The sequence below is a fragment of the Lissotriton helveticus genome, chromosome 10 (assembly GCF_964261635.1).
Source record: "Lissotriton helveticus chromosome 10, aLisHel1.1, whole genome shotgun sequence".
Classification (NCBI taxonomy): Eukaryota; Metazoa; Chordata; class Amphibia; order Caudata; family Salamandridae; genus Lissotriton; species Lissotriton helveticus.
Window position 1 is genome coordinate 997667438 of NC_136071.1, and position 72089 is coordinate 997739526.

General features: G+C 45.6%; 1 protein-coding gene across 1 annotated transcript; it reads left to right on the forward strand.

Moving 5' to 3' along the window:
* Positions 1-3016: 3016 nt before the first annotated feature.
* POLR1F (RNA polymerase I subunit F) lies at positions 3017-42397 on the forward strand. The gene is made up of 4 exons (XM_078663674.1): positions 3017-3340; positions 13543-13684; positions 34562-34770; positions 41967-42397. Exons 1-4 carry the CDS (start codon positions 3075-3077, stop codon positions 42349-42351), a joined length of 1002 nt encoding a protein of 333 aa, XP_078519800.1. The 5' UTR covers positions 3017-3074; the 3' UTR covers positions 42352-42397.
* Positions 42398-72089: the final 29692 nt, after the last annotated feature.

A 72089-nucleotide genomic window follows, 5' to 3' on the forward strand; every position in this document is an offset into this window, starting at 1 on the left:
TCCAGCTATTAGGAGTTATGGACTTGGCAGAGGCTCCAAAACTACCACTAACGATAGTGGCAGTGGACGCAGCAAAGGCCTTTGACCAGGTACATTGGCCCTACCTTTGGGAGACCCTGCAAAGTTTTGGTTTTCCAGAAAATATGGCATCGGCAATTCAGACTCTGTACCATTGTCCTAGAGCTAGAGTTTTGAAAATGCAATAGGCCTCACCTTTGATTACGTTAAAGCCATTTGCTTTGCTAATGGTATTCTAAAGCAAAGCAAATGGCTTTAACTTAATGTAAGGCAAGACCTATTGCATTTTTAATGCTTGTTTTTTTCAACTGCTAACACATCTGACTTAAAGCATGTAGAACTACCAGAAAGGAATGACTGAGGCCAAGAAAGAGTGGCAACTATTAACAGACTAGTAACACTGCAGGTACTGACTGAAGTACTCAATTATAAGAGATCTGCATTCCATGGTGGGTGGAGCAGACACCCGCATGTTAAGATTTTTTTGCAGGGAAGCCATCCAGCCTAGTCACCTCTGTACTCTTTAAAAGCAAGCACTTCTGTGTTAGGTGCACAATCGTGCAAAGGAGGCCCTAAGGAAAGGTGTGTGAAGGTGAACACACCCCGACACAATGGCAGACAAAGACTGCTGGAAAATCACTGCAGGGATGGAGGGCGACATAAAAGGCAGACCGAGGTACTAATATTCAGGAATCGGAAACTGCAGCTGAACCGTAGGCCCTCTAGGTCGACAAGCAAACTATATAATTCAGTAAGCTGGTTTTCAGAAAACTTGGAAATAAATACGCCAAATGCAGGCGCTATTAATAAAGGAAAGGCTACGGTGCCTTTAAAGTTTACTGTCAAACTGGTGTGTTGGCCCCCGACTTGTACTAGAGAGCATCATGAAATAACTAAACAGAAGACTTCCCAATGTATTTTTAACTTTCTGGCAGTTTTCAATAAAAACAGAAAATGTCATATTTTATAGTTATTGCTTTTGTTTCAATTCATTCCCTGCAAACCGTGTGTTTTCAAATAGGATATTTAGTACGGTCAGTTTCGGTGATGTAAATGTGAAATTAACCAAAAAAAACTAAATTAACCACCCAACTCTAACAGAATCGAATGGAGATAAACCAAGATTCACATCTCTCTCAATTACTCCTGTAGACTTCAAAAATGGCTGACCAGCACGTTAGACGGCCCTCTAATTGGCTACTAAAGGAGCAAGAAATGAAGTTCTTTCAAGACGCATACACAGCATGGCCTTTTCACAATAGCAGGACTACAAATGAACGGTACACCATTATAAGACACAAGGGTAAACATCTGGTACCTTTGCCAATGTACTGACGTGAACCGATTATGAGGTGGTACTTTAATAGTACTATTTAGTAGAACTGCTGCCTCAAGTAAACAAAAAAAAGTTACTCGGACACACTAAGGAACAGACAAACCACAATGTTGGCATACACCTTAGCTCTCTTCATTTTCCATTGCATTCCTGTGGGGGATAGAAAACAAGCGCTCGCCATTCCCGCTGTTTATTTTTGCATTGCGCTTTCACTTTAACCCCTTTGGTGCTTAGGACGTCACACGTCATGGTGGGTGTGTGCTAACGACGGCTGGGGGCCGTACTAACCCTGCCCGCTCATTAATTCTCCCGTCATTAATTCTTCCGCACAGCGGGAAAATTATAGCAGAGCGCAAGGGGTTAAGTGAGAGTGCAATGCAAAAATAAACACGCGGCGCCCTGTCTCCTTTTGGGTCGCCCATCCGGACTGGATCTCACTGCTTGTTTATATAAAAGCCTCATAAAGATAAGAAACTACTTCACGACAGCCGTGAAGCAGGCGATCCAGTCCGGATGGGCCGGACCAAAAGGCGAAAGGGCAGCGGCTAAAACCCTAATTTCCAATGGTAGGCCACCGTTTAGCATAAACGGTGACGCCAGCCAATGGAAATGAGGGGCGGGGCTTCAATCCCCCTTCTGAAAGTCCTCATTTACAATATCTCTCGCCAGCGTGTACCGCTTGCGCTGAAACGCTAGGCGAGATCTAAAAGGGGACAAGACTGAGCTCAGAGAGGAAGCCGAAAGAAGGGTTGACGGGCATGAGACATGACTGGGAGGGCAGAGAGAGAGAGAGCCCACCAGATTGACTTCTCATAAATGTATGTCATTAATACTAATTACCCAGTTCCTGGAATTGTTTATGCTACATTTACCTACAGGTGTGCATAGGACCTATTTCTACAAAGCCCAATTTATATCTTAAAGACGCTCAAAAATATCTCTCCTGGTAACCCCGCACAAATTCAATGATTGATTTCGCGTTAATCGTGCATTTGCAGCCACATATGTTTTGCTTATTATTAAAGTTGAAATGTTAGCATGTAAGGCCCGCCCCTTTCAAAGACCCCACCCCCTTCCGTTTTTCACCCCACTTAAAGCCCTGGTTACGCATTAGCAATTACGCATTAGCAATAACACTATGCGGTTTGGGTTAAAAGCCTCATTTAGGTGAAACACTGATAATTCGTTCTTATGAAATGCTGTGTTTCCATACTACCTTCAACATGGCGCTCACTATTTCGTTTTCTAATAATCAACTGCGATTGGCAGCGCTCTACTCCAAGGTCCTAAAGGAGGACCGCCTTAACGTGGCACCCGAAAAACAATACTGACTGCTTTTTTGGATTTCCAGCCCAATTGCCAAGTAAGTCGGCAACTGTGAACGTCTTGAGTTTTTTTTTTTCGAAAACAGGAAAAATTAAAAACTTAAAATGGACAATGGTGAAACGTATTTATCATTTTGAGAGAACGTATTTTTCTACGCCTTCAGTAGTTTACATAAAATACTCATCGTTTCTAGAAAAATTTTCCTGATTTGAAAAAAAGTTGCATTTGGTTTCTCCACCGTTAATTTTCAATAGAGTTATTAATCACAAACATGGCCGCTGATTCGTTGCATTGTTTTCCATTTCCATCTTATCACACGCATACGGAGGTCTGAGCGTGATGACGTACAATGTAAGCGCCCGACAGACCATGGAGTGGAAGTGCCCGATGTAGCATGGTTGACCAAGGGAGCACACGCAATAGCGTGTTGCTTGCATCCGAATCTCAGCATGTGCCAGAAAAGTCCGGGGAATCAGGCGGTCTTTCAGGGACAGTGCTGCCCTCCTTCCCTGAAGCATGCGCCCTGCTTAGTAGTCGTTACTCCTGCCTGGTGCTTGACACCCACCGTAGACACATGGCGCTCCCACCTAAATATCTCCAAATGAAGAAAACTGGCATCCGAAACCAGCTCAATACCGAATTGCTTCGATACAGCGAAAGGTAAAGTGAGTGACAGATTCCAGTACTGGGCACATGAGGGTCATCCGGTGGTATGATATGTAGCCGACATTAGTGCCCTTAATGATAGATAAGTCACGGCTATTTTTTTGTACTTGTTGAAACATTACTTCTTTTAAATGAGTCAGTAAACTTTATTTGCCCCAGCTAGTTAACTCTTGCAATAAATATATACAAACATTCAGATTTAAAAAGTAGTTTTTAAATTAACAAATTAGAATAAAAGAAAAGTATCAGTGTCCCTGTGACCAGCCGGCTGGAATATATTAATGTCCAAAGCAAACCAAGTTGGAAGGTTCATCGAACAATTGTGCAGACATAAAAGATAGGGCACCACCCCACATAAAAGACTACTTTAAAGTGCGGCTAGCAGCATAAGCGGAAGTATTCAAACTTTATAGAGTGCACTTATGCGTTCGCTAGGGAGCCGATGTAGCCCAAGGGCATGTGAATGTTCCCTTCAGGGGTGTGGAATTTATTAAAATATCTGCTTGTCCATGTGGCAGGTTGCTTCAGAAATCTACTTGTCCTGTAATAAAATCCACTTGTCTCTTTGGTGCCATGCAGTGTGGCGACAAATTATGGCAGCAATCTCATATCAGAGCTCTTGTATAGCCTCTCTGATTATGCCAGGGCTCATATCACGAAAGTCCTATAGCTCCACTTAATGCAAGGACATATAACAAGGGTGCACTTTTGAGACTTTCTTTAATAATTGGGCCCCAAATTTGGTCTGGCGTTAACCATGACCCTTTGTGTTTATTAAAGTTCTCTAATCTCTTCTCTTAGTTTTGTTCCGTGCCAGTAACTAATGGCAAAAGAAGTTGCTCATTGCCAAAACTAAAAAGCTGACCACCCCATTTCAGATCATCTGGCTTTGCCAATGCTTGTTTATTTGTATGTTTCCCATAATCTTATCAAAACTGGTTACACTTATTTCTCAATAAGAATATTTTTGGGAAATGCTAGGATGCATCAACACATTTTACTAAATGACGCTGCAAAGAAACAGTACCTGAAATTTTACAGTAGTTTAGCAAAAACAAACTCCTACTTTCATTTTTTGGAACATTTTATGTTGAAAGCAAATAATCATTAATCTTGCTTTCAAGCTTCTGCAAATATTTGCATTTAATTAGAAACATTCTGGAGGCATAATCCATAGCATCATATTGCTAAACTTTGAAACCATGTGTACACATTTATGTAATGGAACCACTGTCAGTAGTGCAGTCAGAACATTTACTTACAGCGCTCACCTTAATAATAAAGGCTTTCAATTAATGAACCATAAACACAAGGTTGAACAGCATTAACATATGCACACAAATATTAACGTAACTGCAGACAGTGCCCTTCCCTGATCCTTAATGTGAAACTGCAAACTGGCAGCCAAAGGGTTAGTGCTGCAGGTTGTTGGGCCTACTTGTCCCAAGGACAAAATACACATTAAAACCTGTTGCTGCCCTTGACCCCAAACAATATGTCCTGGGTGTTGGGCTATAGGAATTCCACATCCCTTTAGAAAGAAATTTAATAGTTGCTCATTTTGGACTCCAAAAAATGCAGCCGCAGTCAGCCTTAAAATTAAGAATGCTTGCGTGGACCAGCAGGTACACAGGTTTGGTGATCCTATCTTTCTTTTTGAGTCCCATATGGAAGAGAGTCGCAACCTAGGTTCTGGTTTTACTGGTAGTTGATTGCCTAAAAAGGTAAAGCCTCACTGACAATATTATATCAGGAAATCGATTAATACGAAAACAACATTTGCTGTTTTCTGTGGGTCGCCAACGGGAAATTGATTGTCTTAAATGTTTAAGAAGCGCTGTAAGCTCTGTGAAAGTAGAAGGGATTATGGTTCTAAATGGATTAGTTTGAGTCTGCAAGGGCCAGTGATACCAGAAAGTACTGGTGCTGGATCGCAGAGTACAGTGATTCAAGGATGAAGGCGCAGGCTATCCCGATTTCTGTAACGGGTTTGGGTGGATGATATCTCATGCTGATGATGTGGCTATCTTTGATTTAACGCTCGTTGGCTTGCAACGTCATTTGAAATCTGTCTAAGTATGCAGAAGCCCATTTTCGGAAGATTGCCAAAAGCAAGGATTTAATCTTCGGCAAGAAAGGGTTAAGTGTAAAAAGGAATCTTCAGTGGCTGTTGGGCACTGAAAAACTTAAAATAGTGGATTTGTATCTTTACCTCGGAAAGGGTTTTTCCAAAAATGGGTGAGGCGTGAAACATATGAAGCTGTGTGTGAGCAGGGCTCTCTCAAGCCAGCGCATTGCATAGATTCTGTGTAGTTTGTAGGAGACGTAATTTTGGATAAGTGTTGTCCATTTTCAGTATCAAAACACCCCCTCACCTCTTGGTCTGGTGCTATTGCGATGCTGGATTTGGGTTATTGGCATTTCTTTGAAAGAGTTGAAGGTCGCATTTTGTGCCAAGTTTGTAGTTTCAATTATTTTGCTGCTCCTCACGTTATGCATTTGGAATTTGGTCTAGTTTTCTCGTATATTTCCTCCTCTGCAGCGGTATTGAGGTGGGCTGCTTACTGTTTGGAGGGGACGAGAACACACGTAGGCCAGCCCTTAGAGTAGAAATCTTCTTTAAGTTGAATAAATGATCCGCTTCTTTTAGGTTCTTTGAGTGAGCTAATGAAGTGTTTGGGCCTAGTCCCAAAATTGATTCCTTTATTTCAAAGTTTCCTCTTAAGATGCTCATAAAGGGCCAATATTAGCGTAGCTAGAGAGATTGCTAAAAGGTAGTCCAAGCCATGCATTCGGATGGTGTGCCAGAGCACTTAAGAGAATAAGCAGCAGCCCTATTTAACTTGAAATGTACCGCTTGAAATTAGAAGGATGATTCTTTTGCTGGGATTGTATCAGTTGCCCTTACAAATAATCACAGGCATTTGTGATAAAATTCCGAAAAATGAAAAAAAGGAAAGAATCAGAGTTGTGCCAGTAGCATATTCAGGAATTTTTTTTGTGTGTCAACATAAGCAAGGATGCCGATCCCTTCCTGGTGTTTTTTACAGGGATGTGAGGTACAAGAATTTTCTCCTAAGGATACGTTTGGATTTCGTGTAAGGACAATGCTCAACAGTTATTGTTATGATGTATAGTGATGTTATTTTGTATCTGAGATATTGAAGGTGTTGTTTGCTAGTGATGCTTCAGGCACCTTTTCTGTGTTTTTAGGTTTCGCCTGGCGAAAAGCTGCAAAACTTTTGTTTACCAGTATGGATGTTCGTCCCGCCTCTGTTTCCCATTGGCTAGCTCCATAAATGGACGCTAGCCATTGGGAAACAGAGGCGTCCGTCATTCTGCGAGGCGACTCGTGGGCGTTTCTGAGAATTTTTCCCATCCGGCCCCTTTTAGGACGTCAGTGCGGCGGTGGGCGGGTTTTTTTTTGTTCGTCGAGGTTTCTTTTCGTCATTCCGCGGCCGACCGCCGCCGGAGGAAGTCCAGGTCTAGGTGAGTGTTTTCCGTGTGCCCGTTCGTTCCCGCACCCCCCTCCTGCTGTCCGTCTTCCCGTTCCTGCCCCCACCCGCTGTCCGTGTGCCCGTTCCCGCCCCCCTCCCGCTGTCCGTGTGCCTGCCCGCCCCCCTCCCGCTGTCCGTGTGCCTCCCGCTGTCCGTGTGCCTGCCCGCCCCCCTCCCGCTGTCCGTGTGCCTGCCTGCCCCCCTCCCGCTGTCCGTGTGCCTGTAGTACAGAATGCGGTGAATTTGAGCCCTCTATAGCACCCTGTGTGCCTGACTACAGCACATCGAAGTGTGTGCTATATTGCACTTCTGACTTCACCCTGTCCCTCACTGCAAATCACAGAGCCGCTAATATCTACAACCCATGGCCCTGAACAACATCATCCAGTGCCTTGATGTACAGCACCAGGCGCTGCCATGAGGCACGCCACTCAGTGTTCCTCAGAGGCGCATCATCAAGTGCTCCCCTCAGGTAGATTCAGTGGTTAATTTGTACCAGTGTGTGGCGGTGGGGCTCGCCAGCATGGGGACTAGGATTCCTTTCACAATCCTCCCCCTGACAAACACACACACCGCTGCTTTTCGACAGCCCGTTAGTTTTGTGTAAACAGTGCAAGACTGGCGCTATTTACACAACACTAATTGTCTGTCTCTTATGGCAGCGTGAGACGCGAGATGAGGAGTAACGAGAAAGAGAACAAATGTGAGTGTGCCTGTGTGTGAGTCAGGGGTTTATATGCGGCGGGTAGTTAGCATCGGCTGTATTTTAAAACTGACCCTGTCTTTAAATTGCTTAACTCTACAGGCAGAGACAATATTTCTTTGTTGACAATGTATGCGAGAATTATTTGGGTAATTGCAGTCAGTGATGCGTTCTCTGTTACATTTCGCCCTTTAACTTCATGGTGTGTGGCATATGTTGCCTTTCTCGTAACCGTGTCTTCTCCCAGGCATTTTGTTTCAGAGGTTATGTTTTTCATGCGAGCGCATACGGTGAGTGAGTTTCTTTAAGTGTGGGTTTGTACTCAGGAGTGGATTAGTGTTCATGACAGCAGCACTGCGCGCTCTGGGGGGAGGCTGGAGGCAGCGCGAGATTCTGACAGGGCCAGTCACTGTCCTAAATGTGCTCTTACTACGTGCTCATCCTATCCCTGGCCTCTGCAGAGCGGTAGCCAGGCATGCGCCAGTTGATGTTGAGGAATTACCTAACTTTTAAAATATGGAAAGGGCAAATGGAAACATTTTCTAGGCGGTACGGACCACTACTTTGTTGGAAACTGGCTCCGTTGTTTTGATTGTTCACAGCCTGGCTTGGTATTCTCAGTGCAGTCAGTGGCAGTAGTGAACGTGGGCAGTGGAACAAGGGGGGATGGGGAGATAAGAAAAAGTCTAGGTACATTACACTGTGCTTCCACGTGTCTCGTCTTCCAGTACCCTCCCGGTACACATCTCCCTATGCTCTCTCTCTGTGAGTAAATTGCCTTGTGCACCACGCATGTTTATCAACGAATTCCCCCCCGCTGCGCGTACTCCTGGGCTCCAATGAGTGCACATTTTCCTGTGCTCCGGTATTATAAACATCAACCTGGGCCTCCGGCTGGTGTGTGGTGTTTTGATATGTTTTATTATCTACTCTCCTATGGTTATGTACCACTGTGGGGCCATGTGCATGAAGTTCTGCATGTTTCTTGGTCTGTGTACATGGGTGCATGCGTGTACGTCTGCTGAAGGTCGATTAAACGGCTGTAGGCATATAGGCGATTCGCTTGTGTGCACATGAGCCCGCCCTTCATTGTGTTTTGTGCCTCTGTGGGCGTGAACACTGTCGCAAAAAGCCGAACTACTGGCCGGCCTAGTTAGTTCTTGCTCTTTATTATGTTTCCGAGTTTCACATTTGAACCTCAAAATTGTGGTCCTGCTTCAAATCTTGGTTCAAAAACAGCCCTAATTGCTTCTAGACTCCACAGCATTAGCAATGGTATGAATTCAGAGAGCCGTGGTAAATCACACACAGAAGCTTTGCTTTCTTCGCAGCGCTTTGCTCACTCCCGTGTCCAATTTCCCAAAAAGCTGCACCGCGCCCACTGTTAGCCTGTGCCGTCTTGTTGCGGTCGCACCCAGGGAGAGGGTAGTGTACCACCAGAGGATGGGGTGTGGCACAGCTGCACCCGGGGTGCAGTAAATACGAATTAAACACTGACTCACCGTCGATTTGGGACAGGCTTTTCCGCTCGCTGCGTCTTTGCTTGGCTGCAACGTGTGCTACCATGGCCAACCCCTTGTCCCCATTTTGCACCGGAAGTGGCACGTGCAGCACATTCTCAACCAATGAGATGATGAGGCTGGTGGATGGGCACATGTGAAACGCGTCCACTGGCTCTTGCCTGAGTCCAGACTGTCCTTCTGAGACACCCCGAAAGGTTCAGGGCGTACAAGTTTATTTTTAAAATGATTAAGAACAGATCTAATTTTAGATAATGATTACTGCCTCATCGGTTCCAAGTTATGATCCTGTGCAAAGTCAGTGCGGCACTGGTGCTTTGTCGTGTTACTGCATATGAACGCGCCTTGAAGCTGTCTCACAGGTGACACCTGGTATTTGTAAAAACCCTATTCAAAGGCTATACAAAGAGAACGTGATCTCCATGTAGCAATAGAGCATTGCACTGGGTGCAGTTGTGTTACGGCATACAGATGCACTGAGCTACTGTCACAGAGCTGGTGCCTGGGATATATAAAGTTGCGGTCTATGTTTATAAAGTGATTGCAGCGAATGCATAGGGCACACCCCTGTGTCTTATGAACTTAATACATTGCTCCTCGCAGCTCAGTTTATGTAACAGGGTCCAGTTTTTTAATTCTATCTGATTCATGCTGGCATCGTATAGAGTGCCTTTGGGGATGCTAATTGTTTCTAGGAAGAAAGCAAATGTCTTGGGGCTCTGGTGCAGATCCGCATATGTGGCCTTATTGCAATACACCAGGACGTTGTTGATAAACATAACCAATAAATAACAAAAAATTACAACCATAATCTTAAATTGCAGTCCGGCAGTGGCTACTAATGATGGCTGCCAATTAGATTTCTTCAACTTTAGTTCCAAACACCAAACTGCAGGATTTCTAATGGATAGCAGACTGCATGGAGGTGTCTACTTTTCCTGAAAAATTGCATCTCTAATATGCACATCTGCAATTTAGTGCCCACTTTGATGTTGGCTGATATCAATGACGTAAAAGCCCAGCACATAGGTGGACACAGCCACTCTTGAAGCATACAACAGGTTGAATCCCGGGTGAAGTTGTGCATGCATTGATCTGCTCACCCCATCCTATGGTTGTTGTACTGGTTTACTTGTGAAGCCCAGTGCTTATTCAAGTGGATCCACTTCACTGTAAGAAACTTGCCTGCCACCAGTTACATCTTTGACCAGCTTAGTGTCTCCGAAGACATCTGTGACTTGCACAGCTGGGCAAGACATCCTCTTAAAAGCCTTGTACTTCCTTAATGGGCAACCCATGTCAGAAATGCACTACCACAAAAGGTTTGTAAAGTATGGTTTCAGAAAAGATAAGGAATGTCTTAATGAACAAGTAACTTTAGCCCCGAGCATGCAGGTCTTTATGATTTGAGATAGTACAAAGCCTCTAATTTAGCAAGATTTTTGGTACCAATGCTTGAAGGTGTCTCTCCCATTTCTGCATTCCTAATCACCCACTGAAGAGGTGCAGCAAAATTGTTTGTGGAATCCTGAGGTTCTTTACTCCTCCCTTCGGTATATAGGTGATGATGATGTTTTTACAGTCATTAACCAGTGACTGGGTGATGGTAACTTTAATTGCGACATGGAATATTTTATTTTTAGTATTTTACTTTTAGTTCCCTGCCCCCTCGCTGTGCTTGCTTCCCTGCCCCCTCGCTGTGCTTGCTCTGCTGAGTGTGTGTGTGGCTCTGGGTGTGTGTGTGGCTCTGGGTGTGTGTGTGTGGCTCTGGGTGTGTGTGTGTGTGGCTCTGGGTGTGTGTGTGTGTGGCTCTGGGTGTGTGTGTGTGTGGCTCTGGGTGTGTGTGTGTGTGGCTCTGGGTGTGTGTGTGTGTGGCTCTGGGTGTGTGTGTGTGTGGCTCTGGGTGTGTGTGTGTGTGGCTCTGGGTGTGTGTGTGTGTGGCTCTGGGTGTGTGTGTGTGTGGCTCTGGGTGTGTGTGTGTGTGGCTCTGGGTGTGTGTGTGTGTGGCTCTGGGTGTGTGTGTGTGTGGCTCTGGGTGTGTGTGTGTGGCTCTGGGTGTGTGTGTGTGTGGCTCTGGGTGTGTGTGTGTGTGGCTCTGGGTGTGTGTGTGTGGCTCTGGGTGTGTGTGTGTGTGGCTCTGGGTGTGTGTGTGTGGCTCTGGGTGTGTGTGTGTGTGGCTCTGGGTGTGTGTGTGTGGCTCTGGGTGGGTGTGTGTGGCTCTGGGTGGGTGTGTGTGGCTCTGGGTGGGTGTGTGTGGCTCTGGGTGGGTGTGTGTGTGGCTCTGGGTGGGTGTGTGTGTGGCTCTGGGTGGGTGTGGCTCTGGGTGGGTGTGGCTCTGGGTGGGTGTGGCTCTGGGTGTGTGTGGCTCTGGGTGTATGTGGCTCTGGGTGTGTGTGTGGCTCTGGGTGTGTGTGTGTGTGTGTCTCTGGGTGTGTGTGTGTGTGTGTGTGGCTCTGGGTGTGTGTGTGGCTCTGGGTGTGTGTGTGTGTGGCTGGCTCTGGGTGTGTGTTGCTGGCTCTGGGTGTGTGTGTGTGTGTGTGTGTGTGGTATTAATTGCTGTCTGCTGAGCTCGTCCGTAGGGTACAATAGGTCTCACATTTGCGAGAGATTAAGCTAATGGCAATGTAAATGACAATGCCATTTATTTATCTGTTTTCAAAACCAACACATGAATACAAATTTTTGCATTTACAATGCCAATAGCTCTAACTTTTCCAAAGGCGAAACCATTGCATTGTAAATGCTTGTTTTTTTCTTTTATGAGAAAGGTGAGAACATTTTACACGTTTGGTCCTATGCTTTAGGGAGTGATCCTCCAAACAGGAGTGAGCCAATGTTGGATGGAATATTCACCAGGGAAGGCAGCCTCTCGCATAAAGAAAAAGGGAGCATAATCATTGAAGCAGAACTATATATTGCATGTACTGTTTACTGATTGGTTTTGATGTTCTCTTTCCTTCATGTTTTTCTGGGAAAGGTGGTTTGTTTAATAAGTGGCTGCTGTATTGAATAAAGTGAAGAAAGATTGAGCATAATCCTCGCCTACTTAATAGAATTGAAATTTTCTGTTGCAATAGCTATAAAATGTAATATTTCTAACCGGATCCTTCACCTCTTCTTCCCTGCAAGTACCCTCAAGGTATCCAAGAGCCTGCCCGCCATTAGAAGTTTCTTTGGCGCACGCAGGATGACTGATGATGTAACCTGACACCCAGGTGGGGGTGTGAGGTCATCGTGTATATTTTTATCAATAGTGCAGGGTCCTGTAGTCTGGCATTATGGACACAAGTGTGTCTTAAAAAAAGAGGTGGTATCCCACAGGGATCGAAAAATCCACTTGCAACAGGGAGCCGGATTTGATCAGAACCAGCTATTTTTAGGGCCTACTCGCCCGTTTGGTAAGCTGTCAACAGGTGTTCTGCTTGCTCACAAAGTGTATGAGCAATAAAGATGCCTTTTAAAACATGTTATCTTGTCACATTTCTCCGCTTTCAGAGACCGAGGTCAAAAGTCAGTTTGTCTTTCTACATTTACTTTTCTTTCTGTAACTGAAGTTAGAGGGTTTTGTAAAGTGAACTGTGTGACAATCGGGATGAGCAAACACAAGCAGATGGTGTGTGAGACCTTTCAGACACCCACCCCCAGATCTAGGTTGAATCTATCATTGTTCTTTAGCTCAATTCGCTACCCCAGTTCAGACCCAGGCATATGCAAATAAGTCTTGACCCTGTCCCTATGGGAACAGTCCAGCCCGAACTGCCAAGCCAGCTCTTTCCTGGACTGTAAACAGGCAACCTGGGACCGGTTTCGGGGTAATGCCCCATATCAGCTAGACTAGCTTGAATCCAGTGGCACAGTGAGCAAAGTTCTCACGTCTGGGCATACCATGCCAACTTAAGGCGAAGAAAGCAAACACAATCTGGATGAGACCAGTTTACTGGTTAAGTACATTACAGTTAGGCCGACTAGTGTATTCAAGTTACTAGACCTACAGGTATAGTTACATTTTAATGATTTTTCGAAACCTGCCCCAGACCAAGGTTGCAGAGTTATTCCATTGAACCTAATACTGGATGTATTTGCCTGATGTGGTATTGATAAAATTGGGAGACTGCAAACGTTGCAGCTCAATTTCTTCTCTCATTTCCTCTGCACTTCTAAATTCAAGAGTTGGTTGTGTATTGATAATGAGAATGTTGTCCTAATGTGCCACCTCCTTGCATGGCACTAAAAGTGCCAAGTGGATTTTTTTCCTGAACAAGTAGATTTGTAAAACAATGTATAACATTTTACATCCTGCCATCAGAGTATTTAACGTTTATTTGACTGACTGCTAATTTTGTAGTAAAAAAAGGAAGAAAGTCATTGTTTTGTGTACGATTTTTTTACACATTTTCTAAAGCACTGTTTTAATAACATAAGTACAAAACTGTACTGTTAAACTTTTTTTTTTTTTTTTTAACTTCCTATATGTAGCCTTAATGGAGTTCCAGTTGCCTATGACGACATCAAAATTGTGGGCGAGTTGGGGGATATTTATGATGACCAAGGATCTATTCATCTTACCATTGAAGCTGAATTTGTTATCTTCCGTCCCAAGGCAGGGGAAAAACTGGTGGTACGTTGGTGCTTTTTCCCGAAAGTTTTTTTTGTCTTTTATTTCTTTGTTTTGTTATGGTTTTGTGCAGTTTCATTGTTAGACACCTGGTTAAAGCTAGATAGCTATATAGTTTTCTGAAATTACATTGAAACCAAATTTAAGATAATCCTTTAATCCCTCCATTTCTGATATGGAAATTGGCATTTCAAAGAATAGGGTGTTAGACCATCTATTAGCTAATTGTCTCTTGAATCTAATACTGATTCATCCTTATGATTTATCTTACCGTAGGTTTATCTTTCTTCATCTTCGCAGGGGGTGGAATTTGATAAAATATCTACTAGTCCATGGGGCAGGTTGCTTCCTAAATCTACTTGTCCCTTTGGTGCCATGTAGTGAGGCGACAAATTATGGCAGCAATCTCATTATATAAGAGTTCTGCTATAGCCTCTCTGATTATACCAGGGTTCATACCATAGAAGTATTTGATTACTTGAAGTCCCCCTATGTTGCCACCTTTCTGCCGATCTACAGGGTAAGAATGCCCTTTTGAATCTGTGCAAACCTACGAACTTGCATGTTTTAAGGGTTTTCAACAACTCTTCTCTAATCTTTTCCCAGACTGAGAAATGTTGGAAATTTTCTCCTGACCATGTTAGATGTAAATCCTCTTCTAAAGTTGGGAAAAAAGGGGTTGGAAGAAAAGTGAACTTGCAAACACTCAGATTTTTGCATGAACACATCAACGCTTTCATATTTGCTCATGCTAAAGTACAGTTCACAAATATTTTCTAGGAGTACTATTTCTTGTCCTACTTCTGTAAATTCTTGGAAATTCACAAAAGCTGTATAGCTGCAATTAATGCAAATACATATGCTTAAGGTGACCAGAATTTGAAAGCCAAAAAACGGGACATTTATTAAAAATAGGACTACAATTTTACTTCCAGCGCACAGAATGACCGTGCTCCTTTGCAGAGAATTACCGATGAGGCAGTAAGAGTATGCAACTTTCTACCAGAAGGAATATATATGTACCTCGTTTGCACCGTCTTCTCCACATTTCGGGCATTTCTTGATCTCCTGACTCCCCTTTCTGGATAGGTTCTGTGGTGTCCAGTATGCTTTATGTACTGTGAAGAGATGGTTCTTTTTCAAAGGTGCAGAATTCATTCAAGACCGTAAAAGAGGCATAGATACTTGCCCTAATTTTTCAAGATCTTCATTCGGCAGATCCTACTTTCATATCTCTGTAAATGAGGCGTGCGTACCTTCTCCGCTTTGAACTAACAGCCAATACCACTCTGCCACTTTTTTTCAGTGTCGTTTGACGTGTACAAATAGTTGACGCCAAGTCAGCTTTCACTTCTAACTCGTTTCCTAAGGATTTTACCAAGCTTGACAATTGGTAATACTTTAAATTTCAAAACCGAATTCTCACAGATCGCAGAGAACTGTGGCCATGACCTTAATTCGGTGTCCACAATGAGTTGCCCCCATGTACAAATTCCACAAGATTGAAGGGGGACAGTGAGGGCATCCTTCAAACAGGCCGGAGTGCCTGGAGAGTCCCATATCGGTGCTGTGTCATTTTAGTACAGAGTTTTTAGGAGTCGTCTTACCTGAGACCGGAGCTTACTTGCTGCCACTAGGATCTTCAGTTTCACCTTCTTAAAACATTTGGATGGCCAAATTTAAGAGGAAAAACCCTGCCCGGTGAGAGAAGATAATTGTAAGGGCTTTGTATAGCAGAGAGAAAGTTGAACTTTCCATCATCAATTGTCGAAAGCTCTTTAAATGGAAGGCACAATAATACAAATATAGGTCAGGAGTAGCAATACCTCCATGGGTTTTTATCCTTCAAAATTTCTTTAGGGCTATTCTTGGACTTTTGTTCCCCCAGATAAAACTGGAAAAGGCCCCTTGCACAAGGTCTTTGGGAAATCTAACGGGATAGTATTAAACCAAAAGGTATATTTGGGGAGAATTTACATTTTTAGGAGGTTCGATATACCCAAAAAAAGAGTGAACAAGCACCCCATGATTGCAGCTGTGATTTAACCATCTTTGTAACTTTTTTTTTCGAAGTTGATCTGAGCTATCTTGTAAATGTTATGAACTATTTGAACGCAGAGATGATTTCCTTCTTTGTAAGATCACTCCTAAAATGGGTATTCCATTTCATCAATTTTGTTTTTTGTTGGTTAATCAAATATCCAGACGCCCTCCCATAGCTCTCTAATTCATCCCATATCACAGGGAGTGATTGCTCTAGGTCGCCAGTGAGGATTATAAGATAGTCAGTATATAGTCTGATTTTCTTTTCCCATCTATTGCATTTGAAAGGAATGATGTTCTGACAGGCTCTTAATTTACATGCAAGGGGTTCAATATATATATTGTAAAGAAGAGGAGAGAGGGGACAGCCCTGTAAGGCCCCCTACCTATTTTTATTGATCTTGTGAGATTGCCATTGATGAGTATTTTAGCAGATGGATTTTTATATATGGCTGTAATTGCTGTTAAGAAGTTTTCACTTAAGTTAAGGTGCTGAATCATTTTAAATAAGAAAGGCCAGCTGACTCGATTGAATGCTTTAGCAGCATCGGAGGTCATTACTGCTAGTGGGATCTTATACGTTTGGGCCATGTCTATTGCCCCGATAAGGTCATGCGTTAATTCAGAGCTTCCTCCCTTTCATAAAACCTTTCTGGTCTGGATGTATTAATGGTCCTATTACCTTATCCAGGCGTTTAGTTATAATCTTGGTGTATAATTTATGATCGCTATTTAAAAGGGAAATAAGCTTGTAAGATTCACAGGATCTCTGGTTCTTATTTGGTTTTAGTAAAATAGTTATGGTACCTTCTTCCCATGACACGGGGAGAGCTTCACCCTCTATAAAAACCGAATGAAACAATTGAAAATAAAAGGGGCAAGCTCTTCCTTTAGAACATGGGTACTCACAAACTTTCTCTCGGGGGCCAAATTTACAGTGTAGTTTGTGTCTGAGGGCCGCACCGGTGGGGGCGGTGCCAGTGGGGAATGGGGCGGGGCTAGAGCAACAAAAAAAACTGTGACCATGAGGTTGATCACAGGTCTCTGCAGCGGACACCTTCGTCCACTGAGCCACCAGACCCGGCATACACACCTCTCTCTCTCTATGTCTCCCTACCTCTCTTTCCCCCTCCCTCTCTTTCCCTCTGTCTCTCTGGCTCCCTCTGTCTCACTCACTCTGACTCTCTCACTCCCTCACTCTGACTGTCTCACTCCCTCTCTTCCTCTGTCTCACTCTGACTGTCACACCCTCTCTCTCTCTCTGTCTCCCTCTCTCTATTTCCCTCTCCCTCGCTCTATTTCCCTTTCCCTCACTCTATTTCCCTTTGCCTCACTCTATTTCCCTTTCCCTCACTCTGTCTCCCTCCCTCTCCTTCCCTCTCCCTTGTTCCCTCTGTCTCCCTCTCTCTCCTTCCCTGTCTCCCTCTCTCTCCTTCCCTCTCCCTCACTCTGAGGATTCCCTCTGTCTCCCTCACTCTGAGATCTCCCTCTCTCTCCTTCCCTCTCCTGTATTCCCTCTGTCTCCTTCCCTCTCCCTCACTCTGAGGTCTCCCTCCCTCTACCTCCCTCTGTCACCTCACCCTGCCTCCGCCGCCCACACACCCCCCTCCCGAGCTCCAACAATTTCCACCCCTTTGGCATTTATTTTATTTGCTGATTTTTTTGAAGAATGGCTGCAGCGGAGCTTCGTGTGTATATTTTATTTACCTGAATAGATGGTAAAAAGATACATATATATAATTATGCTGTTAGCCTTCGCTTGGGCAATACCATTAACCGTTCCCCAGGAGCAAAGAGAATGTGTCCCCCCCCCCTTTCCCAGACACACAGTCTCCCAGTGTGAAGTTTTTGAAAAAAACTATAAGGAGCTGTATCCCTGAAAGATGATGGGACCAAGAAAAACCATCAAAGAAGTCCCAATGGCAGTCAGCAAGGAGGAGGCCGCTTCCCAGGACAGTGCAAGCTAAAATATAAAAGGAAACAACAAAATATATCTAAATCCATGGTACTAATATTTTAATGAACATATACAGCTAATTTAGCAATTGTGCACCTTTCCAGGCTTACTTGTAGCAAGCCCCAGGCAGGAATGTGTAGGATGGTTTCTTGAAAATAAAAGTTGCATAAGTCTTCCTTCTGAATATCGTGGAAACCAAATAAATAACGCTGGTAATAAAGTGCAGTACGTACACAAGTTGTTCAGGGAAAAGGAAGGTGTGTGAGCGCTCCTGTGACAGGATTATGAAGGAAGAAGAATGCGTAAACAAAAAATAAGAAACTCGAATGTCCGAGTATATGCGCAAACTTGCGTGTTGAAAATAGTTGAAAAAAGCCTCAAGAATGCTAAACTAAAATCTGGCCTGGACTAGTCCGCAAATCAGAGAGTAATTCAGGAAGGCCCCCCGCTAATCGTTGACGGTTTGCACTGATTAACGGGGATGCATAATCGCTCCCAATGGAGGTACTCGAGCAAAAAAAAAAACCACTGACACGCACTTCCCAAAAGTGTCCTGAAACTGACAAATGCCGAACAGATACGATAACGGAAATCTTCTTGTGTTCCATACACACGCTGGGAGGGAAAGGGGATTGAGGCAGGAGGAATGGGGAAGGCACTTCCAAGGGTAATACTGGATTGATCGCCGAAACAAAATATCCAAAGAAGCAGGCACGAGCAAAGGGGTTTAATGATGAAGTTCACAAAATAAGCTAAATTCCAACATCCAAGATCCACGAAAGCAGAAGCAGGATATCACAGGATACCACAAAAAGGACGGCTGAGCAGAACACGAGAAACGCTGAAAGGCAAGCACCGAGTGACTACAGCTGCTGGTTTAAATCCGCCCTCTCACCTGACCTGCGCATAATCGTATGGGAGAGTGCACAACGCCCCTTTTTTCCCTACTCTTTCTGGGAGATGTAGTGTACCTACGCTGCATACAGCCCGACTCCTGACATATGTACCTTTGTGATTATTTGTTATTAATGAAGACAATGGAAAATGGAAATGTGACAGCTTCCAGGCGCGCACTAACACAGCGCCACCCGAGCACATCACAGGTCTTTAAAAGACCATTGGCATGTTAATGAGGCTTTGTTCACTTCTCGGCACCCCTGCAGCCCCACTCTGACTATGGCAGTCGATAATCGCCCGGCCCCCACAGAGCAGCAGAGTCTCTGAGTCGAGCTCTGGTTGCAGACACCCTTTAAAAAAAAAAACTCGGGTACGATGTCAGCAAGGTCCGCGGGCCGCCAGGGAAGGCTTGCTGGGCCGCCAGCGGCCCGCGGGCCGTACTATGAGTACCCCTGCTTTAGAATAACAGAAATCTAATTTGGTATAGAGTCCGGGCCGGCAGGTTTCCCCTCTTTTAAAGTGCTGATAGTTTGAACGACCTCCTCCAGAGTTGTGAGACGGTTTAGTTGACTAAAAAGGTATCTTTTTTCATAGCTTTGAAGAAGATGGAGATATAACTCGGAGAGAAAGTCATCCATACAGTCTTCATCTAAAACGGTCTCTTCTGCATAAAGATTTTGAAAAAATTGGACAAAGGCCTCCTCGATCCCAGACTCATCCGCAATTATATTCCCGACGTTTGAGCATCGGAGATCCTTTGTCCAATTTCTAGACTGATCAGCTTTGGTTTTCCACGCAAGGAGTCTGCCGCACACCTCCACATATCCGGGATGAGAGAGCCTGCTGGCTTCCATTTTCCTTTAATTATTACTTCTAGATAGTCTGCAAGCTTGTGTTTCGCAGCCGTTAAATTTCATATAGTATTTGGATTCCCCAAAGCTTTTTCTAATTCCTTTTGATAGGTATGTACATGTGCTTCTATCTTTCAAATTTCCTCCCTCACTCTTTGTTTGGGCTATGGAAAGAGTTGTTAAATACCTCTCAGAAATGCCTTCTACGAGTCCCATACCACATCAAGTGAAGCTGAGTTGAGGTTAAACTCCAAAAATGATTTGGTTGCTATTTTTTTCCCCCAATTACTGTAGTTTCTAAAAGTATTGTACGAATTATAGTCCACCTACGAGAGGGCGGATCCTTGGCCGTAGCAATTTCTAGGACCACCGCCGAGTGGTCAGACAGATGTTCCGGGACATGTCTAACCTTAATGGTATTTTTACATGTAGCAACATCGACCAGAAAAATCAATTCTGGAACGGTGACCGCACTTCTTATTATGGAAGGTAAAGTTCTCTCCAGTTGTCCTTGTCTTGTAACTCCTCTCTCTCTCCAAATATCTAAAACGCCCTATATCTGACATCAACTGCCTCAAGGCAACTCTTATTTTGCGTTTTTACCACTGCTCTACTTGAGGTTGAGTCTTGGCTGGGATCCAAAACCAGATTAAAATCACTCCCAAACATAATCATTTAGATTTGTTAACTGAAGGAGTACAGTATATATTGAAGCCGGGTCATCTAAGTTTGGTCCATAATACCATACAAATGTCAGCCAAGAAACATTGGTTTTGGCCCTGGCGATTGCCCACCTACCTATGGGGTTGACCGTGCAATCCCCAAGCATACCTTGGTCTGTTTTTTAAACAAAATAGCAACCCCTTTTATTGTACACGTTTGCATTGTACAAATAGTGTTCTAGATGCAATTTGTGAATGAAGAACACATTGCTATCGGAGAGTCTTAAGTATTCTAGGAGTTTTCTTCTAGAGGAAACCCTAAGACCGTTTACATTCATGACATAATTTTCATACTTTTTGCTTTTTCTATTCTACATGCATCTATCCTAGTAGACAAAAGTATTAAAAGAGTACATTTTAAGTATGCTGCTTACATTTAAAGAGAAAATCAGTCTTATCCAGACCGATTTGAATTATAAATTATAAATTTGACTGTTTATAAATGAGGACCATTTTTTTCTTTCTTCCCACCCGTGTAATAACAAAAAATCTTTACATTTTGAATTTCATTTGTGACCCTACCCCCTGGGGAACCCTCCCTTGATGCTACAGGTATACCTAGAGTACCTCTAAATGTGGGCTCTGTCTCTAACCTGGCAGAGCTTTAGCATTTCTCATTTGGATGTGCTTTTTATCTGGGCAATCAGAGCATTAACCTCTGCGGGAACCTCGAAATTGAAAATTTTGTTGTTCAACATCACCTTTAGAGAAGTGGGAAATTGTAGGTTTGCTGTAGCACCCAAACTACTTTGTTCTTGTATGGATTTCCCTAACTCCCACTGTTTGTCTGTGTGATACGCGAAATGTCTGATCTGACACAAAATGACCAGTCCCCTTTGTTATACACTCCTACATTTAGACCCCCAGTAAGGATCTTTTCCTTTAATGCAGAAGTTTAAAAATTAACTAGTATCCTTCTCTGATTTCGTTTTTCCCCCCAGGTCTTTTGGAATATTGGTTGCGATGTACTCTATGTATGTCATCCTCTAGGATCTGTCTGTCAGAATGCAGCTCTCTAAGAAGATAAATAATGAAGGACCTTATATCGCCTCCCTCCATCTCTTCTGGTATATTCAAGAACCTGATGTTATTTCTTCTTGCGTTGTTTTCTAACCTTTCTAGTTTCTTTCTCAGAACTTTGTCGCTATCCTTTAATCTCAAAATTGCTGATGCGTTTTTTATCTACTTCATTCGTGAGATCTCCCAGGGCTGTTTCCATAACCCCTACTCTTTCCGTTATATCATTAATTTTTGTTTCTAACGTTTTACAGACTGCTTGAATAGGAGTGGCCTCAAGAACTTGAGAAGTGGCCTTAAGACCTGGATGTTTTTCGGGGGGAAATAGCGGGCCACTAGCTAGAAGCGTCTGCGGGCTCTCGCTCTACCACAGCAGAATACTCGCAAATGTATGATAAATGGATGTGAAAACAAAGCGGAATTAAAAAGCGGCGTCAGGACAGTCTTTAGCGTTTTTTTTGCTTCCTTTTTCCCCCGGATGTTTTCTTTATTTTTCCGGAGGTATTTCTCTCTGTATTTGTTGTGGAGATTCAGAGAGTGACGGTGGCGACAGGAGGGGAGGAGACGCCATAGAGGAGCTGCTGGGCGGAAGTGGCAGCAAGGACTGCGCGTGGCAGGCGCACCGCTGCTAGGTTCGGCTTCCGGGGCTGCGGGGGTCTAGTGGCTGACTTTGTGCCTCCCTGTCCACGAGCTCTGTCGATTCCTGGGGTTCCACAGTGGATTCTTTCAAAAACAGGGGTCGAGGTACAATCGTGTTAAAGAACTGGCTGGTATCAAAGTCGCAAATCTGTGTATTGGGAGAACGCTGGATTTTGTTTATGGCACTCACCAATGACCCCGGTAAGAAGGTGAATGGAGCCTAAATTAAACGTGGAACTGGGCACTATAAGTAAGGAACAGCAAACCTGTGGAGGTTCTGGTGAAACTTACATGGGGCAAATAGGTTAAACAGTAGCTGTCACAAACTTTGGCGATTCCTGGATATTACCTTCTTTTCTAACTCCTGGCTGAAGCTGCCCCTGGACCGAGAACTCTGGTGTGGTGACAGGTCTGACGGGACGGGACTGCGAGGACCAGCAGCCCTGTAACTCCGTGCAGCTGTGTGCCTCTTCCCGCCCCCTGCCTGATTGCTCCGAACACCACTTTACTACTCGCGGCGCTCGCTTCGCGAGTGCCGCTTGCAGTAGCTGTCACAAACTTTGGCGATTCCTGGATATTACCTTCTTTTCTAACTCCTGGCTGAAGCTGCCCCTGGACCCAGAACTCTGGTGTGGTGAGAGGTCTGACGGGACGGGACTGTGAGGACCAGCAGCCCCGTAACTCCGTGCAGCTGTGTGCCTCTTCCCGCCCCCTGCCTGATTGCTCCTAACACTACTTTACTACTCGCGGGGCGCCCACTTCGCGGGTACTGCTCGCAGTAGCTGTCACAAACTTTGGCGATTCCTGGATATTACCTTCTTTTCTAACTCCTGGCTGAAGCTGCCCCTGGACCCAGAACTCTGGTGTGGTGAGAGGTCTGACGGGACGGGACTGCTAAGACCAGCAGCCCCGTAACTCCGTGCCGCTGTATGCCTCTTCCCGCCCCCTGCCTGATTGCTCTGAACACTACTTTACTACTCGCGGCGCCCGCTTCGCGGGTGCCGCTTGCAGTAGCTGTCACAAACTTTGGCGATTCCTGGATATTACCTTCTTTTCTAACTCCTGGCTGAAGCTGCCCCTGGACCCAGAACTCGGGTGTGGTGAGAGGTCTGACGGGACGGGACTGCGAGGACCAGCAGCCCCGTAACTCCGTGCAGCTGTGTGCCTCTTCCCGCCCCCTGCCTGATTGCTCCTAACACTACTTTACTACTCGCGGGGCGCCCACTTCGCGGTTACTGCTCGCAGTAGCTGTCACAAACTTTGGCGATTCCTGGATATTACCTTCTTTTCTAACTCCTGGCTGAAGCTGCCCCTGTACCCAGAACTCGGGTGTGGTGAGAGGTCTGACGGGACGGGACTGCGCGGACCAGCAGCCCCGTAACTCCATGCAGCGGTGTGCCTCTTCCCGCCCTCTACCTGATTGTATATAATTAACCTGGGCTTACACTGCGCGGAATGCGCACGGGCACGTGCCGGTAGAAGCCCGGGACAAGGGCGGGACCGTCTGAGGCCGTTCGTCATTAACCGAAAAAAGACTATCTCTAGAACCGGTGTTTACTAATCGATCATCATTGGGCACCATCAGGACTGCCGTAACACCAGAACAGCCCTTTTCCCACCCAGCCATTGGTGATCCCAGTTCGAGAAATAGCTTAGAACCGGCTGGGTCTGAAGGGTCTGTTGTCTGTTCCTCGGTGAACACAACTGATGATAGTGTATTATCTTCAGGAAGTAGGCTTGTAGAATTGAATCCGTCTAATACTACTCCCCTTACTACCATTCATGTACCCACTGAGCTTATACCCAAGAAGGGCACCAAAGCCCAACAGACAAGTGGCAAAAGAAAACGTGGGGGAGATTCCCAAAAGGGAAGATTTGCAAAAGCTACCAAAATCACCAGGCCAATCCACCCCCCACCTTCCGCTGAGCATAATAACATCTCCACCACTGACCAAAATATTGGGAATACCCAGAAACCACCACGCTTATCATTGGCTAAACATACCCCTGAGGGTCTTTTGGAACAATTGGAGCAGTTAGTAAAATCTTTGATGCTACCCCTACTAGAAAGAATAAAACTAATAAATGAGAACGTGGGTAAGTTAGAAAGAGTTGTAACAGCAAACTCAAGGATATTGGAAAAAGCTGTAGAGAGCATACAGGGTTTCGGCCGCCAAGCTTATCCAATGGAGGCCCCGGGTCCAAAGAGTCTTATTATCGCTGTAAGCAGCTCGAATAAACAACAAAACCCTCCCGGTACTGAGAGCTGCACAGAATCAAGAAAGATAACCCAACATAATAGAGAGGGTGTAGAAGTAACCGGTAGGGTCGCTGGCAAACAGCTAGTAATTTCTGAACAGGCTGGGGAGACACCTAATAAAGGGAAAGATGTATTCGGTAAAGAGGGTGGAAAAAAGCAGCTCCCCTGTATTGATCTACCCACAGAGTCTGTTCCCTACACGGTAATATTGACAGGTGTTCCCGAGATCTGTGATGACAAATTGGAATCCCATAGAGAGCTGCAAAATAAGGTTATCTATTGGTTAAATAGAAATAGATCGCTTCCATCTTTTACTAATGCAGAGATCCTACATGTAAGAAGGGTGAGCTGGTTGGGTCGTAGAACGAAGGACCTCGAGGGAGACTGCAAAATTGTGAATTTCAGGGACCCTAGGGTGGTAAGGTTTATATGCCATGGGACGGGGACCAGAGGGGAGGGTGGTATTCAAACTCTTGATTTGAACTATTTTTATGCACGTCCTTCTCCCAGTTTGATAACTACCGCACTGAACTGGCGAGAGAAGCAGTTCAGCAGACAAAACTCTGAATGTTGGCAAGAGTTCCGCCCGCCCCCGTCCCCCCGCCTGTCTAACCGTTATGAGATATTCTCCGGATTGGAGGGGGTGGGCTGACTGGGGCATGATTCCAACTGTTTCATCTTGGGTCGGCACCTGGTAAATGAAAATGCAAAAAATGCAAGCTTGGTAAGGGTAACAACCAGAGGTAGTATCAGCAGGGAGGACGGAGCTGGATTAGGATTGGAGACCCTTAATAGAGTTTCCCCTATGGCCACTGTTGGCATAGGTGTTTCCCCTGGGCTTGATACATCGGATCATTCCCCTCTGCCTAGCCAGTTCCATAACCATCCTGGGGAACTTCGTGCTGTGGAACCTGCCGGGGGTCGCCCGATGACTGGTTGTGAACCAAATAGGATGGATTTCGAGTCCCCCGAGATTGGGTGGACTAGTCCGGGTGGGGTGACTATTAAGAACTTTCAACTGGTCAAGGTCCCCAACCAGCCTAGCCAAGCAAATTAATCACTTAAGTTAAAACTGGCCTCCTGGAACATCGCAGGATTAAAAAGTAAAACATAGGGATATCCACGGTGGGCGATCTTTGGGACAGGGGGGGGGGGGGTGATGCCCTTCAATAGACTGAGAGAATTGTATGAACTCAGCGAGAGGGAACTCTACAGGTACATCCAGATACGACATGCATTGCTAGCGGCTCTGCCCATAGACACAGACCTGCCCGAGTCTTCCCCGCTGGAAGATCGCCTCCTCACTGAATTTATGGTTGAACGCGCAACATCTCTTACCTACCGCAAATTACTCAACAACTTACCAGACCTAACACTGTCCTTAAAGGCGAAATGGGAGGGGGACACTAGTGAGATGGACGAACATGAATGGAATGGGGCACTGGCATCACCTAAGGAAGTGGGCATCTTTGCAAGACTACGTCTAGTGCAACTGAAAATACTGCACAGGGTATACTATACAAGGACAATGCTACACCGTATTCACAGGATAGAACACCCTTACTGCCTTTGTGGGTGCGGGGAGGAGGGTACGTTCTTTCACACCATATGGGACTGCCCCCGAATTCAGGAATATTGGAGACAGATATTGCGAACAATCTCACAAACACTAGAAATAACACTAATGCCTGAACCGAAGAGGTGCCTACTAAATGTATGGGAACCTACGGATCTCTCTAGACACGGGCAACTCTGGGTTACAGTAGGATTGATGGTGGCAAAACGAGATGTTGCACAACGCTGGGGAGTGGCAGAAGTGCCGAACAAGTCACAATGTTGTTTAAATATGGATAAAGTAATGATGACGGAAAGGGCGGTGTACTCTAGCCGTGCCTGCCCGGGGAAGTAGAATAAAATCTGGACCAAATGGAACATATATAGAGGGGAGATTTGCGACCCCTTGCCGGAGGAAGACCAGGATGAATCAGATGGGGAAGAGGGAGAGGTTTAGCGGAGTGAGCGTTCTGTGAGGGGGGGGGGGAGACCAGGGATTAAGAGAGTGGCCTTTTATTACATTAACACGCAGGATTGACGGGAGGGGAGTACATGGAGCGCCAGTTTAGAGGGATAGATACTTGAACACAAACGTGACCCTCAGGGGCTGTAACGAGACTGGGGGAGAGTCTGACATGAGACACCTGGGTGAGATATTTACAAACGATTAGTGTTGCTCTATTATTGTTCCTAACAGTTACTTTGATTTGTTATTGTTCATAAAAACTGGAAAATCAAAAACCATTAATTTCCGGAAACTGATGCTTGTGCCACACCTCTTTATTGCAGCAACTGTAATGCAGTTTATATTATTGAATAATCTACCAGAGACTTTATGGTGCTGTATTGTGATTAACACCATGCTATAGCGGCCAGCCCGTTGGGTTGTAGGCATTCCGCAGTGTAATTGAATGACGCAATAAAGGTTTTTGAAAAAGAAAGAAAAAAAAAGTAAAACATCCATAGCTGAGTGGTCTGAACTGTTGGGGGAACGTGATATCTTGATTTTCCAGGAGACGTGGGCCGTGGATCCTATCCACCGCCCAGGGTATTTAAACTTTTACAAAACGGCTGTAAGAGGGGGAAAAAGGTAGACCATCTGGGGGCCTAACAATTTGGGTTAGACAGTCAATTAACTATAGATCCTTTGAAAGCACTGCAGATAGCCCGGACATCCTTGTTATAAACTTGCAACGGCCCTGCCAGCAAGACATCCTTATTGTAAATGTGTACATTAGAGGCCAGTCTGGAGGGCGTGGTTCTACAACCTTCCTGGCCTTGGACACCTTTTTTGACACTGTACGGTCTGATTGCTACACGATAATAGCCGGGGATTTTAATTGTTCGTTTGCACCTTTAAATCATGATGGGGAAAATCTCTTGGCTGAGGAGGATGTTCAATGGAATATTCCTCCTCTTGATCTAAAGCCAATCAAGAAGTGGACAGAAGCGGCCCTGCAGTGGATGGGCTTTTGCCTGGAACGTGGCTTCAGGGCAGCAAACGGGAGCTCAGCCTCTGATAAAATGGGTAGGCCAACTTTCGACAATGGTATATATACAAGTCGAATAGATTATATCCTCATCAAGATCGAGTATTGGTCCATTCTTGATGATGATATGATTCTTGATCGCCCAGAGCGATCACAACCCGCTTATATTGAGCCTCCAATTAAATGGAGGCCCTAAAAGTACTTCTCAAACTGAGATAGTCACGCCGGATGCCCTGCTTACTAATGACCTGTGCAGGGTACGTTGGGCTAGGATCATAGAAGACCCTGTGGTTCTGGAAAAGATCAGCTTGGAGGTATCACGGTCTTTGGATGTTTTGCGATCGCTCCCAACTCAGGAAGATATAGACGGAAAAACAACCACCCTACACGAATCACTATTTTTGAGGATTAAATCCCATTTTTCTAAACGTAGCAAACCCCTAAAGCCCTCTTCCCAAGCACCTTGCAAATCATGGTATAACAAATCATGCCGAGAATCCTATGGCCTACTGGCATCCGCGATAAGGTCGAAAAATATGTCTGACATTAGGAAGGCCAGGTTAAATTATTGTTACGTCCAAAACCATGCTAAAAAAGATTGGGACGAGCAACATTGGCTGGAGCTCTTAGAAGCTAGCAAGATGAAAAATCAGACACAGTTCTGGCACATAGTTAAGTGGGGAAACACCCTCCATCCTCAAGTCCCTGGTAGCCATGTGTCCTCTGAGGATTGGGTTGGGTACTTCGAGTCCCAGTTTCAGGGGCTGGAATTGGAAAAAGATTGCCCTCTTAACGTCATATGTCCCCAGCCTACTCGACAAGCTTTAACGTTTAACTGTAAAGACGTTGAGGATGCCCTAAGAAAGGTTTCCTGTGGAAAAGCCCCGGGACTGGATTGTATTCCAGCAGATCTCTTCAAATATGACCCAAAAAATTGGGTGCCCTACATTGCTTTTCTTGGAAATGCTATTGCGAAGGGGCATGTATTCCGGATTCCTGGCGAGAAGCCGAGATCCTGCCAATACACAAAAAGGGGGATCGCTCGATTCCGGGGAATTATCGCCCAATCAGTTTGACTCTATCCAGAAAATTGTTACTTGGATGGTCCTAGCAAAAATACAGAGCTGGATAGAACTTGAGTATGTACTGTCCCCCTTACAGGCAGGGTTTAGAACATGCATAAGTACCATTGAATAGGTCTTCAGGTTTATACTGATTTATTGGAGAGTTGTTAGCTTGGGAGGTGGTACTATTTATGCCGCATTTGTTGACATTAAGTCAGCATTCGACTTAGTTCCCAGGGCCAAGTTATTGGGGGCTCCAAGTAGTATGGGGATGCCCCAGGAGCTCTTGGATATAGTGGTCAAGTTACACGAAAAAAACTTTGCACAGGTTCGCTGGGGAAAGCAAGGGCAGGTCACTAAAAGATTTGCAGTGTCCCGGGGTGTAAGACAAGGGTGCGTACTAGCACCAACCTTGTTTTTGTTGTTCATCAACAGGGTTGTGCAGTACTTTTCAGCTTTTCCAACTGATGCTCCCTCTTTGGGTGGCATCAAGTTTCCGCTACTTATGTTTGCGGACGACACCCTAATACTCTCAAAAACCCAGAAGGGTTTGCAGGTGGCCCTAAATAAGTTTGAGGAATTTTGCCGAGATAACGATTTACAGGTCAATGTAGCAAAAACTAAATGTATGATTCTTACAAAAAACAGACCTGTAGTTGGCCATGTTAAAATGAACGGCTCACAGCTTGAGCAGACACATGTCATGACCTACCTTGGGGTTGTTCTTGAGAGTAAGCTAAGTTGGAAGCCGCAGGTTGATACTCTTTCCCTTAAGTTTGCCCAGCTATCGGGGTGTCTAGTTAAGGAACAGAGGTCTTCATTAACAAAAAGGATAGGCCCTGTCCTAAAGATCTACAATACCAGGATAAGTTCAGCGATCCTGTACGGCGCGGACTAATGGGATTTTGCGGATCTCACACAGATAGTTAGGGTTCAAAATAAATTCTTAAGAAACATAACAGGTCTTCCTCGCTCTAGCCCCCTGAAGCCATTACTAATGGACCTAGGATGCCACTCTATAGACGATGTGGCACGTTTTAAACCGGTGGCTTTATGGAGGAGGATCTGGACTACTCCTGAACTGGCATTGTTTGCCAAGGCTATCTTGGATGTTAGATCCATTGTGGGTTCGGGCAATATTCTATGGTTTAAAAAAGTGAGAATGCTTCTAGAGAATATGGGACTGAGTAATCTGTGGATCGATCCTGCCAACAACCCTTTTTCATCGAAAAAACCCTTTAACCGCATCGCCGCTAGCGGTTTTCCAGCTGTGTGCGGCGTTTAAAAAAAAAGCTGCGTTACATGGCGAGCTGAACTCGTCATGAGCATGAGAGCTGCGCAACTCATGACGAGCTCAGCTCGTCATGAGCGCGGAAGGGGTTAAAGACCTCTATTGGCTATCAGTCCGGCAAAAATACATTGCATCGATAAATACCACTTCCCTGTCAGGAATGTTCCTTGGGCATAAACTTGATCCATCCTTTGAAGATTTTTGGGACACTATCACTAGGTCTAGTGATAGGAGGTTATACCATCAGTTTAGGATCGGCTCCCTTCCAATAAGAACATTTACAAGAAACTGGAAGGGACAGGAGGATGAAATCTGCAGGTGGTGCACTGCCCAAAAGGAACCAATTGGCATATATTTTTTGTATGCCCTGCTTATTTAGCCCCCCGAACAAAATGGCGAAAACCCATCTGCCAAAACATCGGCACACCGGTGGGGCTAGAGGCCTTAAGGATTCTTAGGACTGATACAAGGGAACCTCTGGTAATTGCGGTAGCAAAATTCCTGGGTTGGATGTGGATTATTAGGGCTAAACATCAAACCTCGGTTGGTCCAGTACAGTCTAGCATGGATTTGTTTATCTCTTCTTGGGATTTTACAATATTTTATATACCGCACTGAGATGTAATATTTTAGGCTGTAGCTCCTTTTACTGTTGGTGTAAATTGCTTTCATGTGTTGATATCGCACTAATTTAATGCTTTTTTAAACTTTTTGTGTGTTTTACAATGGTTTTTATTTTTATGTTTGGGTCTTTTATGATGAAATATTCGAAATAAAGACGTATGAACTGAAATAGGTTAAACAGATGTACCCTTAGAAGCAGGGATATCTGGGGCAAAAATCGGTCCCACCCTGATGCTCTTAACCAAAAATCTGCCCTACCCATGGTGCACATTAACCCCCAAGAAACCTCAAGAGTCCCATACAATAAAAGGACCTGGACAGAGAAGACCCCCTCAAACAAGGGAGAAAAAAAAGCAAACTAAAACAAAATCAGCCAATATTCGAGTCACCCCATCACTGCAATCGTATCTAAAGGTCCAAGCCCAAAACTCTCGATTTACGCAATCCAACTCCTGCAGTATAACCAGCAAAGTTCTGAATATACTCCTGGGGTAATCTCAAGTAACGGCAGTGATTTGGTACAACAGATTTCTTTAGAATCACCTAAAATTACAAATACCAGGAGAACAGGAATAGACATGGAAACAGTGCTTCTTGAAAATAGATTCGCTCCCCTGGTAATCTCGGCTAAAAGCGACAATACTGTAAGTGTTAGCCAAATTCCATGTCAGAGACCCAAGGCAACCAATTTAGTCGACCGAGATGTGAGCAATGGTAGGAGCTAAATACATCTAATATAGTCCACAACCCAGAGGCACAGTCCTCCACAGAGGGATTTCTAGTTACCCTACTCGCGGAAATCAGAGAAAAATTTGCAGTTTCAGAAAGTAACCAAACGAAAGGTATATTACTATTGTAAAAACACTTAAAAAATCCTTGGCTAATATTCATGTAACACCCAAAGATCATTGACAACAAACGAAAATAAATTGTTAAATAAAGTTTTCATCATTCTCTTTAAGCCCTACAAAATATAGGTATGTGAAAACCTTTTCTTCTTACTCCTGCCTTTAAAAAGACCAAACCTTTTCGGAACTTGTCTAAGACCGTGCCATTGCCAAAACCACATTTTTGCCTTCCCTCCCATTCCAACTTGCATAAAAATGATGAGGAAATTAGTTGGATACCAAGGCAAACTATATATATTTGATGCTGTCCCAAAATTTGGCTTTCTAAATACTGCTTACCAAATTCACACGAATGTTATTGATGTGAAAAGTTGTATGCGTATTTGTAAAGTTAATACACAGTACAAATGTAACTGACAAAACCAAAGTGCATATATGCATATTATGGCAAACATTTCTGTTTCGTTTCTTTGGATTCTGCAAAGGTATTATTTTCTTTATTTACCATTGGAAGTCTTCCTGCCTCTTCAACAGCTTCTGCAAGAAGATTTCTGCACCAACAGTGCAGCTTTAAAGCCCTCTTCCTTTCTACTTTTCCTCCATCGTACTGGTTGCATAGAATGCCTCTCTAGGTTTCCTCCCCTCAGTCGTTCAATTTCATGCAGGCTCTTGCTTATGTGTGCTAAACATGCTCTTGATGAGCATCTGACTGTAGTGTATCTTTGAGAAAAACTTTCTTTGCAGCTCTCCATACTTGTCCAATTACGTTTATCTTTTCCTACCCTTTTTCTGTGGGTCTCAATGCCTCGTAGTGATCGAGCTAGATTTTTGCATTTGGAACCTCCTATTTTGTAGTGATGTTTGGTAAAGGAGGGGTGACCAGCATATTTACCACATTGTATACGTTCTATTTTTGTTGATTTGGTACCCTGATAGTGCAATAAATGTGTGACACTTTGTCTTTGAATTACAAAATGTAGCTTACTTTTCAGTATGTTGTGTATTGTTGATCCTCACTTGATGGACAAAATACCTTTGTGTAAGAAGTCTGTGTTACAGCTGATCTAAACAGTGCTCTCACACCCCTGTTTCATCGTACACCGGTATCATCCAATGTCCAGTCTGCTTTACACTGTAAATCTCTTGTAGCAGAAACTCCTTACTTCACATACACAATATGTTGAAAGGGAAAACCAGTTAATGACGTTCAAGCCTCATTTATGGCAAGATTTCATGTTTGTCATTTCCTTGGATGTTCTGCGGTGAAAAACTAATGGGAGCTGCTGATGTACTAATACTCTTAATTTTGTCAGCAGAATCTAACACCATTATCTACCCCATTCTTTGTGATCAATTGCGGAAGCTGCCCATCAGTTTGAAGGCGCGCAAGCGTAACCATCCTCTGTGATGTGTGTTGTTACAAAAACAAAGTTGTCATTTTCTCTCATCCTGTATTATGTAGTTTGTATATGCTGCTGATAAACACGTGATTTTTCTGTTGTTGATGAGAAACAGCATTTGTCGCCTAGCAAGTTGCAGCTAGTATAGCTTTTATTTCATATGGATGAAAGTCAGCTGGTGTAAGCTCGACAATGGAAACAGCCTTGGATGGTTGAAGGACCTATACCCCTACAATATTGAGTGCGTTATTATCTTCAATCCATTCCTTATCTGATGAGTGAAGAATGTAGGATATGTCTTATATGCATGTGTCTTTATATTGCTTTGCCATTAAATGCTAATTAAAAACGATACCTCCTTGGAATCAGTTTGCCAAGGTTTCGTTTTCAGAGACTCTTATGTCTGTATCTTTTTATAATTCTATTGAATTTGCGTTGCTCATCCAATCAATGTTGTTATTCTTATTTTTTTAAGCCTTTTGACCTAGTCAAAATTGAAGAAAAGCAACATTAATTCAACAGCGCTAGAAAGATTAAATACATCATCCGTATCAGATATATACTTTTTAGGTCTGGCCAGAGAATGCTAGCAGTTTAAAAAAATATTATACAGAGAAGTATAAAAAAAAACAGCCCTGCTCTTCCATTTGTTGATTACACCTGTCAGACATTGAAGTTTTCCTCTTCAGCTGCACTTGGCCAAAAAATTACATGTGACAGTATGCCAACAACCGTCGCAACCACTTAATGATCTCCTTTTTAAGAGCTCTATCTACTTATGGATTCCCTTCTTCTAAGTACCTCTTTTACTTCATGTGCACCCTATGTATCTAAGGGTATGCCTAGACTTGGGTCCCTTGCTCGCAGCACCACTGGATTCAAGCTGTCCTGGCTGATGAGAAGTATTGCCTTGAAACCGGTCCCATGATGCTCATTTCCGGTCCAGGAAGTACCAGGCCTGGCAGTTCCGACTGGACTGTTCCATCGGGAGCAGTCTCTAGACTGATTTGCCTATGGATGGGTCCAAACTGGGGTGATGTGGCGAGGAAAATAACGATGGATTAAACCCAGATCTGTGACTGGGGGTGAATGTTTGAAAAGTATCAACACTTCGTCCATTTCATTTTGTGAGGTTGTTAATTAATTCTAGACCACATTTCTAACAAAGTCTTCCCATGCTTTGGCTTGTTCATGTTGCAAATGTGGGAGAGACCTATGGCCAGGGGAACGATTTGTGACACTGTTAATGTTTGTTTGGAATCATGTGAAGGCTTAGAGGTAATAGCGGGGTGTTGCTATAGCTGATGTCTTTTAAAAGAATCTCCGTAAGTAAAAAAAAATAAGATCTCAAAACAGCACATCAGAAGAGCAGAATAGCACCACCAATAAAAACCTGTGCTACAATAGGTCACATCACCACTAGAGAACTGCACACCAAAGCATAACCATGACACAAAGATAACACATGACTACACACACCCTGTGTAGCCAATAAATAGTTATCATATTGCGTATCCGTAGTGTAATAGATATGTTTTATTTTATTGTGGTGGTGGTGTGCCTGAACACTAGTTTTCTAGTTAAACCTCTACAAACACTTGCGTGACCTAAAATTGCCTCCATGAAACCACTCTCATGATTCAGAGCTGCACCTTTGCACCAAACTGTATACAGTGCAGCTATAGTGGATGGTAATCTTCTAAAATGGTGAACAGAGTTCTTTGATGATGAGAAGGGCCATTGGTCACGACTGAACAGTATTAGAGCCTCGTCTAAGAAATGTTTTACTGACCTGTTACTAACAGCTGCTGTCCCCACTCAACCAGAAGACGGATGCAGTTAGCTGCTGTTTTTAAATGGAGTGCCCTGTCTTTACATCAGATGAAGCATTTTGAAGCACATAATTACTAAAGCTGATCATGAGCTATCTGAATCTTTTATTGAGCTGTTAATTTGGGCCATGAACAGACGGCTGCGAAGCAATGGGCATTCTAGACACCTTTTAGTGCATATGCTGTTGCAGTGAGGAAAATAGAAATATTTGGTGTAACTGGTGTTCATGATCAACCTTCTGTTGTTGTAGTCCCATACAAGCTAAAACGGAATCGTGCCACTGAGTTGGCGTTCTATTTTTTTTGTCCATATAAAAGAGCTATAATTAAGTGGGGTTCTATGGGAAACAAATTCCATGTATTGTATTGATGATACTTTTTTCTTTTTCAGGGCGTGGTCAACAAAGTTGCCCCCAGTCACATAGGCTGCTTAGTGCATGGGTGTTTTAATGCTTCTCTACCAAAGCCATATAAAATGCTTGCAGAGGACTGGCAGAACCTAGGAGTAAAAATTGGTGATGAGTTGGAGTTTGACGTGACCCGCCTGGATTCTGATGCTGTTGGGGTGTTCTGTATTCGCGGAAGGCTGGATTTTGAAAGGTAGAGTGATTAGTGTGTCTCTCCTAGCTTTTACAAGAACGTTTCTCATGATAATATTTCATTATGTGGACTGTTGCAGTGCTGGATGTGTGTGTATCTCCAGCCCCTCAATATAAGTGGAAGAAAGCATTATCACACTGTCGGCTAAAGGAGGGATAGGAGGAGGGCGCAAAATACTTTATTATTTGTAGGTCTCTCTACAGACTAGCTATCGGTCTCAGACCTGTTTCCAGTACATTATGTATACTCAGAATAGGTTTTGGATGAGCTCTTGCTCAAGATTTATAGTGTTTTTCTGTCTCATGTCTTCTCTTGATTCAACGACTTTCTCCAAATTGAAGTGTTTGCCCCACCCAAAACATTTTGGTCTCAGTGTTGTGATTGGATCTGTTGTATGTGTCCATTGGTGATATGAGGAGGGGTGTTTTTTCTTTCCGTTTCAGCACTTGATGAGTGTATGTCAAGGCTATGACTTGTTTGCTAATTTATTCACTTGTTTCTCCTGATCTCCCTGCCCCATCACTTTTTAAACTTTCACCCTCCAACCTCCTGTTGCTCCTTTTAATCTTTTCATTATTCAGCTCCCCTCCGTGCTCGAATTTACTACATTTTCTGCTCCCCTCTTTTACCATTTCAGTTTTTCGTTTTTCCATTTTTTTTACGTGCACCTTTTATTTACAATCAGTTTACCGTTCTAGTGTGGTGCCTATGTGCTTCACTATGTGCCCAAGGATATTGCCAGACTGGGTCCCTTGCTCACAGTGCCATAGGATCCAAGCTGTACCCAACAGAAGAGGCCAAAACCATTTTAGAGTGGTTTGTGGTGCCTTCTGGAGGGTGCCCTCATCGTCTGGCAATTGGTTATGAACTGTTCCCTTGAGGATCAGGGCCAGTACTAATTTGCATACGGAGGCATTTGTCTAGATTGGCACAGTGGGTGAAGAATAATGGAATGTTTCCCCGAACGTTTGCCAGTGGGTAGACTTTTTGCAAGTATCTTAATCACCTTTTGTGTGTAGTACGCTGGTGTTACAACACATGCATGTGTACGCGTCAACTTGCAACTTTGAAAATGCTATATTCACATAGATGCATCATGACACATGCACAAATGCGTACGCACCTGCAGCCTTTGTGGAATGGCTTTTATTTAATACAAAATCCCATTCAAAGTTGACCACCCACAGGTCTAAATGCATGCAAATATTATTATGCTAGCATCATGAAAACAGTGGCTGCCATTTTGCTTAGCCAACGTTTTGTACATTTTTAATAATTTCGCTATTTAGTTCCATTGTTCGTGTACTATTTGATAGGCCCGTAGCATTATGGCATGTTCATTTTTGTTTTTCATTGTATGATAGCAAGGGATACTAGAAAGTTAGTTTAGCATTGAGTAGCTTGGTGTCTTGAAATTGGATGACCCAGTGCCCTCCTTGGACTAATTTCCCTCCCCAGACACATTGTTGGTTTAAGCTTCGCTCTCTGTGGTTTAACTAATGGTGCTTACTTGCTAATCCCTTGCCTTAATAACTACTTACACACCTCATTAATAGTGTTCAAGAGAAGCCTGTTTATTTATTTAGGCCTTTGTTGCTAGTCAAACCTCCGGATAATCAAACACAAGAATACACACATCTATCTCCAGCATGGTTCCCACTACCATCTTAGTACTTTTCCAGCAACTACTTGTTAAAGGAAAGAGTTAGCTTAATTTTCTCTACTTTTGAGAAGCCCACCATCCTCATCATATTAGCCTGCCATGCTGATAATGTGAGAACAGCCAGGCTGATGATCAATGTGAAAACATGTTTTTAGTACTTTAATTACATGTTGTGTTTAAACCATTGAACTCGCCCATTCCTCATTTGTTATGAGGAGGTTCATAAGATCCCCACGCTTGACTTTGCTTGGTTGTAGCTAGTCATCAAAGCTTCCTTACGAAAGCTGCATAATAGTTGAAGGAGCTGTACCCAACACCATTGTTTTAACATATGTTCGAATAAATTACATAGGCCCAGATGCATCAAAGGAAAATCTGGTCGCAAAGGGGCAGATTCTCAGAATCTGCCTCTTTGCGACCGGTATTTTTGCATTTGAGATGCATCATCCCAAATGCAAAAATCGCAAATTGAGAATTCGCTAAATTGCAATTACTTGCATTTAAGGAATCTCAAATTGAGATTCCTTAAATGCAATGCATTAAAGTTTAAAAAATAGCGATTTCGCTAATAGGGCACGCAAATTACCATGAAGTACAACTTCATGGTAATTTGCAAAAACTTTGAAAAATGCACTAAAGTGCATTTTTCAAAGTTTCATGTTGCGCACACACATGCCCTAAGGGCATGTGTGTGCGCAACATATGTGCACAGATCAATTTCAGGGGTGCAACAGGGTGTCCTTTGGACACCCCTGCACCTTGAAATCGCATTGTCATTTTGCGATTCGCAAATTGAAAATTCTTCCCATTCATTCCTATGGGCCTTTAGGCCCATAGGAATGAATGGGGAGGTATTCCTTACTTGCGACTCGCAATTTGCGAATCGCAATTAAGGAATTTTAAGAAATCGCTATTTTTAAAGTGATTTCTTGCATACCATTTTGCTATTCCTTATTAGCGATTCCTTATTTTTCGCTAATAAGGAATCGCAAAATGGATGCTTGATGCATCTGAGGGTTAGTTCCTCTCTCTCAGATGGTCTTCAAGTTGAAATAGTTATAGCTGTTTGAAAATACAAAGGTTCGACATAGTCAACTTGAAATTAATTCAACGATTGCATTATAGTTTGTCTGCAGTGCACTGATTTAACCTGTCCTTAAACTTTAAAGAGTAAAGCCACATCATTTTATTTGGCTGGAAGCATCCCGAGTTAGCCTTCTCTGACTCTAAAAGGAAGAGTCCAGGCCACATCTTAACAGAAACAAAAATAACTGCAGTAAAGTTTCTGACTTACTGGGCCTCATGAGTGAGGTACTGCTTGAGTCGTATATCACAGAAAGCAATGGTGCCCACGTCTGCTCTTACCCATCACACATAAGGCTTCTAAATGAAAAATATATATATATGTGGAATGCTGGATCTAATCTCCATTTAGAATTACTCTGAGCCACATTGGAGTTCATTGTTTTTTCCCAGTGAGAGTAATCATTTTAGGTTTGGCTTTAGCCAAGCCCTTTTGGTTTTACTTAAATTATTTATATAATATACTTAATGATAGGGGTTAAGTCTATTTTCTGCCCATGAGGTAGTGGATCTTCCGAATTCAGCCACTGACTAACCTCACTGTGAGTGACACCAGTTTGCCCTTTCACAAGTTCCACATAAAGTAGTTCTCGTCAGTCCCAAGGACTACTATTGCAATACATGGGTTTTTTTGTCCTTAGACAAAAAATATTTTAGCTGTTTTTTGTTTGAGATTGATCAGAGGCCCACAGCTTAACCGTTATAAAAGGTTCGCAAAACCAATGACGGGACAAGCGTTGAAATAGCCGAAATCTTATAAATGTTATTTTCTGATGCGTTCTTCTTCCACGGATACGTTTATGAATCTTCCTCAGATATGAGAATAGAGCTAGAAGATGTTATTTAGCAGTGGCCTAATTACGGTGCTAGGAGGTACTGATGCAGTAATAGCTAGTAAACCACTACATTTCATTGTTCTCTTTAAAGATACCGTCCCCGCCTAAATACCATACTGTTTTTCTAGTTTTTTAATTGATTTTCACTGCAGCTTTTACCTGTGTATTCTTTCAGGAATTGTGTTTTTTTTTCCTTGTGGCTGTTGTGCCACCTCAAAGACTTTCGTCTTTAAACCTTTGACTTCAAACCTTAACCCAGGGGCCAGAGGGAAATTGAAAAAAACAAACAAAAAAAACACTGCATTCATAAATGTTCCTTGCTTAAGAATTTACGGTTTCCATCCAATTTCTTGAGACAAATAGTGCAGTTTTCCACAAAAAAGTATAATCGGGTTGTGTACCCAGATTTGAGTACACAATCTAAAAGGTACTCCACCATTGATAAAAAGTTTGCCTTTATTTCCTTATTTGTTATTTTAATGCATGCACTTGGGTTACTAAATAATTCTTCTAAGCCCAACGAGATCAGGGTTGACCTTAAATATTGCAGCCATTGGATTTTGTGTACGTTATCTAGCTTTAAGCAGTTTTTTCATAGTAGATTGAGTCAGATTTTCTGTGACCCTTCGTCATATTGAGTGCCATAATAATATCAGGGCGAGCTTTATTATATCAGTTACATGAATTAATCCTAAATCTAAATGACAGGTAAATTAGAACAGGAATCTGGGAGGGACACCTGCCTTTTAACGAATCTGTCCAAGTTTTTGGAGATGCGCTGAAGGAGCCACCTCCAACACCCTTGCCCCGTAGGTAGCGGCCGGTATTGTCTTTGCTCTATACATCTTTTTTATGGGTTCTAAAGCTTTTGTGCCTAATTTCTTAACAAATCTAGAGATGGCTACCATACTACTTTCCATCACTAGGGCCCTATTTTCCACCATATTGCACGAAGTCTGGCATTTGTCGAATGAGACCCCCAGATAAGAGAATGTATCCGCTGCGGGACCCTATATAAAAGTGTGGCACTTTCCTAGACAAGGTTGCCCCTGCTATCAGTATGAAAGATTTGGATTTGTTAACCCTCAAGTCCAAAGATGCCACGAAGGTCAAGTATGCCGTTATCAGATGTTGAAGAGCCACCCCGTTCTGGCAATTAATGCCACATCGTCGGCATAGACCAATATTGGTAGAGTGAGGGTATCAAAGACAGGACCATCTGGTGTTGATCCTTCCAGTGCAGCCTCTACGCCATTTGTGTAAATCAAAAACAAAATTGGGGCGAGGACGCACCCTTGTCAAACACCCCTTGTGATCCGAAATGGGTAGGTAAATTCCCCATCTTTACCATATCAAACATATGATGTGATCTGAGAATACAACTGGCAAATAAAATTTATTATTGCTGCATGATTCCCTATCATCTCCATTATCTTCCACAGTTTTAAATGGCCTACACAGTTAAATGCTGTGGTTAGGTCCATAAAGGCCATGTAAATCTTACCGCCTTAAGCTCTGGAGTATTTTTCTCTAGTCTGGTCCGGTTCAGGCACTGATCTATTGTGCCCCTTCCTCTTTGGAAGCTATATTGGGCCAGAATCAAGATATTATTCTCCCGTGTCCACTCTTCCACCCTATGTAGCAGTAGTTGGCCAATTAGATTTGAGGTACTGTCTAACAATGAGATAGGTCTACAGTTCAGAGGATAATTTTTGTCTCCTTTTTTGTAAATTGGTATAATTATACTAGTTCCCCATGATGCAAAGGGGCCAGACTTGGCTACCGCATTCAATACATTAGTCAGTAATGGGGCCCACAAATCTTTGTAGTCCAAAAATAAATCAATTGGGGGACCCTATCCGGCCCTCGAGCCTTTGCCTTACTGCACTTGCCCACCCCCTTTATTACTTCATCTAATTAGAAGGTAAGGTACTCAGTTTGTGCTACGGGAGGACTAGGAAGAACGTTTTTTTTTTTATCCGTTGATCCAAAAACTTCCTCAAAATGATTCACCCACATGGGAGTCCAAAGTTAGTACCATAGTATTTTTGAAGTAGGTATTATTTACCACTTTCCAGAAATCCTTTCTATTTTTGCTAATGGCTGCTCGTTCCAGGTTTTCCAAAGCCTCTTTTCTCTTTCTTTACTTGCATCTCTATAGGCCTTACCCTGAGTCTTTATCAATACTTGTCTCTGAGTTCGGCCTTCAGGGCTTAATGCAAATCTTTTAAAGATTCTGAGCAGGCTTGATCAAACCAGTGCGTTACCTGAGCCTTATTTGTGGATTTACTGCTATCCTGGGCATATTTAGCTCCCTCTAATATTTTCGAAAATTCTGTGGTAAGGTCAATGGGATAGTCTGCGTCCAGACAATTTAATACATACTCCATGTTATTGTATACAAATTAAGGGACTACTTTTACCGTTCTCAATTCTTTCCCATTTCAGTTGATATCCATTCTTTCTACCCTTTATAATTTGTGGTGGCTTCTTCCTGGGGGACCCTGATAACATGGATAGTGAAAGAATAGCATGGTAGGGTCCACCCCGTTTTGGTATGCGTCTTCTATGGATAGTCAGTCACAAGACGAAATCTGACAGAGGGGCAAATCTATTCTCTACTCTAAAGCTGAATCTCCCCATATTGCCTGAATTTGCGTTAGCAATAAAAGGTAGTCTGGGACTGCCAGAATGGGCTCTCCGATGCTCACTGCTACATAAGGAGGTGGGGCTGTAAAAATAGTCCAGGGATCAGGCAAAAAAAAGATCAGGTAAAGAAACATTGTGAAGTTGTCCTAGCTAATGCCCAACTACTTCATGGTCGTTAAAATGAATCACTTATCAGTCCACCATTAATTCTTTATTTGAGGGACCTTTGATGACCGAAAACTACTCTGATTTAGTATAGAGAGTAGTTCAGAGAAAATAGAAATATTAAGGTGTTCATTCTGCTATAACGGTCAATTTCATAGCCCTTCTGTTCAGTCTGTTTGAGAATGTGTTGCAGCAGGACTTCTATCATAAGTTGCATATTTATATGTCCAGTTATGAGATATTTTAATGTAGCTGTAGTTGAAATCATTCATTTCGAAGTGAAATTAGAGCACGCTGATTTCCACACCATCATCCCCAGAATAGAGACCTGGACATTTCTGTCTGCCTGTTGGAATTTAGGTACACTCCACTGCCCTGTCTGGAACTGCTTCCACCATCCTAGGCGAAAAGGCTATTCCAGGGTGGTGGTGGGTATATTCAGCTAATCTGGCTGGCCTTCCTTCAACTAATAGGGTTCCGATTAGGGGACTAGTTATGCTGCTGCCATTCCAATCCTTCGGACTAAGTTTGCAGGCATGAATTCCTGCACTCTAAGAAGCCCATACAGTTGTATCCTATGCAAAACTATTATGTCCTTTGTTCTCAAATAAAGGCAAGGGCAGTTATAGCAGCAGAATGAACATGTAACCAGTGTGATGGTCCGTCTGTCTCTCTCCAAACACATTTTCACGTGCTCGTGTATGATACAACTGTATGTATTATCTAGCTTTGAACTTGTTTGATTTAATCTATTGGATACAATGTGCTTGGAAATTAAAGTTTTGTTTTGTCTATTTCAGCATTGAAGCAACTTCTTCTGAAACGCCATCTGATGTGACTTCCCTCATTGTTGGAGATGTTGATCAAAATGTGTCTCTGACAAAGAAACCGAAGAAGAAAATTATTCTAAATGGAGACAATGTGGACAGTGGCACTGAAAATGCTATGGACATTTCTGACATGCTTAATACTGATGATTCTGCAGACAGTGTGCTGCAACACGAAAAGACAAAGAAAAAGAAGAAAAAACATAAGCAGCAAGACTCGACTATTCTTGAAAGTGACTCTCTTGGTTACATGGATGACCATAAAAAAGCAAAGAAAAAGAAAAGAAAACATTCAGAAGATGAAGACATTTCTGAAATATCACAAGAACCCAAAGCAAAGAAGAAAAGGAGGAATTAGCTAATGGACACTGTAAAGTTTTTACAATAAATTAAATATAAAGTTCTCGGAGGCCTTTCTGAAAAATAATTGTAATGTGCAAAACATAGTGATACATTAATCTAAAAAAGGTGTACATCAATTTGTTGATGATGACACCTGATGCTCCTTTGAATATTGACAATCATAGAGTTTCAAGTGAAATCAAGTTTGTAATATTTCATACTGATAGCTCGACAGTAAATGTGTTTTTTTTAAATATTTTTTTAAATCTGAGAACACAAAATGCCAAAGTGTTTCCCATAGAAAAAAATACACAAAATGCCCACACCCCACTTGTTTTCCAATGCTTATTTTCAGAACAAAAGCAAAAGAGTTAATTTTAGTTTGTCTGGGTACCTTTATTTATACCCCTACGAGTTTTCAATTCTTTTTATGAACTCTTTTTATCAAATTTTGTGAATGAAAAAGACACATATATACATTCAATACTATTTACAACACATATACATAATACATGACATAACTATTAATGGAAAAATAAATATGACATAAACATCCTACATACACAACAAACAATACATCTCAATGTGTTTGTACTTAAATGAATTACTATACAACAGTCAGTATTCAAAAGAATAGCTTTCAGACAAAGTCAGAGAAGGAGACGATTTCACCAAAGGGTGACCGAATTTGTACCCAGCCAACGCTGGTTTACTCAATCAATGAGAGTTTTCGCTCCTTAGATTTTGCCTAAAAGCCTCTGCTGGCCCCAGTAGCTCAGCACCAAAGAGACCATTTCGTCTCTAACACCTGATTGCCCGACTTTTATCTAACTTTTGTTGCAGGAATCAACATTTGTTCATTTTGCTGTCAATTTCTTTCCCTGAAATTATTTATTTAATTTTCCATTTAGGTCTCATGATTCTCCTTTTGGGTGCTTCCATTGCTCTAGTTGGTGCTGGATAGGTGGACTTTAACAGCATTTTTATTTCTTTATCTTTATGCCCTTGGCCGTTTAAGATTGATGTTTGTTTCCCTGGATCAGTGGTACTTAACCATTTGGCTTCTGTGGAACCCTCACATAATAATTACTGAATTCGGGTAACTCACACTGTATCAATTTCGGTATTGGGGGGTCATTACTAGATTCCATGGACTGCGTCTTAGGCAGTTATGTTGATCTTAACTCAAAACAGTACACAAAAATACAGAGACAAGCTTTCATCAAAACAAATACACAAAATAAAATCAACGTTTTCATTTTTATGGGAAGATTGGGACTATTTTTCATGTATTTTAAGGAGTTTTTATTGCATAAGGGTATTAGTAAAACACCAGTGTATAGAATACAGTGAGCCAGGCAATGTACACGTACTGGTGGGCACTGTGATGTGTACATAAGAGTTAATGAAGGCAACGTTCTGATCTATGGAAGACCAAGGGGGTAGAAAAATAGGCATGGGTCCTATGTAAAGTCCACAACCAAACAAGTAGGTCCTTCGTGGGTGCCAGCTATGGTACTTGCATGCAGGAGTAAACTATGAACTGGGGCTTTGTAGTCTCTGTTAGAGGCCTAAGTAGGGCAAATAGGGTGAGCGGGGAGAGGGAGGCGGTCTGATTGCTGGGTAGTGTGATAAGAGGGGGAACAGGGGAAGATTTGCTGGCACCATGCAATGAGGAAAAGAACATGGGTGAAGAAACCATAGGGAAGGACCTTTAAGTGTCGTCCTCGGGAGCGGAGGCCAAATGATTTCAAACAGATCAACTTTATCCCGAAGTCTGTACACAACTCATTCGTAGAAGGCCACTTTGTGCATTTCATTTAACCATTCATCGTCTGGATACGTGAGGTGAGTGTTATTGATATAGAATACATAGTTGTTTGTGGCCAACCCTATCATCAATAGCTGCTGTGGTGGGATCAGGTAGATTTCACTTACCATGCAGCATAATCGGGGTTATCAAAAAAGGAAGGGGTAGTTCAAGATAAGGTTAGTGCCTATGCAGGTCCCGAGGTAGGTGTTGTTGGGGCATTCATAGAAAGTGCGTTGTGTCACAATGTTCCTGTGTGCACCTTCAGCATTGTGGGTATTGGCGAAGACTGGAGGCTGCAAGTTTTGAGGGGGTCCAGTACTAGTTTTTTATCATTTGAAGTGCCTACATTTCATTCTAGCATCGTGTGCACCTCAAGTGTTCAAGAAGAATAGCTTTATTCGATTTCAATTAAAAAATCACAAAAGCACAGGTAAATATACAGTTAAAAACACAAATGCATAATTATCTTAAACCTTAAAAATCATTTGGGAACAAGGCAATACGGGAGTACAATTTTATAAGAGATTCAATCAATTCATTGATAATGTGTGTCTAAGAGTACTTTTTAAAAACATTGACACTAGATACATGGTCATCTCATCTTCTAGCATTCTCAGAAGAGCCGGTCTGCATTGTCTCAAACCCCACTTTCTCAACAAAAATAATACATATTTTTCCCTAGGCAAGGTATAAAATTTACAGAACAAAATACAGTGTAACATCGATTGTACAGATGTATCATCGCAAGGACACGGAATCAGGTTTTTAGACGAAGAATTGGCCTCGGGGAACGCAAGTAGTCTAAAGAAACTTCCCCCCCTGAAACGAGTCATTAACATGCGATAGTAACTGCTTTGGGTGGAAATCGGGTATTGCTGAATGCCCTGTCCTTGTAGAATCAATTGGGTCTCTAAGACAGAGATCTTATTACCCTCTAGCTGCCAGCGTTTGTTCTCCAAAAAAAAGGAGACCGGTTTCTTCCAGCTTTTTTGTCGATACTGTCGCTAAACAGGTAGGGGACTCAAAATATTCAGGCTGTCCGATATCTCTCAAGAAGCTTTTTACATATGTTAACCAGTCAATTTTAAGGGCCCACTGGAGTTTCAGACAATCCTGAATTATGTCTCTATTGAGTCCGGTTTCTTCAGAAGTCCACACCTTATGCCACAATAGGATTGGGCTAACATTAATAAGGTCCGAGATGTAGACTAAACCGAATTCTTTGTGGCATACATATGTAGAGGTAGACCTAGGGACTGCTAATAAGTACCGGAGGAATGCGTTCTCGCAAAGTTGGATTTCGCGAGTGTCCGCTATCCCCCAGAGTCCTGCACCATATGTTTTAGTGGACACACATTTTGATTTTTTTTTTTTTATAAATCTTTTTATTGAAAACAAACAAATTCAAACAGTGACCGAAATGCAGAGATAGATTAGCAAGTACAACAATGACTTTTGACGTGTAGCGATACATTGCGGATCATAGAAAAACGGGCCTAAGAACTCTCAAGATCCTCAGGTGTCGGCTCCAAGGTAGGCGGTTCACAGATGTCTCCACGATAGGCATTCCAGGCACTCCATATCTTGACCCATTTACGGGGTCGCCCTCTGGACACATAGACAAACTTCTCGCGAAACATACACCAGTCAAGATCTTCCATCCATTTTCCAACCCTGGGAGCCCGGGCCGCCCCCCAAAGCTGCGCGATGTTACGCTTGGCAATCGCACACGCCAGGGTCACCCACACCCTGCCATGAATCGGCAGGTCCGTGGGTTCCCACACATTTAACAAACTTCGCCGTGCCTCAGGATCAACTCGCATCTCCCACACCTCACTCATCTTTAAATGTATTCTGTCCCAGAACTTGCGGACCTCAGGGCACTCCCAAAGAATATGCACAAACGATCCCGGCAACCCACATCCCCTACGACAGTCAGGCGAATCAGCCAATCCCATTCTCTGCAAGCCCAGGCCCGTCACATAGGAGCGGTGAAGGATCCGGAGCTGAATCAAGCGCAGTCTCATTGGGACCGCCACCTCCCTAGGTGACGCCACTGCCTCCCTCCAATCCTCGTCATCTAAAACTAGACCATCAGCGACCCACTGATCGCGAATGCGCACCAGCGGGTCCTCCGAGTGGTTGACCAGTTTACGATATGTGAGGGAAATCGCTTTTGTAGGTAAAAGGCCATCAAGCAGGCGATCCTCCAAGGGGGAGGACTCCGGTAACTCCTCATCACCAGACACCGCCGCATGCAGTGCATGACTAATCTGCAGATAACGAAACCCCTCGGTGTCGTTCAGCTGGTACTTGGCCTGCAACTCCTCAAATGTCAAGATTCTACCCTTGCCCCAAATATCCCGGATCCGCGAAATGCCAATAAGGTCCCACCGATCAAAGCCCTTCGATTTCCAGAGCATCCCCAGTCTCTCAGAGCTCCAGAGCGGCGTAGACAAAGTCAGGCGTCCTGCCCAGTGAAGGGCGTTAGTGGCCTCCTGCCAAACCCTCGTGGAGCACAGGGTAGGCCCCGTCAATGGAAACCGCCCACGGCGAGCGTACAGGACACGGGTGAAATCACCCCCCGGCAACTGGCTACGATCCATCTCATAGCCAGGATCATTCGGAGTGCCATAGATCGCCTGATTGACAGGGGCCAACTGCGATGCCCAGTAGTATTTACGGACATTCGGCAATCCAATCCCACCGTCATACCAGGGTAACATCAGCTTGGAAAGAGCGATACGCGGACGTCCTACCCACAGCAGGCCGCGCTGAAGGGACTCTATCTCGCGGAAATACGAATGGGGAATCGGATCAAAGGAGTTCTGGAGAGCATATAAAAAGCGCGGGAGCGCCATCTTGAATAGGGTGGCGCGACCCAGCAAGGAGAGAGGCAGTGCCTTCCACCGCACCGTGTCCGCACGTAGTCGGACCAATGGGGGCAACAAGTTCAATCTGTGGCGCACCGCGGGGTCCAGGGAGACATGGATCCCTAGATAACGGAAACTAATCGGTTCCACCCTCACGGGACAATTTGCAGGAATTCTGGGAGGATCCCCACTCAATACAAACAACACCGACTTAGTCCAGTTTATCAAGAATCCCGAAAACCTACTGAAAATGGCGAGGACGTCCATAAAAACAATCAAGGAGGATCGGGGGGAGGACAGATACAAAAGAATATCGTCCGCATAAAGCGAAATCTTATCTTCCCATTCCGGGGTCCAGCGCAACCCCTTGATGGAGCGGTCCCAGCGTACCCAGGCCGCCAGGGGCTCCAGAGCAAGAGCGAACAGCAACGGTGAAAGGGGGCAGCCCTGACGAGTGCCACGGCCGAGGGAAAAGTCGCTCGACCTGTGGTTGTTTACAACGACCCGGGACAAAGGAGCAGAGTATAGGAGTCGGACCCAGCCGATGAAGCCAGGGCCGAAGCCGAGTTTGGTTAGCACAGCAAAAAGATAGGGCCATTCCTCCCGGTCGAACGCCATGGTGGCATCCAGAGACAGTAAAATGGCGGGCTCATAAATATAGGCAGCATTGGCCAGAACACCGTGAAGGCGCCTGAGGTTTAGAGCAGTGTTCCTCCGAGGCATAAAGCCAGACTGATCGGGGTGTACCAGGGTAGATATAACTTTAACAAGACGTGCGGCGAGTAGTTTCGCCAAGACCTTAGGTTCCACGTTTAAGAGCGAAATAGGGCGATACGACGAGCATTCCAGGCGCTGTTTGCCCTCCTTGTGAATGACAACGATGTTGGCCACCCGCTGGTCATACGGCAGTCTACCATTCTCCAGGCTTTCAAGAAACATGCCCCTCATATAGGGGGCCAACCGATCAGCGTTAGGCTTGAACAATTCAATTGGAAGGCTGTTGGGACCGGAGGCCTTACCAGAGCGTACCCCCCTAATCGCCATCGCCACTTCGTCATCGGTGAGAGCAGAGTCCATGTATTGTCTATCGTCATCTGATAAAACTGGCAATGCGATGTTTCGTATCATGTCCGAGTTATCCGCCTCCGTAAACTCGCCAGCGGAGGTATAAATCTCGGAATAATAGCGAGCAAACTCCTCCGCAATTAACTGGGGGTCCGTCGTGACCCCAGAGTCCGCAGTTAGCAGCTCCGGGACCAGTCTAGACCCCCAGTCACCTCTTTCCAACCATGCGATCAGTTTGCCGGCCTTATCCCCATGTTCGTAGATTCTGTCCTGAGTGGTGTCTAGTTGCGCCCTAGCCGTGTCACGCGTCAGAGACTTGTATTCATCCCTGAGCAGCCCCAGGCGATGATCCGCCCACGGGTCGCCCCCAGAGGAAACAGCAGTCTCAAGAGTCAATAGCTCCGCCTCCACCCTATCTAGCTCAGCCCTTCTCTTCCGTTTCTGGTCAGCAACAAGTGATAAGACCTCCCCCCGGACAACCGTCTTGTAGGCCTCCCAAAGAGAGCATCTAGAGGCGACCGAGCCCACGTTTTCACCGAAATAACTCTGTCACTCGTCCCACTTCCCTCCTCACCACCGGGTCGCGCAAGCGCCAGGCGGGGATGGGAGCAATCCTACCCACATCACCCCGACCCACACACACACACGCAACCACACTGGCGAGTGATCGGAAACGCCCCTCACCAAGTGCTCCACTTCACCAATCGCGGCCGCGGGCAACAGGATATAGTCTATTCTAGAGAGGGAATGGTGCGCCGCGGATGCATGCGTATATTCCGTCGCCCCCGGGTGGCGTGTACGCCAGCCATTATCAAGCCCGAAACCGCGAGGAAGTCGGGCAACCACTTATGAGAGGGCAACAATGCACGAGCAGGGAGCCTATCGAGTCCACCATCTGCCACTGTGTTAAAATCACCCCCGATCACCATGAGCCCCATAGGCAAAGCTAGAAACACCCGACCCAGGTCACAAAAGGTATCATTCTGCAGCGAGGGGGGCACATACACAGACATAAACGACACAGTTCTACCCTCCCCGGCACCAGAGATGGCGACATACCGTCCACGATTGTCGGACCAGGTGGAATGAATGGTGAACGGAAACGAGTTCTTGACAAGAATACCCACTCCCCTGGATCCCGAAGTGAAACCAGCATGCGCCACTAGCTTGTAACCACCCCTGTGCAGAGCCATGCAACGCTTCCCCAACAAATGGGTCTCCTGTAACAGGACAACGTCCGGAGACCGCCGTCTAATGAATAGACTAACAGCAGTGCGTTTAATCTTATCACCCAGGCCATTAACATTCCAACTGAGGACCGAGAATCCCAGGCCCCGTCTAGAAGTGGTCATTGGTACAAAATGATCGAGCACATTTCAAAGGATTGCCCAGCATACATCGGTCACTAACTGTAAACACAACAACAACCCATCCCCCCAACCCAAAATACGAACTCCCCCCACCCTGCACCCCTGCATGTAACGTGTACACATCCCCAAATCGCAGTGTGCCTGTCGCCCCCAAAAACTAAGATCTAAACGTAGAATGGAGGAGGACCTTACAACAGGTCACCGGCCCCCACCACCCCAGACCGCCCAAAACCCCCCCCTCAATACCCTAAAGTAATAACGATGATACCATGAAGAATTGCTGAGGGAAGGAGTGAAGGTTCGATAAACCCCCGTTTAGTCTCACAAACAGAATTAGGCACAAGTATGAGGTCATTGTCAAGCGGGGCATCATTCCTCTTCATCAACTTGGAAATTGTCCTCGGGACCCGGGTCCCCAAGGTGATCAAGCCAGTCCGCTGCCATCTCAGGAGAGTCAAAAAAGTAAGGCTTGCCAGCATGTTCGATCCGTAGGCGGGCCGGGTACATCATCGAGTACTTCATTTCCCGATCCCGAAGCCTCCTTTTGATTGGCACGAAACCCTGCCGTTGCCTCTGCACCATCCGGGTAAAGTCTGGAAAGAACAGCAGGGACGCATTTTCGTAGGCCAGCGGGCCCGATGATCTCGCCGCTTGCAAAATGGCATCCCTGTCCCGAAAATTCAGGACACGGGCGATGATGGGTCGGGGAAGCGTCCCAGTTTTCGGGCGACCACCGGGCACCCGGTGGGCCCTCTCCACTGTAAAAAAGTTACTCAACCCCTTGGGCTTCAGATGTTGAAGGATGAGTGTCTCTACAAAGAGGTCCAGGGAAACCCCCTCCGCTCGCTCCGGGACCCTGAGGATGCGGACGTTATTCCGCCGTGCCCGACCTTCGTACTCATCGAGCTTGTGATCGAACTGTTTACGGGCCATCTTAAGGTCTGACACCACTCTCTGCAGTTCAGACACATCTTCAATAAGGCTCCCCGTTTTTATCTCCAAGTCCTTCACCTTCTCAGAAGTCTTGTTGAGGTCAGCCCTGACAAGTCCCACCTCAATGGTAACCGCGTCCAGTTTGGAGTCGATTGTCCCCAAGGAGGATTGAATCCCCTTAATGGCTGCCATCATCTCCTTCATCGTCGGTTCCTCACCGGTTGGTCCCCGCTCAGGGCCCCGGTTCGGGGAACTCTTCACCTCCAACGATGTGTCCTTGGAGACAGCATATTTGTCAATCCGGTTCGACTGGACCAAACGATTCGGTCGCTGAGTCTTCGGCTTGTCAGGGTCGCGAGACGCCATCACGATCGCAAAAGAAGGCGAAACCCACCACTCCTCAATCGTGCGGAAAAGGGTTGTGCGATAGAATGATGCAGAGTGTCTCAGAGAGGACGGGGGCACCTCGATCCTCGCCCGGGTGCAACAAAAGATGGTCCGACCGGCTACTTCCGGTCGTGGCGTCCGATGATGTCGCACTGTGCCCTGGGCAGTGGCACACTCAGGGTCCCGGTCTCCAACCTCGAAGGCCCCAATACTTCCGACGACGATAATCGGTCGCCGAAGCCGGCAATCGATCCCAAATTTCACCTAGTGACTCAGGTGACGATCCCCCACCAGACTGCGGGGACGGGGTACAGGATATTATGCCAAAGAGGCAGTCAGGATGTGGCGGCTGGCGAAGCCGATGCTCAAGCGGCCATCTTGGTCGCAGGCGCGGCTCCTCCCACACACATTTTGATTTATATATGTCCACCAGAACTTGCACAGGTCGACCCCCTAACTTGTTAGCGAAGTTTCTCACTGCTCCAATGGCATGCGAGAAAGCCAGTTTCCTGGTGTAAGCTGCTGACGTCCACGTCCCCTTCTTATCAAAATTGATGCCCAAGTAGTAGAATGTGTTAGTTGTCTCTATCTTTTGTATTTGATAGAAAAATTTTACACACGGGGTTTCTCTTGGTAGTACAACACATGCGAAAAGTCTTACTGATATTGATTTTTAATCCTTTGGCCCTCATGTAATTTGAAAAGGTGGTGAGCGCTCTCTGTAGACCCACTTGAGTTCTGGCCATAATTACTGCATCATCTGCGTATAGTAAGATGGGGACTGGGCGATCTCCAATTTGGGGGTAGTCCTGCCCATCTTGAATAAGATGGGATGCCACGCTATTTATATATAAGTTAAATAAAAACGGGGCGAGTATGCATCCCTGCCGGACTCCTTTGTCTATGGGGAATTTGCTGGTACACTCACCATTACTCCCAAACCGTACCTTCGCACCAGCCCCCGTTATAGTTCTTTAATAAAATTCAACAGGTTTACATCAATACCTAATTGTAGGAGTGTAGACCATAATATTTCGTGACTCAAGCAGTCAAAGGCCGAGCTCAAGTCTACGAATGTTAAGTATAATTTATCCCTTTTTGCCACCATATATTTGCCTATTATCATTGCTAAATGTAATCCTTGTTCTGTAGTGCCCAATCCTGCTCTAAAACCATATTGGAATTTTGAAAGAATACTTGTGTCTTCCGCCCATAACTGTAACGCAACCTTCATCAGGGAATCAAACAATGAAACTGGCCTATAACATTATGGATCATTGCGGTCACCTTTCTTGAAGATTGGGACCACAATGGCCTCTTGCCATGTGGGGAGAAACCCAGTTTTATTACAGTTATTTAAAACAATAGTCAGAAGGGGCGCACATAACTTAACATTGGATTTGTATATATCTACAGGAACCCTGTCCGGCCCTGGGGCTTTTCCTGCTGCGCTCTCTGCTAAAGCAGTGTCAACTTCAGACAGTGAAAAGACAATAGCTATTGGGAATAGTCCGTGAACGTTGTCCTCCTCTACCCCGGGTATTGCCACAAACACTCTCCCATGTGAATCTTCTTGTTTATATAACTCAGTTAAGTAATTAACCCAAGTGTCCTCATCTATTGCCACCGCCATAGAGTCGGTTTTCCTGTCTACAAAGAAAGGGGCATTTACCGCCTTCCAAAATCCTATATTGTCTTTAACCAAACAAGCTTGATGTAAAGCCTGCCATGCCTCCTGCTTTAGCTCCTTTCGATGTTTTTTATTGCACTATAGTAGGTAACTAGCATTTCTAATTTCAGCGATATTTTTAGGTTCGACTTTGAGTACCATCTTTAAATGTGCGTGAGCTTTGCTGCACTCCGAGTCGAACCAACCCTGTGCCTTAGATCTCTTATTCTTTAGACTTCCTGTAAGTGAATAACGAATTTCTTTGGAAATACTACAAGAGGCTGAGATGACTGACATGCTGTCATCATTCTCTGAGAGGCATGTTATGAACTCTTTATATTTATTCTTAAGTAGAGTTTCAAGGAAGGTAGTGGGCTCTACTTTATTCCATTTTATGGTGTAGCTGTTCTTTTTCACTAAACTTATTCTATAGCTATATAAATTATTGATTAGATCAGTATTTTTCCTATTGTGTGCTGCAAAGATGAGGGAAAACTATTTGGGAAATGGTCACTTAATGCCAAATCACATGTTTCAAAAGTAAGAACATGGCAACAGTGACTATTAGAAATCAGTGCAAAATCTATCACTGAGTTACAACCCCTGCCATTAAATGTGGGCACAAAGGGAACCTGCGGAATGCATAATTCGTTTACAAAACCCAGGTCTAGGTGAAATAACAAGTTGGTAAGACAGTTCCCAACAATTGTGTGCAAGAAGTGAGTACAAGGCTCGCCTCTATCATTATCCAGACCACATACACCCGAGTGACTGTTGGGGCATAAAAAAACAGTTAAAATCACCCACCCATAAAACACATCTCCCCGCAGGACAATTGTCATCAAAATTTATCAGGCTTTGCGAAATCTCTTCAAAGACCTTGGTTGACTCTGCCTTCGGGATATTGTTATAAAAGTTAATCAAAGCGATAACTTGATTACCTCCCACATTCAGTTCTAGGAACTGATGATCATCATGATCAATGTTGGATTTTGTGACCGTAATATTCAGGGTATTTGAAATGTAGGTGCAAAGTCCCCCTTTATTTCTGCCCCTCTTTGACAGCATTGCAGGAGTGTGAAAAGTACGGAAGCCATTAATGTGGATTTCCTCCCGTTCCCAGCACTCCTGGAGGCAAATAATAGAAAAACTTTGTATAAAAGGTAGAACACCCGGGTCCTTGAGCTTATTTGATAGCCCAGCAACGTTCCAAGATAGGAAGGTTAAGGTGTCGCCCTTTTCTATATTCTTACTAGTGGCATAATTGCTTTTATTTTTACCAGAATTACAGCTGGCCAAAGGGTGCGAGCTGTGTTCTATATTTTGTTCGTTAACTACCATGATTTTTTCCCATTCGCCACCCAATGGGAATGCCGGAGATTCACAGGTGATGCCTATGTTATCCATAGAGGAGTTGGCATCGTTCATCATATTCACTTTGTCTACTGCAATATATACGGTTTGCCCACCCATGTCAGCATTAATAGATCTATTTTCACTATGTTGTCACACTTTTTCTCCTGCCTTTACAGTGTTAGGGCCCCTAGATGTAACAATAGTTGGTAAGTCAGTCAACCATTTCAAGCTCGCTATATCTATTTCTAGTAGGGAAGCCATATTCGAAAGCAAAACTCTCATGGTCTTGCTCTCTCCTTAGGCCACTTACACCTAAATTCTCTTCCCAAAGCCTTCTCTGTTGGTTATAATTTTGCTTTGGCGGTTCAGAGGTATAAAAGTAAGTTAGGTTTAGTGGCTGTATTTTGGTATTAATGGAAACAGGCCACCCAGCACAAATGTGCTGTACAGCTTGCCGATCTTGGAAATTCACAATAATGCAACCCCCGTTATCTTTGTTCGGGTCTTACCAACCCAATTGACTCTACCTACAAATAGAATCTTGCTTTGACTGTAGTGGGGTAAGGGTTTATGGGCATTGAGCCAGTGTACAGTTTTGTTTTTTAATTCTATAATTGATTCATGGCTGTCTTTTACCAACTCTGGGACCCCTGCCAAAACTACAACATACAGAACTGATTACGGGGGTAGATCAATGTTTGGGAGCAGTGGGCCTTGATCCATCAATTCATTACATTAATTTCCGCCTTTCCCTTTAATCAAACCTCTCTCCCCTACAACATTTTGATCGCCAATCCTATTGATTGAGTCTCTTTTTTCCTGCGAGCTTATCGCGTTGAATCTATGCAGTCTGCATTCAGCATCGCTCTGGGAAATTCCTTCCATCAAATCCACAACACAAGGCTTGGGTATAGGTATAGGTATAGGCATAGGCGTCTGCACATTACTTGAAGCTTTAGTGGGAAGGGGGATAGCTTGGGATGTTGAATGTACTGTAGAGTGGTTCTTTTTGTGGAGTTCTAGGTTTGATATGGTCAATTGTTCGATTTTCTTTAGTCTCTCTTCAATGACCTTTAATCTGTCCGTAATTGGTCTAATAGAAAATGCCACAATGACAGCCACTTTAGCCCAGAACACTTCATCAAGGGCCAATGAGACTTCAGCTATAACATTAGAACCAATGTTATTTACTCTGTGTTTCGGTGTCCAAATTAGCTTGATCTGTCGATGTTGATGCCGGGCAATTCATTCTGGGGCTTTTGTCTTGTTGACCCCGTTTGGCGCCCCCTCCCTGTATCTTATTTTCTATTGCACCCAATGTTGTTATTATGGGGGTTGATTTCGCTCCAGACCCGGGTAATGTTGATGCACGAGTTGATACCCCATCCGGGGGCCTAATCACTGCAATAGTATTTTCGTTAAATTGGGGATTAGTAAGCCCACTTATTGTTTGAGTCACTATGTCTGTGGTATTTGAGCCAGTGTCCAAGCATGCAGGTGGCGGGTAAATGATGACATTTGAAATTGCACTGCGATCTGGTGTTTTTGCCTGCACAATATTGCCCAGTGATGAGCGTTTGTTGTGGACCAGATCAAGAGAGATTCGGCGCTCTGTAATGTTTCTCTCGCAAGCACTGACGCAGCTCTAACAATAAAGTTGTCAAGAGTACCCACCACAGATCCCCCAGGCAAAGCCTTGGTACTTTTTCCTAGACAACCTGCCATTCCCAAGCACTGTAATAGGTCACACACACGGTGAAGAACTTACTAGTGTGTCAGGAACATCATCCGTTAGAGGGCTGGCCCAGCCTAGCCTCTCCAGGCTCAAACGGGCGCGCCCTTGGCCCGGGCTTTGCCCGGCGCGCGCGTTCCGCGGAGCAGGAAGGGCATGTGAAAAATATAGGTGTAAGTGGGAGGGGCGGGAAGAGGCACAGCTGAAATGGAGCACGGGCTGCTGGTCCTTGCAGTCCCGCCTTCAATCACTGCCCCAAAGCAAAGTCATGAACAGCAACACCAGGGAGCAGAACCACTGCGAGCGGCTCCACGAAGCGGGGGCCGCGAGTAGTTAAGTAGGTCTTCTGGCGTGGGATGGCGGGAAGAGGCACAGCTGAAATGGAGCACGGGCTGCTGGTCCTTGCAGTCCCGCCGTCAATCACTGCCCCAAAGCAAAGTCACGAACAGCAACACCAGGGAGCAGAACCACTGCGAGCGGCACCTAATCTGCTGTTATCGTCATCCAGTCGTCATCAGTGTATTGTTTTAAAGTGGTTTGCCAGTGTATGAAGAAGGAATAGTAGGGGGCAAAAATTGAGGTTTTGGACCAATAGATTATAAAAAGCCGACATGACTCCTTTATGCACTCTGCATAGTGCCAACTATTGTTGTACAGGGGAAGCTGAAATGTCCTAGGGTCAGTACCCTAGAGTACTACGAAGGCAGAGTTGGAGTTGCGAGTAACACAATATTTTCCCTCTGAGAGATAAAGAAATGTAGCTCTCTGCCTTGAAGGATATTGCCAGTGTCTGTATCCTTCTGTCTCCTATTATCTTCACTGCAATAGATGGCCTCTTACCGGTAGGGCTAAGTTATTCCATAGAGGTGGTGCATAAAGTGCAGTCAGGCAGAGCTGTGCAAAGATTTTTGGGGGCGATTCACAGGCCCTTCCCATTGTATGCACAACGGGATTGGGTGTCAGTGAGGAGGGAGTTTTTTGTGGCAGTAGAGGATATGCAGGCCAGGGCCACTATGCATCAGTATTTGTTCCAGTCATACCCAGAATGGGAGGGCCTGGATACTTGAGTCCATATACGACAATTGTGCCAGGTATAGAGCATAGTAATACAATTCAGTACTGGGTGTTCCTCTACCACTACATTTCTGATGTGAAGTCCGTTTGCAATGGGCAGCATTCCTTAGACAAATAAGAAGCAGGTCTACCACCATTTTGATTGCTTGCATTCTTCTCCATGGGAGAAAATTGAGTCAACTCCATTTTGAGTATTTAGGATTGGTAATGGGAATGAGGGGGGTCCAGATAGTCACAGGCCATGTCCTCCAGGCCCCTGTTGATGAGTAACTTATGTACTTGAGCTCTCCCTGTTTTCATTGAAACCGGAACCTGTCTGTGGCTGCCTTTTTTTGTCGTGTGCCACATAAGCAACTCCACTTCTGCCCCAGATTCTGTACCCTATATCCTGTAGAAAGATTAGGTGAGCAGCATTAGGGCTGGTAGAGAGCTATCTAGATCCGTAAGTGTAAGCAGGATAACATGAGCATATAGATGTATCTTGCCCACACCAGTGGTGGATATTGGAATTATCTGATGGATGGCCATCGCCAGATGTTCCATGTTACAAAGAACAGTAGAGATAAAAGGGGGGCGCTCTGTCTGGTTCCCTTAGCATTCAACCAGAATCTGCCACGTTTGGCCTGGGCAGAGGGGTATGTGTAAAGCTTCTCCTTGACAAAGGGCGCGTAGCCCGAAATGCATTGGAGTCTTATGGTTTCGCTGTAATGATATGTTGACAATATCAATGAACTTTTTGAACTTTTTGAATTGAAAAACTTCAAAAACATCAAATAAACCTACTTTGAATTCGACATATTGATTCATTTCTATGAACAACCCGGAGTGCCTCCATGAGGGGATGTAAATGCAAATCGTTTGCTTACACTATCTCATTGGTATGTGTAAAGCCAACATACTTTCAAATGGAAATTGTCCCCCAGACAATTTCGATGTAAGGTTTTTGACCAGTATCTCCACTCAATGTGGTCAAATTTCCTTCTCAGCATCGAGACAGAGGGCAGTTGTGGCCTCTGGGGAATCATTGGAGTTCCATAGAAGGTGGGCTAGTGTGAGACTGTCTCATGAAAAGATACATTTGGGTGTCATGTATTGCATTCAGAATATTCCGTTTGAGTCTAGTAGCTAGTATGTTCTCTAGGATCTTTGTGTTGAGGAGGGAAATCGGATAGTAACTTCCAGAGAGCAGGCCGCCATCATGAGGACGGTAGGGATAGCTGTACTGGTCCCAGGTGGAAACTCCGGACCCACGAAAATGACCAAAGGTCTCAAGATACCCCAACACCCTATTCCACCTCCCCACAGGAGTAAATAAGCAGGTGAAAAAACCACCAGGGTAATATTAATGGAGTGCAAATTCGGGAACACAGAAATCTACAAAGGTGGGAAGGTATGACAGTGGAGGGGAGCGAGGAATTTCCCAAACAGCACTGTAAAAAAAAAAAAACAAGAATCAATTAACCTATTCAAAACCAGCTTATTCAAATTACATTAGTACAAAGAATACAATCCAAACATTCCTCTATACATGTTCAGTAGCACACAGTACCTTAATACGCTGACACAAGGCTATACACTATATTTAAAAGCTACTGCAGAACAAATGGTAAGAATAAGTTCTCTTCGCCCTTGTATCCGCTTTGATGTCTGTGTGACGTGAGGAAATTGCAGAGGTCTTCCAAGTAAGCAGTCCGTGTGGGAACAGAAACCAACGAAAAGCGACACCCTTGTAGTGTCCTGCCAGGACACAGTCTAGTTGTCCTGCAGTGTAACCATACACTGTGCACCCACCAACCACAGACGTCACTGGGTCAGGTGACGCTGCTAATAAAAGAACCCGAGCGCACGTGCTCGAGGCCAGATTTACCATCCCTAAGCTGGTGTCCTGTGTCCCAGTTATTCCATCATGCGGGCCTAGGGCCCCATCTTTACAATGGCGACGAGGCGGTAACGCTAGCCACGCGTGCCGCAGCTGAGAAAACCCAGAAAAGAGGGAAGGGAACTGCCCATGCGAAGGGCACCCTCCCGGGGAAGCGGCGCCAGCCGCCGAGAGGCCTGCAGGGCGTAAGCTGAGCCCCGGGCCTGCCTGCAGACAAGAAGGTGACCGGGAGCCTACCCCACACCTTCTGAGCCAAGCCTGCACGGCCCCTGCGTGGGGTGAAGAGGAGCGACCGACCGGAGCTCACCCGCGGCGGCCGCGATGGGCCCCCCCTGCCTGGGGTGAAGAGAGAGACGTGCATAGCCCACCTGCATCGGCCGCCACCGAGCCGAAACCGGATGCCTCACAGACGCGGCAACCACGGTGAGACCTCCGTGGAGCCCACCCGCGTGGAAGGTGAAGGCCCGTCGGTCGAAGGTGAGCCTACAGTAAAGCACCGAAAGCGGAGCCCACCCGCTATAAACTGTACACTGTGCCCCTAGTATAGCGAGGCCAGCGGAGCCCACCCGCGGCCTGCCTGTGGTGCCTCCTGTCCCCCGCTGCGAGGGTGAATGAACATTAGAGGGAAGCCAAGCGGAGCCCAATCGCGAAAAGGAGGAATTCTGCCCCGTCAAGGAGCGAAGCGCCCGCAGTGGGTGAAGTGCTGCCGGGCGGACACTGAGCAAGAAGCGGAGCCTACCCGCAAAGCGCTAGCTTCTCCACACCCAGCGCCGCGTGTGATGTGGAGGCGGCGGGGTGGGGAAGCGAGAAGATCAGCGCCCGGCCCGCAGCCGGTACGAGCAGCGCAAGCCCCCCCTCTGCGCAGCCTAACCAGCAGGCCCATCAGAGCTCACCCCGCAGCGCGAGTAAGGTGGGGCAACTTGGGGGGGGCAGTGACCCCAGTGAAAGTGCTTGAAGGAGAGCGGCAGGTGCAGCCGTGTAACTGCAAGGCTGACACCCCTCCCCCGCCGGGCCGCGTGTGGAGTGCGAGGCTGCGGCGGGGCGGTAAGAGACAAGAGGCAGTAGAAGGCCGTCCAGAGCGGCCGGTATAAACTGAGGCCAAGCACCCCCCCCGTCCTGGCAGCAAGGGTGCAGAGGATCGAGGCAGGAGGCATGAGTGGCTGCCGGTAGCTCCCAGCGCAAAAGAAAGGAGCACCGCCGAGCAGCGTGGGCCCTGTCCCCCCCCTCCACCAACACCCGAACACTGAGCACTGTACGTGCCTCGAGCCCCTGCTCCTCCTGAGGTCAGGAAACAAAGTCTGACTCAACACGGAGGAAAAGTCCGGTTGCAGAAAAGGAAGCGACTCACCGAAACCCCAAGAAACCCTCCGATGGTGATTCACCTACGCCGTGTGTCCTGTGATCTGCCGCCCCAGCAAGCAAGCAAGCTCCTCACCAGCAAAGTGCAAACAGCAACTCCAGATCTGATCAGCCGAGGCTCCGTTCCAAGCAGAAAGCAGGAAGCATCCAGACCACAGCAAACCCGGGCCCACGGCGAAATCAAAGACAACTCTGCCTCCCCTGCACCGCCATCTAGTGGCCAAACTGCATCACTGCGCCCACTGCAAGGAATAAGGACCCAAACAAGCCAGCGACAAGGCAAAGACACAGAGGCAGCACAGGGCTGGGTTTACAGCTGCAGGTAGCTGAAGGACAGCGCAAGTACGCGCCAGAAGAATAGAACTGTGCCACAAGCCAAGTAAGGGACTCCAGTGTACAAGCAAGCACGCCGCAAGGGCGCCCAGAGGAATTCAAGAAACGCGCCAGGAGACAGCACAGGAACACACCAGCAACGCAGGAACGCGCCAGAAGCACGGAACCGTGCCATGAGCCGCGAGAGACGCGACAGGAGTGCCAGAACTCCACACCCGCACGACAGGACCGCGCAGCACTGCGCCGGAATGTGCCAGGAGCGCCAGGAATCAAGAGCGCCAGAGTGACGCTGCACAGCGACACGCCAACGCCACGGTACAGCACACAAAGGTCCCCAAGAGAGACAGCGACGTCTCACAGCAACCAGAGCGCCATCGTCAGCACGCATGGCAGCATGCACCAGAGATGCACCAGGAGCGGTGACGCAACCCTCCTCCGCGCAGACAAAGCGCGCCAACGCCAAAACACCGTGACGGTGAATAGCGACCACGAAGAAGATAGCACAGCATGACGAATCATGCCGGAGATGAAAGCCGACCACCCAGTCTGGTTGCCAAGGGAAGAAAAGAAGCAACAGAGAAGATCGCGACAAACGGTCCAGTCAAAGAAGAGAAGAACACCATGCCGGAGAGCTATGCCCGGACCAGAGAGAAACAGGTGGAGTGCACGCTGCCTGGGGAAGACTGGTCGGGAAGGCCAACGACAGCAAGAGGACCAGACCACGTCGCAAGAAGAAACATGGAAAGGAAGGGCACGACGCCATAAAGAAAAGGAAGGAGGAACAGTAGAGCCAAAGGAACCCGACGAGACAGGAGAGTCACGATGGAATTGACCAAGGAAGGGTATCCTGATTGAAGGCAACAGAAGTGATTAAGTAACAGGAAGATACGACGACAGGTCTAGACAACAAGCCAGGAGAAGACAGTGTCCTACCACATGGACAAGACCAAGGGGACGACATGTAGAGGGCCCGCTACATGGAGAAGCCTGGTTAGCATGAGTAAGCAAGAAAGAAGACCGGACCGCGTCGAGGAAGAGAACGAAGAGGAAGAATGGAGTATCACAACATCACTCCACAGAGGAAGAGAGAGAACCACAGTCAGCAAACAGGAACATCGGTGCTGTCCAAGGAGCATCACAACAGTCAGCACACAGGAACATCGGTGCTGTCCAAGGAACATCGCAACATCCGTGTGGATCCCAGTAATCCCTACAACCTGCATTCGAGGAGACCAACCACTGAAGAACCGTATGGGTGCCCCGTGAACCTGAAGCTTGCCGAAGCAGAGCATACCCGAGCACTAGACAATCCACCCTTGTGGACTACACAAGACTCGACTGTGGCCATGTCCGAAGTTCCGCAGCGACCCGCACAGCCCACGCGATCAAGTGGCAGTCCAGGGGACAAGGGCCTCGGCCGCATGTCCTGTGAGAGAGGAATCCGGATGGGAGAGGTGCAGCAGCGGCAGCTCCACGACAGGCAACAGGAAGCACGAAGGCCCCAGGTGAACACCTGGCACCGAGAAACGGTCTGGTGAAGACACTGAACCCATGTCCTAACGGCAAGACCATCCTGGCGGATGACATCAACACCCCCGAGGACATCATGAGAGACTTGGCGGTGAGTCCGTTGGCAGTTCCTCAGCGACGCCTCTGCGTGGCTCATGCGAAGCCCCGCACGGTCCACCCGGTCCCATCGTGTCCGGCAAGAGGGTCCTCCCAGCGTCTCTAGTGAGAGAAGAGTCCAAGCAGGAGAGGCCAGTCTTCGAGGCTCCAGTGAGAGAGTAGTCCGGCAAGAAAGGCAAGTCGGAAGTTACTTGGCCGGACGGAGGTGTGAAGGCATCAAGATCAGCAAATCCAAAGAAAGACCTCTTGTGCCGCAGTCGTCTCCAACAACCAACAAGCGTGTTCATCCACTGGACTAGGAACACGTGCGAGACCCCTCAAGGGTCACACCCATTCTGCTCCCGATGCGCCAAGTGATGAACACTGTATATAAGCGTCAACACAGCAAGACAAGGATGATCTGAAGTACACCGCTGAGGTGAAGCTCATCTGATTGACTTTGCAGTCCAGAACTTTTGACATCTCCCAGCCGGCCGCCTGAAGAGAATCCGTTGGGGGCTGTAAATTTCTGGTATTCTGTTTTTCTTGCAGGTTGGACAGTCGCTTTTCCTTTCATTAAATTTTGGGAGGGATGTAGTGTCCTGCCAGGACACAGACTATTTGTTCTCCAGTGTAACCATACACTGTGCACCCACCCACCACAGACGTCACTGGGTCAGGTGACGCTGCTAATAAAAGAACCCGAGCGCACGTGCTCGAGGCCAGATTTACCATCCCTAAGCTGGTGTCCTGTGTCCCAGTTATTCCATCATGCGGGCCTGGGGCCCCATCTTTACAACCCCAACTATCTGGTGAAAATTGGTACTGCACCCAGTCTTTACACTCGAGAAGGAGAAACTGACGAACCTTCTTTACTGACAGGAGATTCCGGGATAGCTGACAGGAATTGTGGACAGCGAACCTCAGAACACGGTGAAACTTGGAGTCTAAGAACGAACCACCGGTCACCAGATTAGCACAGATTTGCTGGTAATACCTCTGACGAACCTCCTAGCTGGCAGGATCTCGCTGAGGTGATCCGGGTCAGTCGCGCTCGGGGACAGCAAAGCGGCGTACTTTCCCTCACGGTGTGCACTGCTGAGGGGAACAGCAACAGCGCACACTCCTCCGAGGGTCAGAATTACTAGTGTCTCTCTTGTGGAGCAAAAGTGCGGCTCACCTTCATTCACTGCTGCGGGTGCACCTCTGGCGCCTCTCCCTCAAAGTCAGGATAAGTTGTTAGCCTGTATAACCCTGCAGCTCTCAACACCATTGGCCTCTTTAATATGCTTGACAAGGATGTTCAGGAATTCCTATTCAGGCACTTTTTTTCTTCACTGCTTGTGCAGAAAGCACCATACTCCGTGAAACGCTTTTACTGGAACCTGCATAAACTGATGAGCTCGCACGGAATCTGTCCTGCTGACACAATGCTCTGTTATAATTTATTCTTCCACTGCCGCCAAAGCATCACTCATTCGGATAGGGTCACTTCCCATCAAGATCATAACGATAGATGAGGGTCCCACAAAGTCTCAGGATCATAACTACCTGATGAATCCTGCATCAACTGGTTTGGAGAAATATTCACAACTGCCCCCTATGCAGTATACGTCACCAGTGTTGAAAATTCAAGAATGACAAGGCAGGAGTCTTTTGATGCGACTTTATTAACCATCCTGGTCTCCAACAACTGCTTCACTCTCAACATTCTAAGGTGAGCTCTCACAGATGATACCAAAGGGGAGGGTGAGGCGGGGGTGGTTGGGACATACCATTTTGAGCAAACTACAACACTTACCCCATTCCCCAGGCTGATGAGCTCATTGACAGGTTAGGTGTGGAAAATGACTAAAATTAGGTATACATAAGCGGCGTTCATTTATGTTCACCACAGCCACTGTTGAAAGTAAAGTGAACATCGCGAAACAGTGGCCACGCCATCTTGTCCCTTTTAGGCCCCATCACGCACGTAGGTGGCAGCCATTTTGTGTGTCATGACCTCTCTGCCCACTGCCAATAGCCTGCGCGTATCTCCCCCTCACTCCCCAGCCTCGCAAGCATTCCCCCGTGCCCCGATAGCCCCCGATCTCTCCTGCCCGGGCCATAAACGCACCTCTAACGCAACCTTGTCTCAGAGCCACATCCCGTGCTGAACCCCCTCGCTCTTTCATCTCATTCAAAGAACAGGCCCTTTTGATAACCTCTTCCTCCCTGCCCGATTGTCCGGCCTGATCCCAGGCCATCACCTAGTCCGACAGATGCAGTTTATTGCCCCCTACAGTAGGACCTCGCCTCACATCAAAGGAGCGGTGGTTAATCAATACCCTCACACCTCCAGATCCGACCGATCACCCACTCTCCCGTTCCCAGCGGAATGCCCAGCTGCGTGACAACCACCACATGCTGAGATCGGGGTGGGAACTCTACTATAGATGTGTATGGGAACGGGCCTGGACCGGGGATTCCAAGGATGTCTTTCCTGGCCTTCAAAGAAACATTACGGATGCAATGTATGTAATAAAGCCATAAAACTGTGTATAAGAGGCTAGGCCTCAGAGATGCGGTTAGAGCACCTCGGGAAGATACCCTGTGGTCTGATTTGACGTGTTCTGCTCCGTCGGAATAAACTCCTGTTTCCTGCCTTCCTGTCTCCAGCGCCTGCCTCTTTGTTTGGTAATATTGAATGGTATGAGAGGCGACTATCGCTGGGCAAACACTGAAAGTTCTTGGTCGACATCGGCCCTGCCTTTTTCACAATTGGCGTCCCAAACGTGGGGCCCATCAGTGACACGTGGATCCAATGGGAGAGGTCCCAACGACAGAGTGAACGACTGCAACAATCGGGAAGTGCACCTGCCCGATAGACCCTCGTCTGGCAGCCGATCATCCGAACTTCACTGGTTGTGAGCAGACCTCTCTCGAGTGATCTACCGTCCTGACTGGGAACCATCAGGAGTGCCACAGCAATTACGGAGAATAGAGGACGATCTGGCGCTGGAAGCAGAAGACGAGAAACTGTCCATGCGGTCCGGGTAAGGTCGTGTAACACGACGAATTGCGAATTGATTGTTTGATTGTTTGAAAATACTAGTATTACTCATTTGATTGTTTCTGAGAGATTCTCTGTCTGCAAACAGGGAAGAAAAGGAGTATTCTCTCTTTGCAGATAGTGAAGGGTAGGTAACGCAGGCCTTTGCCCCAGTTGTAATCCGTCGTGCCTGCTTCCCTCTCCATTTGATTGATTGTTATCCAAGCATTTACTGTTTTGGAATTGGTTCTCTTTGGATCATTCTCTATTTGCAAACAAGCACAGAGTCGCAATATTCTGTTTAGTCTTTGCAGATAGTGAAGGATAGGTAACGCAGGCTTTTGCCCCGTTGTAATCCGTCATGCCTATTTTTATCCTTCATTTGATTGATTGTTTATCCGAACATTGATTATTCGGAATTAGTTCTCTTTGGGTGATTCTCTATTCACAAATAAGCACAGAGTCGCAATACTCTGTTTAGTCTTTGCGGATAGTGAAGGATAGGTAGTGCAGACTTTTGTCCCCTTTGTAACCCGTCATGCCTATCTCTGCCCCGTTTGTTGGTAGTTGGTTCAGCCCGGACCGTTTATTAGAGGTAGATCATCCGGCTCCACCGGAGGACACCCCTAATAAAAAGGACATACATATAAAAATGCGGATTAGCCGCTGTATCGTGCTAGCAAACTATAACATAAAAATCGTTAGGAAAAACAAAAGGAATCGAGCAAAATCAGTAGGCCACTGATGGGATCTCTTTTTGACCTCGCTAAAATAGAAACATTAGGAACAACCCCTCATGAGAAATGTGAAACTAGTGAGAGGAACCGAACTCGACGCCATGATGGCTGCAAGACAGCTCGGCTCCGCCGCCCACCCCGCCCAAATAACGACAAACCCCATGCAAATATAAATATATACAACACTCCAGCAAAGTAACATGTTAAAACGTTTTATTTTACAACTATTTACATGGCAGCCGGTTGCAACATCAAACCCAATGCATTCGCCGTCTGCTCAACGCTGTTCCTGTCCCTCCTTCCTCAAAGTAGCAATGTTGGGCTACTTTGGGCTATCTTGGGCTACTTTTTAGTAGGATTTGGGCTTTAGAAAGTCTACAAAAGCCATCAGCCGGTGAGGTAGCATCGGTGGCGGCCTGGGGTGGAGGACCGTTGTGCGAATAGCCCGGAGGCGACACCACGCGCCGAGGCCCGTCCCCAGGACGTCCAGAGGTTGTGTCCAGCAAGTTGTGTGTGGGGGATGCCTTGCTGATGGCTCTCCTCACCCCCCGCACCCTCTTCTGTTGCCGGGCCCGGCTAGCTCAATCGATCAAGCATGAGACTCTTAAACTCAGGGTCGTGGGTCCGGCCATTTTGTATATCTACGCCAGGAGATGGCGTGGTGCGCCCGCGTAGAGGTGGCGCGGACGGCCCCCTCCCCCTCCAGGTGGAGGTTCCTCTCCTGCACCAAGATTGCCATTAGCGTTCCACTCAACGGGCCCCCGCGGTTGACTGGCCGGGTGACCCGCTCCGGTGGCCGTGGTGAAGGGCGGCTGCTGCGGGACTCACAAGATGGCGGCCGGCTCATTGGCCCTCGACTCCCGCGGGCTTCCGGTGGGGGCAACCGCCACTGTTGCTCGACTATCCCCCACGGATATGCCGCTGCCCCGGGTGACCGCCGCCTTGTCCACATCTGGTGCCGTGGGAGAGGCTGATTCGGCGCATCGGTGGAGGGACACGCCTGCTGTCCCGCTCTCTGGAGTGGCCACGACGTTGCCACAAGATGGTGGTGCTCTCATGCTGACGCCAGCTTTTGTCCGAATTACTAGGAGACACTGTAGACTGCCAACTCGATCAGCTCTGGTGGAACCTCAGCGTGACCCGGTAGGGGAGATTTTGCCTTCCTCGCTTTTGAGTCGCGGTTCATGCCGCCTGCCCTTTCTGCTGGCATTAACGGAATTTTTTGAACTGCCGAAAGGGATTCTGGTCCGACCACTTGTTATTGGAGGCATTTGGACTATACTCTGGACCCGCCCGGCCTCGACCAAAATGGCGCCAGTATGGGCATGACTTGCAACTCCTTATGACGTTCTAGTTGCTTAAGCCTTGATGTTATGGGATATGTATGCGGTCTTTGTGCACATGGCGGGCGGGAAAGGGTACTGACTGAGCCCGCGGACAACCCTATTGATGTGTTTTTTTGTCATTTTTGATTATTGTATTATTATAGCTTCGAAGTAATGTTACTGATGATACTCGCCCATGGTGTGCGTATGGACGATTTTATTGTAACTGATCCTGTTATGCTTTCAATTATAAAATCAACCTTCACTGATCCTGCAACCGTCTGTCACGTTTAGTTTTTTCAATTAAATGGCTCGCTCGTTACTTACTTCTATACTACAGTGTAATCTCTCCTTACCTCATGCGTATCCCGTCTGCCCCGTGGCCGGCCTGTATGGTTGGAGGCCCGTATTTGAATGCTGAAATTTTTTCAATCAAGGTTTTAAAGGAAAAATATGTGGAACTAGCCTCATAACAGTCACTTAGATTGGTAGGTTCTCAAATAAAGGCTACTATTCTCAAAATACATAAAGGGCAAGTAAAATGAAGCAATTATGGTTAAAAAAAATTAGAAAGGCATGGTACGCCGAAATAATGCGAAAAGACTAGTCAGGATCTGTCGTATTTTACATTCCTGCAGCATAAGCAATAGGTAAGGACCCTGATATTTAGATATCTCTATGAATAGGACAGTAGACCAGTTCCTCTGGGCTTCAATGCCGAGATGCAAGGTACTGCATCCCAAAGAAGATAAGTCAGGTACATGGTAGGTAAAAACATTTTCGTGTTTATGCTCGCTGATGTGCTTTTCAACACTGCCCCCCCCCCCTCTTTTCTTTCTCTGCAGGTTAATATCGGAATTTCAGCTGAAGTATGGAGAAGACCCAGAATGCACCGTGTTCCACGCAGAAAGGAAACATTTTTGTATAGTATGAATGTGCACATGGGCCCTGATTTGTGTCGTATGAATGCTTATGTGTGGCGCACGTCTGGGTTGACGAAAGAATGCTTTTTGTATGACTGAGGTGTTGATCGAACGGTCAATGGGATAGGAAAATTAAGCTCGAACATGGTACCTGCATGTGAAAAACGAATAAAAATATGGCACTTTCTTTACTTAGGAACGACTCTCTCTGGAGCTAGCGAATGGGAGAGTGGCCTACGCCAGAAACTTGAAGGGTTATTGCAGTGCAACGAACCCGACCCCAACCGATACCCCAAATATATATATATCCAAAATAAAACGCACCAGTGAGTCAACTTATGTGCTGACTAAATAAGAAAAGTTAAGAGTACCCCGGGTCGGGGTCCATCCAAAATCCCCCTAATCCCAGCTATTAGGGATATTGTTATTTTTTTAGATTTACCCCTTCTTCTTCCACCCTCATAGAAAAGTCTGAATTGTACCATCGCACGTCCGACTGACACCCCTCCTTTACCTCAGCTTGGATCATCATTTGTTAGATGTTGGAAGACCCCACAGTGAGTATAAGCACGACTGGACTAGTGTCCGACCAATTAAAAGGAGTAAGTATTTTTGAAGCGAGGTTACCAACAAAAATTGTCTACTATTAGGGAGGAAGGAGAACAAAGAGCTCGGCCCCCAAATGAATTAATTGGAGTTCTGAAAATACGCAACACGCATGAAAAAGTCCTTTTGCCCAAAATAGCTCTGCGTTTTGTCTTAGGTTTTCGTACTTGATGTATGTACTGTCGCACCCTATCTGGTATTTGTGTGTACGTAAACTATGAATTTATGTTTTCCCTCAGCTTGTGTTTTATATGTGAAACCGACCCGTACTGTTCTATATGTGTGTGCACTGAATAGTCTATTATTATACACGTTTCTCTCTCTCTCTCTCTCTCTCTTTTTATGTTGTACGTGTACTAATAGCCTATTTGGTGCGCACGACGCTCTCTCCCCCTGAGGGCTCCCTTGCTCCCTTTTGAATAAATGACGACACTGTACCTCGCCGGTACAGGTATAATTGGCCTTAGACACGACAGTGTTTAAACAAATTGACAGAAACCAAACAATCGTATTTTTGCCATATTACTACCTCTCCTTTCTGTAAAATGATGGAACTTAATTGGCTGAGAAGGAAAGGACAGGTAAGACGACTGATGTCCCCTAATCTGACCCTTATAAGGGAACTATATGTCAGTGGCTTTTGCTTTAGTGCTTTAGTAACACCACCCTCATCATTCGGATTACCACCGCCCATTTCACAAAAGTAGAATGTCCGAATCGTCCCCGTTTTTCCAGAATGGCCCCAGTTCTGTACCAGCCGTCCCAGAAAATCTTAAAAACTGTAGCTGTAAGCCCCTGATAATAGCACCTCACATTTTATAAATTAGCAGACCTTGGAGAAACATATAGCTCAACAGGATTTGTTTTAGACAAACACGAGTCTCTAGTGGAGGAGCCGGTTTGAATTCGATAAACCATGTAAATTTTAGATATCAGACTCCTTGCCACGTTCGCAAATATAACAGGAATAAAACACCAGACAGACATGATGTTTGAAAATAGAAAAATGCTTGCCGACCTGAACCACAGCAATGATGCATGAGTTAACAGCATACACCGATGTAAGGATTACTAAGCATCCACCCTATCGTGACCAATAAACGTTTCCCCAACTACTTGGTGTTGGGAGAGAAATTAAGGTGTGTAAACGTCTTCCCCTGCCAGTTCTCTAAGATTTGTTTTTTTGTACTCATTTAAAGATAACGTGCAGTCGGAGGAGGAGAGGGGCCGGACGTGGCGCACAGCCTGGCTGCAGATCGGGGAATATCTATGACCTCGACCAAGGTGGAGCCACAGAGCAAAGAGTTGCGGGACAAGGTCCCATTTTCAACGTGGAGAGTGAAGGAAAGAAGGGCTGTCCAGAAGCCCCTACATGTTGATGAGCTCGTGCCGAAAGTCCCAGCCCATTGTGCCCGATTGATGGGCCCACTTGCTTGAAATTTCTGCCCTCCTTGGTCCGTCTCAGATCTGATCCCACACCACCCCCTCTTCCCTCGGCCTCCCAAAGCACGCCCCTATCACCCCCTTTTTCCATATGGAGTTTTTGAACTTGACTTAAAGAAGAAACACAGCACAAAAGATAGAATAGGGTTTGTCCCGAAAGAAGAACGGAATACGGGTACCCCGACTAAAGTACCTATGGTAGATTAGTTAGGTAACAGGACAAACAGGACTGTGGTCCGAGAGCAAAGAATGGCCACACCCTGCAACGCAAGATCTGAAGTAGAGCTGGACGCATAGCTCCACCGCCGGTGCTCAACAGTGCCAACGAAAGAGGAAGAACGATGAGAGCCTACCAGTGATGGCTCGCTGTAAATAAGACACTGGAAAGACTAACCCTTTTTGAACATTGCCACTCCTTGACTGTCCCTTGTATTAAGTTGGATTCCTCTCCCAACCACTTTGTATTGATTATCACCCAATTGAGCTTTCGTAACCTTACATCGGTCACTTTTTCAACTGTAAATGGCGTTAACTCTGTACCTTGATGATTGTAGAACACCAGTTATGCACATGAACATGCTGTCTAGTTTTGACCCCCATGGAGTCCAGACCTCAAGTGATAATAGCCCTTATTCTGCCAGAACATTTTCTGTATGACATCATGTTTGTATTCAAACGAAATACCCTACATCATCTAAGTAATGTCCCCATCTCCAAGGTCTAACGTATGGCGCAGCTAATGTAGTTTTGTATGCACTGTCTCCCCGCCCATCACATTGACTACATATGATTGTGTACGATTCTGTCTACATTGATAGCAGAATTATTTCCATCTGCCTGTAATGCATATGGGCTACCAAAGCGAATTGTATAACTAATGTCAGCTTGTACATCCTCACCTATGACATTAACAGGAATGAACTAACTTATGATAAAAACTGGGGACTGTGGAAAATGACTAAAATTAGGTATACATAAGCGGCGTTCATTTATGTTCACCACAGCCACTGTTGAAAGTAAAGTGAACATCGCGAAACAGTGGCCACGCCATCTTGTCCCTTTTAGGCCCCATCACGCACGTAGGTGGCAGCCATTTTGTGTGTTATGACCTCTCTGCCCACTGCCAATAGCCTGCGCGTCTCTCCCCCTCACTCCCCAGCCTCGCAAGCATTCGCCCGCGCCCCGATAGCCCCCGATCTCTCCTGCCCGGGCCATAAACGCACCTCTAACGCGACCTTGTCTCAGAGCCACATCCCGTGGTGAACCCCCTCGCTCTTTCATCTCATTCAAAGAACAGGCCCTTTTGATAACCTCTTCCTCCCTGCCCGATTGTCCGGCCTGATCCCAGGCCATCACCTAGTCCGACAGATGCAGTTTATTGCCCCCTACAGTAGGACCTCGCCTCACATCAAAGGAGCGGTGGTTAATCAATACCCTCACACCTCCAGATCCGACCGATCACCCACTCTCCCGTTCCCAGCGGAATGCCCAGCTGCGTGACAACCACCACATGCTGAGATCGGGGTGGGAACTCTACTATAGATGTGTATGGGAACGGGCCTGGACCGGGGATTCCAAGGATGTCTTTCCTGGCCTTCAAAGAAACATTACGGATGCAATGTATGTAATAAAGCCATAAAACTGTGTATAAGAGGCCAGGCCTTAGAGATGCGGTTAGAGCACCTCGAGAAGATACCCTGTTGTCTGATTTGACGTGTTCTGCTCCGTCGGAATAAACTCCTGTTTCCTGCCTTCCTGTCTCCAGCGCCTGCCTCTTTGTTTGGTAATATTGAATGGTATGAGAGGCGACTATCGCCGGGCAAACACTGAAAGTTCTTGGTCGACATCGGCCCTGCCTTTTTCACATAGGGACTGCCAGTACTTAAGTACCTTTGATCTCACATCAGGGTACTGGCAGATCACCCTAACAGAAAGTGCAAGGTAGAGGTCAGCCATCTCCACTCCAGAAGGCCACTATCAATTTTGTGTGATACGTTTTGGACTCAAAAATGCCTCTGCCACCTTCCACAGATTGGTGAACCAGGTACTGGCTAATATGGATGCCTTCTCAGCTGCATATGTGGATGACATAGCTGTCTTCAGTAGCAGTTGGTAGGACCATCTTTTTCACCTCCAGGGAGTGTTTCAGGCGCTGCAATAAGCAGGGAAAACTACAACGTATGAGGGGTCTGAGGGAATATTTTGAGACCTATCGTGGATATACTCCCCAGTCACAAGATA

Coding starts and splice junctions, on each gene's coding strand:
- POLR1F (XM_078663674.1), top strand. CDS start 3,075: ATGGTTGACCAAGGGAGCACACGCAATAGCGTGTTGCTTGCATCCGAA. Junction 3,341..13,542: donor TTGCTTCGATACAGCGAAAG/GTAAAGTGAGTG, acceptor TCCTATATGTAG/CCTTAATGGAGTTCCAGTTG. Junction 34,771..41,966: donor GGAAGGCTGGATTTTGAAAG/GTAGAGTGATTA, acceptor TGTCTATTTCAG/CATTGAAGCAACTTCTTCTG.